We start from the raw sequence: 67,362 nt of genomic DNA, 5'->3' as shown, positions 1-67,362 counted from the left end.
GCAGTTTGAAAATTTGGCGCGAAAAAGAGTGACACGAGATTTACGACTCCTACTTGCGGCTGAATGAAATGCAGGATTATTAGCATATTTTCAAAGTTTACAAATACCAGATAGCGAGATTAATTTCAAAGAAATTAAATTGTCAGAAAAGTTGAAAAAAATATTAATAGATGTCGTGTATGAGCTTAATAATATTGATATGATTGTTGAAGAGACGTTAGATTTTCATGAAGATTATAAAGATATTGATGCTAAAATAATCGAAGATGAAGTTCAATATCATTTTCCTGATCCTGATTTTGCACCAACAAATCAGTGCACAAATGATGATGAAGAAATCACATTTGATTATAACAAAGAGCCATAGAATTTTGGAGGAGCGGAAAAAAGAAAAACTTAAAACTGGGTACTGTACAACATAGATTCAAAAAAGTTTCATGTATAAGTCAACTTATACGTTGGGCGAAAACAATTAATAAAATTGGAACTTACCGAGAAAAAATTGCACAAATTTGGCAATACACGTTTGATAATTTAAAAGCCGTATTGCAGCTGGTACGATAGTGCATGATCGAGATATACGGAAATGGGCATTGCAAGCTCAAAAAATTGTTGGTCATGAAGATATAAGATTTAAGGCTTCTCAAAATTGGTTACTAAAATTTAAAAAAGCTCATAGAATAGTATCTAGAAAAATAAATAAATTTATCACCAAAAAAACATTAGAAAGTAAAGAAGAACTACAAACTAATGCTGATGCTTTTGTAGCTGATGTTAAATCATGTATACCAGAAATCGTCATAGCAAACTTTTATAATTAGATCAGAGTGGTTTCCAATTAGAAATGCACTCGGGAAAAACATTAGCAATTGAAGGAGAAGAGCAGGTGTAATGTCTAGTACAGTCGGCTTCATCGACAACGCACAGTTATACAATTCAGCCAACTATATCAGCAACCGGGAAACTTTTATCACCACTTTTTATAGTATTAAAAGAAAAATGTGGTCAATTCGGTCCCATAGTGGAATCTTCATTATTTAGACCAGAAAATGTGTATGTGGAAGCATCTAAATCTGGAAAATTAACGACAAGTTAGTATATTTTTTGTTTATTATAATGCAATGACATAAAAATATTTTGACATTTTTTTATTTTAGATCATTTTAAAATTTGGTTGAAAGAAGTTTTTTACCCAAATTTTGGACCTCAATCTGTACTTTTACTCGACTCTTGGAGTGGACATTGCGATAAAGCTGTAAGAGAAACGATGCCGACAAACAAAATTGTTAATATAAAAAAAATTCCCACAGGAACGACAGGGAACATCCAACCACTCGATGTTTATGGATTTCGTATCTGGAAAAACTTCGTTCGATGTTTATCAGATAAAGTAATTTTGATGGACTATGTAATGAATCTACATTTAAGAAATAACATCATAAAAATGCAGTCTCTTGTCCATAACCAACTTTCTTCACCAAGATATACAAATATTTTTAAATACGCTTGGTATAAAAGCGGCTACATTGCTGAAAAACCAGCTAAAACAGATAACCCTGTTGATTTTAGTTTTGGAGATTCTTGCAATATACATTGCGAAGTAGAAGCATGTAAAAATGTTGCTATAATACGGTGTAGTTGGTGTAAAAGATCATTATGTTTCAAACACTTTTTCGATGATTATCATTTCTGTAAGGAATTCATTGAATGATACATTTTAATTTACCAATAAATAAAAAAAAGAAAAAGATGAAAATTATTATGAAAAATCAAAATATATGTAGTATTGCGTACGATGGGTCTTAAGTAAATATATTTATGTATCTACATACGAATATAAATATATATGTATAGATCTATAAATGATAATTAGACCTCGTATTATGCTCGTGTTTATTTTTAAGAGATATATCTCGCCATTTTGGTACTATTAAAATAAAACGTATTAAACATATTTTTATTTATCATAAATTATGTTTGAGTTACAGATATATTTTATAAAAAAAAAATGGGATACCCCACGTACGGTGTAGAAATCAATTATTTTAAGAAAAAGCAACTGATAAACTCAATTCTCCCAAAGTTAGGTCTACTAGCTTACATTTGGTCGGGTAAGGGTGGTTTATGGGGGTTTGGTGGGATAGAGGCAAGTTGGTTAGTTGAGGTAGCTCGCTCAGGCGTAGGAGTAAATTATTTCAGGAAATAACAAACGACTTAACTCGTGTTTCCCAGGGTTAGGTAGATTAACCTGCTGATAGTTTGATGGGGGTGGTTACTAGGGAGTGAAACACCCCTTAAATATATTTTTTTTTAAATCCGGAAACACGTCAATTTAATTTTGGTATTTTCTCATTATCAGTGCGGTTTTTAAATCACTCGAGCTGATTTACTATATTACAAATCGTAAAACAGTACAAAAAATAATGTATTTACCCCTATTAAATAGGGGATTGCAACCCTTCGGGATAAATGTTATGTTCTTAAAAGCGCCTTATTATAAGAAATTTTTTAACGTTGAGTTTACTGAAAAATATTCATTTGATGCTGAGAAATATTAAAAAACTGATTTTAGGGGTTGATTTTCAGGGTGGATTTCACCCCTTAAAAGCCCTTATGGGCCGATAAAAAGAAACACGTATCTAATTTTTTTTCAAGTACTACAACATATCCCAAAATCATTTAAATCGGTGAGGTTGGTTTGGGGTGGTTCCCTTGTGAGAGACCATCTTCCAGTACTACTCAAAGAAGTAGATTTGTACATAAGATCAAGAATGTGAATTCAGTTAGATGGAGCTCCTGCACACTACGCTCGAATATTTAGACAATATCTCAATCAATATTATCGTGACAGGTGGATTCGACGCACCGAACGTGAAGATGTTGTTGATCGATGGCCACCAAAATCTCCAGATTTATCATCACCTGATTATTATTTGTAGGGATATTTAAAAGATATTGTTTATGAACACGAACCAACAACAAGAGAAGACATGATGCAAAGAATACGAACCGCTTGTGAAAACATACCAAGGACTGTATTACTCAGAACAGTAGAACAATTTCAGCAGCGAATACAATTATGTATTCAAGAAAATGATTGTATCTTTGAAAATCTACGTTGAATTCTGAAGAAAAGTGAGAGGCAAGGGGCTCACTCTAATCAAGAACCCCAAAGGGAACACAATCCTATTACGTCCACGTCGTTGTTCCTAGGTGATGCTAATGGTAGGATAAAAATTTGACCTTCAAATGTCCTTGAATATCGGCAATAGGGTCCAGGACATTGTCATTTTTATATTGTATATTTTTTTATTTTCGGATCCTTGATAAAAAAAATTTTCTGTTGCAACAAGCACTGTGACTTTCAAATGATCTTACAAAGTGGCTTCAAAGACAGCATGGTATTTTACACAATTACTTCCAAAAGGTATCTTTATAATATTTATTCTACCAAAAAATTTAAAGAACCAGTTATTAGGAGGTTTTTTGAGCATTTGACCTTCAATTGACCTTCTCAAGTCATAAATACAAACTTGAAATATCATTTTGGATGTAATTTTTCCCGCTCTTCACGATTCCAGGGTCAAAAATAGGGGTTCCAATTAAAAAAGGCACTTTGACTTCAGATGACCTTGAAAATCGAATCAACGGTCTAAATTGATGATAGCATTTGGTAGCCCACTCACAATCAGTCCCCTACAACTTTTATAGGTCATTTTTTGATAACATTTGTTCTTCTAGATTATGCGCGTGGTTGGATTCAAAAGAAACACCCTGTATATGTAACAATATGATATAGTTGCGACGCAACGCTAAATGACATAAAAATAGAGAGTTACATAAGAACTTAAAACTAGAATATAATAAAATTGGTAAATAGTTTGCGCAGGAGCGAAACATATATGATGCATTTCGATAGAACTTTAGGATGTGAACTTGAAACTAGGACATAATAATAATTGTTACTAATAAATATAGTTACGCGTAGAAGTATAAACGTAGAGATAGGTTAAAAAATCAGTTACATGTGAATGACATATGAGGCTCAAAAGCTAAAATGATCAAATACAAGAAATTTATAAAACTTATAGTGGTGATACCGTAGGATTACAGCTTAGAAAAAACATAACGGTTTCGTAAGATGTCTTTCTTTGGGAAAAATCATAATTCAAGTAGCGACTTGAGATTTTGAGTTAAGAGTGAATAAGAGTGAGTGAAGACATACGAGGGTGGTCCGATAAGTACTTAGCCTCACCGCCCGATGGCGCCACTCTCGCAAAAGAAATATACTATCACGTAGTACAACCTTCTTGATGGTTACTGTCAAGATTTCAGCCGGATCGGAGTTGTAGTTTATTTTTGAGAGCGTGTGAAAGCAAGTGTGTCCATTGATTTTTGAAAAATGGAAAAAGAGCAGTATCGGTCGGTGATTCGATTCTCGTTTTTGAAAGGGAAATGGCGCACCGAAATCAAAAAGGGTTTGGATGCTGTGTACGGTGACTCTTCTCCTTCGATGGCGACCGTCAAAAATTGGTTTAACGAGTTTCAACGTGGTCGCACGTCGATTTTTGAAGAGCCACGTCCATGTGCTCCGAAAACGGCTACCACGGAGAATAATGTGACAAAAATTCACGATCTCGTATTAGCAGATCGACGATTGAAGGTGCGCGAGATAGCTAAGCTAGTAGGCATCTCAAAAGACCGCGTGGGTCATGTCTTGCATGAAATTTTGGGCATGAGAAAGCTGTCGGCGCGATGGGTGCCGCGTTTGCTCACTCCGGACAACAAGCGCAACTGTGAGACAACTTCAGAGCAATGTCTGACGCTGTTTAAGCGCAATCCGAAGGAGTTTCTGCGTCGTTTTGTGACAGTCGACGAAATATGGATCCACTGGTATACATCAGAGACCAAGGAACAGTCGAAACAGTGGACTTAACCCAGCGAAAGTACTCCGAAGAAGGCGAACACTGTCCCATCGACCGGAAAGGTTATGGCCACTGTTTTCTGGGATTCACAAGGTGTGATCTACATCGACTACCTGGACAGGGGCAAAACGGTCACAGGGCTGTACTATGCCGAATTATTGGGCCGATTCGACGTCGAATTGCAGAAAAAACGGCCCCATTTGGCGAAGAAAAAAGTGCTCTTCCACCATGACAACGTACCGGCTCACACCTCCGCCGTCGCCATGACCAAATTGGTCGAACTAGGCTACGAACTGCTGCCCCATCCACCGTATTCTCCAGATTTAGCCCCGTGCGACTTCTTTTTGTTTCCAAACTTGAAAAAGTTACTCGCCGGGCAGAAATTTGAGTCGAATGAACCTCGAGGAAACGTATTTTTCAGACGGGTTAAAGAAGTTGGAGCATCTGTGGGCCAGGTGTATCGAACTAAAAGGAGACTATGTTGAAAAATAAAACGCCACTTTTCCAAAATTTTCGTTTTTCTTTTGTAGGCTAAGTATTTATCGGACCACCCTCGTATAGTTCTACAGGTTATAGAACTTTGTATAGCTTCTGAAGGTGATCTCTACAATGCATGTTGGAATACGCTTATTTTTTCTGTTGACCATCTTGTAAATCTTCCTACTCTGATAATTCTAAGTGTTTCTACCGGAGAGTAATAAATGCCTCAAATTACACCTTTTTTCTAAATGTAAGCGGTGAAATCGCCAAAGCTAAACGTTTTACTTTTCACACAGTACCCTCGTTCTCAATTTGATAAGTTTATTTTTATTGCTAACTTCATGGAGTCCGCTATTCACCAGATGTATCGTAAAATCGATAACAAAAATGTCCATCTAGTAATTATAACAGTCCAAGCCAGTAAAACAGCCTTGATCACTTGATATTTATTATACTATTATCTTTTCTCATCCGTTCAATAAGCACCTCTTAACATGGTTTGATTCATATCGCTGGACTACCATTAATCTTGGTGAGTTTGTTGAGTACTTGGTTGATGCATTCGATGCTGACACTCAGGCAGACACAGTATATACTGATCTTAGCATGCTCATAATAACTCTTATTTCATGATGTATATGACACTTGTTATCATAGTATTTTGTATACTTACCTTTTGTATATTTATCGCAAATACTCTGTTAAAATACAACAGTTTATCTCGTCCGCATAGACAGCTTTATCTGATGTATTGTAAAATTTTCATTTTGGTTCACTATTTTTTCCTCCGGAACAAACGCCCTATTTCCCTCATCACGCGTTCCGTCGGATTGGACTGGGGGTGATGAACACTACTGAAAATGACCCTAATACCCAACTCTTTCAGTTTATCAATCCACCGACGCGAGGTAAACTAAGTGCCGTTATCACTCAAAATTCTTTTCGGCTTACCGCACTCCGGGATATACACATTAATTATTTTATTGACCGAAATAACCCCAGTAGCTCTTTTCACCGTATAAAGTCGAACCAGTTTCAAAAAGGCATCAAGGACAACAAATACATACTCCACTCCCTCCAGGCTCGAGGGAGGGGTCCATAAAAATCTACAGTGACAAGATCTGAAGGGGCTTCAGATGCCACGAGATTATATGGTCCCTCCATCGCGATCGAGAGATATTTTACCCTTTGATACAAGTCACAAGCCAAAACATACTTCTTAACATCTTTGTGCATAAATCGCCAATAATAAAATCGTTTTGCATACATCAATGTTTTAAATACTCCAGGATGTCCAAGTTTAGTATGAATGTATTCAATAATCTGGTCTTTCAGCGATACCGGAATCATTATTCTGTAATTTTGATTTTTTTTATCATAATTAAATAAAATTTGTTGATACAAGCCAAAATCTTCATTAGTTTTATTATTTTTATTTTTATTTTTATTTAAACTATCTATCATACTTTTACAAATTTTATCTTCCGACTGCAATTTATTTAAATTTTTTACTATTGTTTTTAATGTAGGATTATCATGATTCACAGTCATGATACCCATGGCAGAAATATTTTCATCAATAAGAGGCAAAGAAAATTGATTTAACAATCCAATCATTAACCTATCATTATTATCTTCAGAAAATTTACCATTAGGATTTCTACTTAGAAAATCCGCGACAATATTATCTGTACCTTTGCAATATTTGACATCAAATGTATATTGCTGCAATAAAAGACTCCACCTAATTAACCGAGAGTTGTGATATATTGAAAATATCAAACATTTGTGGTCAGTAACTATAACAAACCTGGTACCAATCAAATAATGTCTAAATTTAGTTACACAATAAATTATAGCAAGCAATTCAATCTCGGTAGTAGTATACCTTGTTTCTTCCGAAGATAAACAACGACTAGCTACAGAAACAATACAATGATTATAATTATTATCAATCTGATATAAAATGCTCCTATTCCAGCGAGACTCCCGTCACACTAAAGTTTAAAAGGCACATTTGGCATTATATGTCTGAGACACACAGAATTAATAAAGTTTTGTTTTATCAGCTTGAAATGTTTTGAATGTTCAGCAGTGCAATACCATACAGAAACTTTGCTAAGCAAATCTCGAAAAGGGGTAATGTCATTGTTGTGATTAATTGCAAATCGACGGTAATAATTGCAAACTCTAAAAAATTGTTGCAAATGATTTTGATTTCTCGGTTGTTCAAAATTCACAATTTCTTTAATACGCAATGGATTAAGTCCAATACCTCAATTTGAAATTTTATATCCAGAAATAATGTTTCATTTACAAAAAATTCTGATTTCTCAATTCTTACAGTAAAATTAGCTTGAATCAACTTAAAAAATATAATTTGTAAAATCTGTATATGTTCGGTAAAAGTTTCAGTGGCTATTATTGTATCATCAATATATGTTATGTATTTCTTTGGAATATCATAATAATTATTAAAAGCCTTTATTAATTCATTATTGATATCCAATGGCGATACTAAAAGCTCTAATAAGCGCGCTACCAGCTGTTTTTATTCTGTATGGTACACGTATCCATTGAAACATCCTTGATTCAAATCGAAACGCTGTAAGGGGACGCGATTCAGTTTCAAGTTCAACTTGCCAAAAGCTATTTGTTATAAAGTGCTAAAGTATTTGTTGAATTTAATATATTGTTAGAATTATAGTTTTGTATATTTGGCGGTGGACACGAAGTATCAGGCAGATTGAAGTTCTGATGACTATTCGATAAATTGTTTTGAAGTGCATTAACTCAACTCGAGCCCAGACAAGCCAAAATCCGGGAGTCACTTGAGGGGAAATCTCTCGGGATTGTGGTACCGCGCGCCCTCTTAGAGGACGGGACACCGCTCCGGAAGCTAGTTGCAGAGGACTAATGGTCCCGGCAATCCGAATTTAATTCGGGTAGATAATAAATTACTCACTATCGACTAGCAATCGGTAGGTGCCACTACTGTGGGTAAAGAGTCGCGGCCGTGGTCATAGCAGACACCCAAAGTTCTTTGCCTCGAGCTCCTGGAGTAAGGCCCGCATCATTGTGCGAGAGAACATAACCCATTGGGCCGAGTAACTCTTGATGATTAGAACGCACTACGGATGCCAAAACCCTCAGGAAAATTATTTCCACAGAAAGGCAGCATCGTTCCTGCTAAAGAATTGTTTGAGCCCTAATAGCTAAAGCAATTTTACAATTGAAAGCGACATTAGTGACTGTCAGCTCTCTTTGAAAGCGAAAACCATGCACCAAATGCCCATCAAATCCAGTGCTTCTAAACGTGAACACAGGCTAAGATGATAGAAAAGGTAAAAACCTGATATAATCACTCAAGCGCTACTTTGGTTGCAATCCGTCAAAACCCCTAACCCTGACCAAGACCAGGTTTGATTAATCTCAAGCCTAGCGTGATAACAAACACGCCGGTACATTCGTTAGTAGTTTTAAGTTATATATTATAATCAAATTAGTTTTAAGCAGTTCATAATAATTTAAGCAGTAGTATTAATAAAAAAAGTTACCAATTAAAATTAAGAAAGAGATCTATAGATTTTAAAAATTTTAAATCAAGAATCAAAAATAAAATAAAATAAAATAAATTAACTAATAATAAGGTAGGAAAAGCTAGGAAAACAGCTAGGTAGATCAATGTAAATAATAGAGCCATGGAAAAACCATGGAGAAACACGATAAAGTAACGAAGCTCAAGTACACTCACACAAACTCACTCACTCACTGCTCACTGCTCGCACTCGAACGCTACTCGCTTAATTTGAACGCACACGTTAACACGCTAAAACTAATAGCTGAACGCCCCACTCCAGAAACGCCACAAGCGATTCCAAGGAGATAAAATATAACTAGACATTGCATTGTACCTCGAAAACGATATAGTCAACCATTCTAGGTATAGAAAGACGAGGAAACGTAAGCAGGAGGCGACCGTTGAGAAATCAGCTTTACTGTAACACTCCGGCGTCAACTCAGTTTCCTTCGCAACCAACCAATTTAGACGAAACCAAAGACGATTGCCCACCAGTTAAGAGGTTTAATTCGAACGCACAACAAAACCCCGAACTGGGCCAGAAACTGAGGATCGTACAATTGAACCTCAAGAAAAGGCAAGTAGCCAACGATGAGCTTGGAGAGATCATGACAGACAGAAATCTTGGCATACAGGTAGCACTAGTGCAAGAACCATACCACTGGAATAACACGATTTCAGGTATGGGCAGTATCGCGGCCATTCACGGAGCCGAAAAAGGCGAAGCGATTCAAGCTGCGATACTCTACAATCCGCACAAGGTCACAGCTACCAAGATTTCTAATCTGTGTGACTCCTACTGTGTCTGTATGTAGGTAGTCGGAGCCTTTGGTGAAATTTATTTCATCAGCGTCTATTGCCAGTTCAGCCACAGCAAGAAGATCTATCTTGACAAACTAGCTGAGACTCTGAAGCAATTGAAAGGTAAAAGAGTCTTAGTTGGAATGGATGCAAACGCTAAGTCAAAGATCTGGTCTAATATACAGGATAAGAATGGAATAGTCATTGAAGATTTCATAGACCGATACGGGCTAATAGTAGCCAACAGGAAGGGCCAACTTTCAACGTGCCGAAGTACGAGGGAAGAGACGGATATCGATGTAACTTTGCATACATCAAATCTATCAAACCTCTTGGCTAGCTGTACGGTGAAAGAATGGACCACCAGTGACCACAGGCCCATAGTGATCGAACTGGATTTTGCCTCACAACCAGCCAGACTCATACGAACTGTAGAAACAATAGAACCAAGGTTCAATATGAGAAAAGCTGATTGGGAGGAATTTGGGAGACTTTGCAAATTCGAGATAGAGAACCTATCTGAGCTCCCTTTAGAAACCTCTGATGACATCGAAACATATGTTTCAAAATTTGAAGAGGTTTTAATAAGGGCAGCAAAGGACTCTATTCCATCAAAAATGAGAAGAACGCGCTCTCAACCTTGGTGGAATCCTGACTTGTGAAGTAAAAAGCGAGCGATACAATGACAACACAAAATCTTCGCTCTGAAAGACAAGGAAGGACCGAATAGGAAGCAAAAGAAAGCCCACCAGAGATCACTTGAAAAATTGAGTCAAATGAATTCTGAATATGCAACGGCTATTAAAAGAGCCAAAAGCAAAAGCTGGCGAGATTTCTGCATTATTGAAAGCAATAAGAATGCTTGGGCGTATCCATCCAAACGAGCATCCAATAAAGTCAAAATCTCAAAAGCGATGTGCACGGTTAACCGTAACGGTTCAGTAACAAAAGACTGGAAAGAAACAAGCATGGCTCTACTAGAAGGCCTAATGCCTGATGACGACTCAAACTGCGAAAATGAAGCACATGCGAAGATTCGCAGAGATATGCGGGAGGTTCTAGTAACCAGCGACGCAACGTCTTTCCTAACAAGGGAAGTTGAAATGGCCCTTAAAGCGAATAAGGCAGGGAAATCACCAGGCAAAGATAAAATAGAGTCAGAAATGCTTGTTGATGCAAAACCATTACACCAGGAACTGACGCGACTTTTCAACGCCTGCTTAAAATGCGGAGTGTTCCCAAGAAGATGGAAAAGTGGAATGCTAATCACGTTGCTCAAAGGAGTTGAGAAATCTGAGAACGAGATTAAATCATATAGATCCGTATGTCGACTCCCCATAGCTAGGAAGACACTCGAAACGCTTGTGATTCAAAGAATATCCAACATTCTAAGCAGCTTGGACTGATCTTCGGAGGATCAATTTGGCTTTAAAGCAAATAGATCCACAGAGGATGCCATTAGAAGACTATATGAAATAGTAGAAGAGGCAGAATCTAATCCGTCGATCAAGTACGTAGCCACTATTCCACTAGACGTCTCAAGCCAAGCCTGCTCTCTCAATTAAAAGAAAGAAATTGCCCGAAGAACATCTACAAGCTCCTCCAGAGTTACTTCAGTGATCGAGAGGTGGGCATATATGCTTACTTAGAAGAAACACTAAAACCAGTAACGAAGGGGTGCCCTCAGGCTTCAGTCTTTGGACCGGTAGGTTAGAATGTCATCTTTGACAAACTACTTCGGGCAATCAAGGATGCAGGATACGAGGTACTAGCCTATGCAGACGATGTGCTTCCCATCATTAAGGCGACGACACGCATTGGTTTTAAAAGACAAGCCCAAGAAATCATTAATATAATGACGGATTGGTGCAAGTCCGACATAATGAATTTGGCAGTACAAAAATCAGCACCAATATGGCTAAAAGGCCAACTAAGCGAGAATAGGAGCCCTATAGTCAAAATTGGGAAAGGCAACATTAGAACGCATAAAACAGTCAAGTACCTAGGAATCACACTTTCGAAGGGCTTCCGATTGGAAGAACACATTCGAAACGTGGTTCAAGACTGCAGCAACACCTACTTCGAGCTAAGTAAAATAGCAAAAGCGAACTGGGGCCTAAAATTCAATTCTATGAAAAAGATATACAATGGCTTCTTACTATCGAAAGTTACATACGCCTCTGCGGGCTGGTGGCAAAGAATAAACATCAAACAGCAATCTGCTTTAGAAAGATTGCAGCGATTAGTTCTTTGCAAGACACTGAAAGCCTACAAATCGGTCTCTCATGAAGCGGCGCACGTGCTTGCAGCCACCCGACCAGCAGCTTTCGAGCTCGACGGGAGAGTTGCGAAGTACTGCGTCAGAAAAGGGAAATCTATAACGTTGCACGGCATCCGAATAGACTCGGAGGAACTTCGATCTGGCAGACTAAAAATCTCGAAAGCCATACAACTCATCAACGATGAAATCGAAAGAGTATGGCAGGAGAGATGGCAGTCAGCCACAAATAGCAGAAGAACGTACTGCTATTTCCCAGTAATCAAGGACAGATTAAAGAAGAGATGGCTACATCCCAATCACTATACAGTACAGTTAATGACGGAACACGGTGCTTTTAAGTCATACCTCCATAAAAGAGGATTATGCGAAGACCAACTGTGTAATTGTGGAGAAATAGAAAGCGAAAGCCATATTCTCTTTAACTGCGAAGAATTAAGGGAACTAAGAAAGCCATTAATAGACGCTGTTAAAGGAAGGGGACATGGTCTTGCCTTGAAACAACCCTAATATGTAGCAGGAAAATCTACAAAGTCTTTGAAGACTTTGCTAGAAAAACCATAGAGCCTAGGGAAGGAGCACCTATAACAAAGAGAAAGCGCAGAAAAGTAGTTACTAACTACAGTAGAAAGACGCTAGAGGACAAAACTCGCACAATGACTAATTTTTGAACTTTGAATAGCTAATAAAGCTTGAATTTTGAAGATAATTTTTGTACATTGAACTTTAGAATAAAATTTTGAAGTTCAATAATTCGAACGCTAGTTAGAATACCCGATTGAGCCTGATTTCGGAACCCGATTAGAATGAAGGGCATGACTGGCACAAATACTGAAAACTGCCTGGGGAATCGTCTTGTCGGCTAGACGAAACCCCGCCCCCAACCCAAAAGTCAAAAATATTAAATCGAAAGAGCAAACCTCAGTATCAGCGAGTCATAAAAGCCATTCCATGGAAAGCGAAATCTGAAATCAGGGCGAAAACCGGGAAACAACTTTTTCGAATGACGGATACTCACCAGCGTGAGCGGGGATGACCAAAACGCAATGGAGAACCAAACGCTCGGTACGTCGAAGCGATGGACCTGTGAGTCGTGGGAGTGATCCCTTAATACAGGTACGCAGGGTGGGATGTTTTGAACGAGAGCCGAGGAGGGGAGGTTTAGCTGGTTGATCGTCTTAGGAATTTCTGTTGTCATCCGAGAATGCACTAAAAAAGTTATCAGATACTAAAAGATATTATTGAAAAATTTTAGGAATATTTGAAAATCTTTCCCACAGACCAAGATAATTCGTGTGGTTTTTGTATTCTATTTTTATATAGTTTACTTTCGATCACTAACATATAATAACATTATAATATTCTATGATAGCGCTCTAGATAATTAGTAAAAAAATAAAAATAGAGATTAAAAAAATGATTTATGCCAGAGTGTAATTGTACATAATAAAAAAATATTGAAGAAAGTTTATTTATTTTTTTATATTATTTTATTTGAAATATTATACAGAGTCCACTATTTACAATGCATAGAGATAATCTACCGATCTATTTCACCAAATACAACATCCAATGTACCAATAATCGCTACAATATCAGCCAACATGTGACCTGGTCCCATCATCTGTAAAGCAGCAAGATGAGCGAATCCAGGTGCTTTGATTTTACATCGATATGGTTTGGAACCACCATCACTAACCAAATAAACACCGAATTCTCCTTTGGGTGCTTCTACGCAAGTATACGTAGAGCCAGGTGGAACTTGAAAACCTTGAGTGAATAACTTAAAATGATGAATTAAAGCTTCCATACTTGTTTTCATTTCTTTTCTACTTGGTGGTGCAACTTTAGCATCATCTGTTCTTATCTCACCACTTGGCATATTATTTAAACATTGCTCGATAATTCTCAATGATTGTCTCATTTCTTCTATACGACATAAATACCTAAAACATAAAATACAAACTTTATTTCATTAAGATTAGGTCAAAATGAAACAGTTGATGAAAATATGTTTTTCAAATATTCGATTATATTATTTATTAGCGTTAAATCATCAAAATTTCGAATCAAAGAGAAAAGGACACCTTTTAACTTTTGAAATTATTATCTTATTTATCAAACATAAGTTTTCGTTTTGTGTGATAACTAAATCACAAGTAAGTGCATGTAACTTTACTGAAAGGAAAAGATTTAAAAAGTATGAATTTTTCGATAAATACTTTCCAAATAAGGATAGAATTCATAATATCCTATGCACTAGATATTTTTTAGCAGATATTTTTTAGTCATTTGGGCACTAGACAATCAACACCTTGCAAATATTCGAAAGTCATTTGTCATTTTCTCAAAAAACTTATTTTTCGATTTTTTCCTTAAAATTATTAGTTATGATTCAATTGTCATAACAAATTTTTGTGTTTTTAAGACAATATACAGGCTCTAATATTCAAAATATGCATTTTTCTATTTGACATGTGATACTATTAGTTTGAAAATAATGCTACTTGATGAAGAAACTTTTATCAATATATTTCCGGTGCTTAGGTTGGGCGATAAATATAATTTCTAACAAATATTATTATTGATCAGATATTGCGATATAAAGAAAAGATCGAACAAAAATGTTGATGCTAAATATCTTCCTAATTAAAACAATCCAGGTAGGGTAACACTTAAAATCCAACATAAGATTTAAGTAGTTATACACATGAAGTTTTATATGAAATGTAGGGCACAAAATTTCTGTCGTGATCACCACTTTTTACAAAAGGAAATAAGTCATTGCATTATTAACTTACATTCTCTAAAACATTTAAATTCAAGAATTATTTGTTTACAGAATTAAATCAAAATATTATTCAGGAAATGTAACGGTTCGTTACACATTTTCTGTTCACGTTAACATTTTATGGAGGGAACGAACGTTACTAACAACTCCTAACCCCTCTCATCAATAGTCCGAGATACTGATGAAACACCTTTTTCCCGCGCAACATGTATTTGTTTACAACAACCTTTTTGCGTTCGTCATAATTCGTTTATTGCTAAAAATAGCAGAACGAACCGAACAGTGAATTTGCACAAAATTTTACTTTAATCTCGGTAATAGTTGTATGAAAACTATTATAATGTTGCAAAAGATCTTTAAAGATGAGTGTATGGGCAAAACATAAATAAAAGAGTGGTATAGACGGTTCAAAAGTGATCGCACATCTGTTAACAGTGATCCTCGTTCTGGTCTGTTTTTTTTTATTATAAGGGCGTTGTGCACTACGAATATGCTCCTACAGGCCAGACAATCGACAAAAAGTACTACGTGATGCAATCAGGAGGAAATAACTGCAACTTTGGGAAACCTGTGAATGGCTTCTTCATTAATCACGATAATGCTTTGGCGTACGTATCAAACTTTGTGCAGCAGTAGTTATTAAAACACAGTGTTGCGCAACACTGCCAATTTCCATACGGTCCCAATATAGCTCTGTGCAACTTTTGGTCGTTTCCTCGATTGAAAATACCGCTTAAGGGACATCAATTCGACGATAAAGAGACTGCTGAAACTAGTGCGACGAATGCACTAAAAGCGATTCCGAAGATTGATTTTCAAGAGGGTTTTAATAAATGGAAACATTGATACGAGCGTCTTATTCAATTAAATGGGGACTTTGAAAAATACTTTGGAAGATCACGAAGATTAAATGAAGCGCCGAGAAATCGAAATAGGTCGGATAATTTTGGGACAGACTTCGTATTCATAGACATTGATATCTTAAGCTACAGTGCTGCGGCTTACTCGTATTCAGAAGATACTTTATAGGTCAATAAGTGATATACATGCGAGGAATCTTCCTAGCTACATAGAATCTAATAAAGTCAGAATCTAGTAGAATGGACACATTAGGCTCTACTGGTCGCTTATTCAGCCAAAAATCATACTATTCATAAACGTGGCATACCACATAAAGGATAAGTTACCAATTAGGTTAATACAAAAGCACAATTGTCAATAGTACGCCTTTGTGAATTTAGTTGCTGACAGTTTATTTATTGAGCACTACCTATCCAAAACTTGGAAACATCTACGCCAAGAGTATACAAGTCTTTGAAGCAATCAAGTACTAGAATAACATTATACAAGCGGTTAAACGTGGCGTCCAGTGTTCCCGAGCACTATGTGAATAAATGACGAGCTTAAAGTTTCACTGAAGAATATTGTTAAAATAGTTAATTGTGCCCAATTCTTATATTGTTCTTTTACAAGCTAGACCACGGCGTCATTTTACATTAATTCACGATATATTATTAACTTTTAAATAATACGTCGCGCGATATTATTTTAATGTTAGGGACTATTATCACTATCAATAGTGAATAAATTTGTTAACCCTACGATAACATTACTGAATGATTGTTTTAGGCTATTATTCGCATAAACTTAGCAGTAGACTTACACTTCCCTGAACGTGTTTTTACCCACCTAATCTAAATATTATGAGATGATCAAAGTTTTATTTGTCGACGAAAAATAGTCGGAGCTCAAAGAAATCTACAAGATTTGAAAACTCGTTCAAAAATCTTTTAAATAAGCCGAGTCTAATGATAAAAGAAAATTAAAAAATTCATATTTTAGATATAAAATATTTTAGACAAAATATTCATTTTACTGTGTTCGCACATAATCGGTTCCCAGAGCTGTAAGATCCAAGAACAAGGATGATCCCGGGCATAGAGTGATGAGGAAAGATTATCATCCAGCGCACGCAGACTTCGAGCCAGCCTGTTACTTACCTGCCAGCAACTGCAGCATCAGTTCTGGTTCCGTTCTACAGTTCAGTTCTGCAGCATCAACTGCAGCCTTCTTCAGGTTAGGTTGTCTTTCTCTCTCTGTTCATTCGTAAGTCTGGGATACGATGGCGAAATACTTACGATCATCCGCGAGCACGGCAATCACAGCGGAATCCATCCTTCGTCGCCTCTATAAGTTGTTGTTGTACCGTGCCTCCGTGCGTTCTTCCGCACGAGCGAAGGCAGGGGCCACAAAGAACGACGCGTAAATCAGTGTCGTCTCTACTTTTGTACGAGTTAATGGAATAATTACACAGGACCACAAAATGCAACCTAAAAAAGACAAAGAAACCACTTCCATAGCTTTATGTTCTTGGATGCGCTGAATCCGAATCTAACCTCCGTTTGACTCCAGCACGTCAGGCTCAAGGTCATTTGAAGGTTCAATTTTTATTTTACGATCAATCTAATTTTTGACTTTAGCTTCGGAAAGAGCGGTCAATTTATAGTCAGATAAGCTAGTATACTTTTTTCAAAATGATACTTGAAGGTCATATGAAAGTCAAATGCTGAGAGTACAGTACAGGCAGAAAAGATGAAACTATCCATACTTTACCATATTTCATATATTTTAACGAACTAATACCGATACTGATCTCCGTTTGACCTCATCAACTCAGGTTCAAGGTCATCTGAAAGTCATTGCCCTTATTTACGCGGAATGATGAATTTCAATCACGTACTAATAAAAATAGGACCATTAATTAGTTAAAGGGCTTCAATATATTTCCAAACGTGACCTATCGTCGTTCGTTTACGTAAGCCCTGATTATACCTTCATCCGCCCTTCAGATACAGTATTCACAAATCCTAAAATCTAATTTCATAACTTTAAAGTCTCAAATTTCTTCACTTTTAACCATCATATGTCGACCAAGAACTGAACTCTCAAGTTTCCATCTCCGTAGGTTTAATTTCAGATTTTTTCAAATCTCAAACATTTTCATCCCTAAAAAACCCATTGTGATAAAACAAGTTCTGAACATTCACTATACTTGAATATATCTAAGACTGATTTTGGTAAGTATTTTATAAATCGCAATATTCTAAACTTAACATTTATCAAATAGTTTTTTTTCTTATTTTCCGATCATTTTTTTCGAGGCGTATTAAGTACTCTGCAGAAATGTCCATTTGTAAAGGAAGAGATACTTTCTGCATTGTTTGCGGAAAATATGTGATTCCCGAACAAAGAAGGAGTTTCACAACTAACGTAGAAGAAAATTATGAAAAATGTTTTAATATACCATTCAACACTCTTGACTACATATGGGCTCCAAAAATCATATGTAACAAATGTCACATGTATCTTTCCAATTTAGCTAAAGATGCAACTTATGAAAAATGGATTCTAAGTCCAATGTTTTGGAGAGAACCTCTTAATCATAGCACATATTGTTATTTTTGTTTGTGTAAAACAGTGGGCTACAACAAAAGAAATAAAAACTCTATACAATATCCTGATGTTCGATCCGTCACTTTCTTTATCTTGGCTAACCAGGATATTGGCTCACTAGCAAATAGTAGGCAATCTGAAGATACCGATGAATTTGAAAACAAGGAATCTTTACAGGATGAACAGCTATCAAAAAGCACTTTCAATCAGCATGAATTAAGTTCTTTGATCCCAGACTTAGGACTTTCGAAAGAAAATGCAGAGTTGTTAGCATTCAGATTAAATTATTCAGAAAAAAATTGCTTGTCCCGTAAAATGAAAGTGACATTTTATTGCACAGGAGATGAACCATTCAGAACATTTTTTTCTAAAGATAACAATTTAGTTTACTGCAATAATGTCCAAGCTTTAGTTGAAGAATTTGGAATAACTTATAATGCCAATGAATGACGACTTTTTCTTGATTCTTCAACAAGAAGTTTGAAGGCAGTTTTGTTACATAATGGTAATGTGTATGCTCCTATTCCAATAGCGCATTCAATTGTTTTAAAAGAAGAATGTACAAATCTTCAATTTGTGTTGTTAAAATTACAATATGATAAGCACAATTGGTTATTGTGTGGAGACCTGAAAATTATATCCATTATATTAGAGCAACAAAGTGGTAATACTAAGTATCCGTGTTTCTTATGCGAATGGGATAGTCGTATCCGCACTCAGCACTACATCAGAAAACAGTGGCCTTCTCGAGTGAATTTAGAACCTGATTTCAAGAACATAGTACGTAAAAGTTTGATATCTAAAAATAAAGTATTACTTCCCCCACTTCACATCAAATTAGGCTTGGTTAAACAATTTGTGAAGGCTATGAAAAAACAAGATAGTGAAGCATTCAAGCTTCTTTTTTTTAAATTTCCCAAGCTTTCTGAAGCCAAAATAAATGAAAGAGTGTTCGACTGTTCAAAAATAAGAACCCTGTTGAAGGATGAAACTTTTGAACAAAAAATGACTGAAAAAGAAAAGACTGCATGGCGAAGTTTCAAAGAAGTAACTGAAAAATTCCTGGGAAATACAAATTACTCAAATTATAAAAATACTGTCGAAACAATGGTAGCTGCGTTCAACGATGTTGGCTGTCTGATGAATTTGAAACTCCACTTCTTGAATTCTCATGTAAAATATTTTCCTGAAATCCTCGGACACTTGAGCGACGAACAAAGTGAGAGGTTACATCAAAATTTAAAAGATGTTGAGAACAGATATCAAGGAGTTTGGAATGAGCATATGTTATCGGACTATTGCTGGGGCTTGAAGAGAGACACTCCTCTGGCACATAAGAGAAAAGCCATCCGTCGAAATTTTGCATTAAAAAAAATACGCCATTCATAAAGCATAAGCTGTATATAAAATATACGAGGTGTGATCAAAAAGTAAGGTGAATTTTTATTTTTCTCAAAAAATATTTATTTATTCATCAATTTTTATTTTATCTCCTTCAAAGTAATCCCCCTCGGATATAATGCACTTGTGCCAACGCTTTTTCCAATCCTCAAAGCATTTCAAAAAATCATTTTTTGTGATCTTGTTTAGTTCATCCTTCGATGCCGTCTTTATCTCCTCAATCGTGGCAAAACGCCGTCCATTCATGGGCCTCTTCAGTTTTGGGAACAAGAAGAAGTCACAGGGGGCCAGATCTGGGGAATACGGTGCCTGTGGCATCGTTACTGTGTTGGTTTTAGCCAAAAATTCGCGCACAAGCAACGATGTGTGAGCAAGGGCGTTATCATGGTGCAAAAGCCAATTTTTATTTTTCCACAAATTCGGACGTTTCTGGCGAATTGCTTCGCGCAAATTGCGCATAACTTGCAAGTAACATTCCTTATTTACTGTTCTACCCTGTGACAAGAACTCATGATGCACCACGCCCCTGCAGTCAAAGAAAACTGTAAGCAAAACCTTTACATTTTATCGAACTTGGCGTGCTTTTTTTGGTCTTGGTGATCCAGAATGCCTCCACTGGGACGATTGAGTCTTAGTCTCGACGTCATAACCGTATACCCATGTTTCGTCACCTGTTATAACCCTGTTGAGTAAATCTGGATCATCGTTGACATCATTCAGTAGCTCTTGGGCGATGCTCATGCGACGTTTCTTTTGGTCGAAATTGAGCAATTTCGGAACAAACTTCGCTGACACACGTCTCATGTCTAAAACACTCGTCAAAATTGATTGGCACGAACGAAATGAGATGCCAATATCATCAGCAATTTCTCTAATGGTAATTCGACGATTTCCCAACACTATTTTCTTCACTTCTTCAACATTCTCATCAGTTGTTGATGTGCTGGGGCGTCCAGAACGAGGTTCGTCGTCGGTGTCTTCTCGGCCTTCTTGGAAGAGTTTATACCACTTGTAAACATTTTTTTGGCTTAAAGTAGACTCACCGTATGCCACTTTCAGCATTTCAACTGTTTTGGAACATTTGATTCCATTTTTCACACAAAATTTAATGCAAACTCTTTGATCCATGTTTTTAGACAGCAGCAAATCGTGCAGCACGCAAAACACTTCTAACCTTGATGCCTCTCACAAACAAACCAAACATACTACAAAGCTGAAATTTGGAACGTATGTTCTAGACGAGTGTACCGACATAACCAAATAAAAAAGTCGAAGATCGAACGGACGTAGCCCGCTAAATTTCAAAATTCACCTTACTTTTTGATCACACCTCGTATGTACATAATGTATATAGAATTACTTTATAATAAATGTTTATTTTTTCGTATCTTTATGCGTATTTTTTAGTATATTCCTAGATATCTTTTGAAGCGAATATTCTCAGATGAATCGGAGTAAATAAACAGACTTTGACCTCTTCCAACTGTATGTCTGTACAGTATCCATCCGTAAATAAGGGCAATGACCTTCAGATGACCTTGAACCTGAGTTGATAAGGTCAAACGGAGATCAGCATCGGTAGTAGTTCGTTAAAATATATGAAATATGTAAATATGGTAAAGCATGGATAGTTTCATCTTTTCTGCCTGTACTGTACTCTCAGCATTTGACTTTCATATGACCTTCAAGTATCATTTTGAAAAAAGTATACTAGCTTATCTGAATATAAGTTGACCGCTCTTTCCGAAGCTAAAGTCAAAAATTAGATTGATCGTAAAATAAAAATTGAACCTACAAATGACCTAGAGCCTGACGTGCTGGAGTCAAACGGAGGTCAGATTCGGATTCAGCGCATCCAAAAACATAAAGCTATGGAAGTGGTTTCTTTGTCTTTTTTAGGTTGCATTTTGTGGTCCTGTGTTATAATCGAAGGCGATTAAGAGTTATTTTTGTGTTCGCCCGTCATTCCCGTCCTCTCGAACTAAAACTCAGCCCACCACTTCATGACGAGGCCCATCGTTACATTTGCAGTGGAGCGAATGCGCCTCCCGCACCTTCCCCTTAAAAATAATTAGTAGCACGGCACTTGGGCACTAGCCTAGAGTATGGCTAGTGGGAATAATCGAATACGATTCTTTCCCTTACGCGTTTATGAAATCACATATTACTATTAGTAATACATTTCAACATCAAATATTATTTTATTTCCTTGTTGGAAAGATCTGTGAATATTTTCTAAATTTAATATTCTAATTATTAGTTTATGTTCCCCGCGAAGCTCTTACTGTACATATGTAAAATAATAAAAATGTAATTTTCTCTATTTTATGTTATTAATTTTTCTCTCTTCCAATCATATTTTAAAATAACACTATTATTTTTACAGATGGTAATCAAATGATTCCAGCATGATTTGAAATGATGATAATTCCTTATTTTCTAAAAATAATTTATTAGCGGTATTTTTTTATTTTTATAGATTATTATCCATATTAATTATTCATAAATTGAATTTAATGATACAATATAAATTTCACACTACTAAATACAAATATTTTTAAGTATACGAAAGTTTTTAATTTTGCACTCTTTCTTAGTACGAGCCAATCATGATGCTGGATGACACATCATTTTTTTAAGGTGTGAAATGGAAACATTTTTTACTTTAATATTTTTTAATTTCAATGTATTTAAAAAAATATATTTTTTAAACAAAAGTTCCTTGAAAATGATTGCAATAGAAATATATGAATTGTTAATGTTCTGTGAATCATATAAAAAAATTATGAAAACTAGCAGTGTAGAACATAGTTGTGAGGGAAAATATAAAAGAAAAATAAGTACTCAAAAAAATAAGTACATCGCAAGAACAAATTTACCAAATAGAAAATGACGGTGCCTGAAATAATATATGCTGTGAATAAATGTTTAGACAATGCAATAAATGAAACTATAGTTTGCAGAAGACTCTAAAACCAAATAATTAATAAAAAAATAATTAATTTAAATCAGTGTAATAGGACTGTCATATGAGTACATAATAATTGAACCTTGATTTCATAATTAACAATAATTAATTTAAAATGGTTTCATTTACAAATTATATGTGAGTTTTGTTTAAATTAATAGTTGTTGAAGTTGCGCATCCCAGCTCTTTAGTAAAATATTAACATATTACATTAATAAACAAATTTATAATATTAATTAATAAAGCAATAATTGTAAGCTTTTGTTAACAAGTTGTAATTTAAGTTTGAATTGAAAACTTATTATTTTGTCAATTTAATCGTAGCAAAAATCAATCATTAAAAGAAATTATTATAAAATAAATATTAATTTCACAATCTCAATAGACAAAGTTAAATAACAACTAATTTTTGTAACCTTTATAATAATTAACTTAAGTTTATATTTTTATACGAGAGATAATTGTAAAAGCTTTGTACGCATTTGGAATTAGAACAATTAAACGAAAAACAATGATATTAATAAAACTCACGCTAATTCAATACATGTCGCGCCATCCATAGTCAAAATTAGAAATTAAGAAACGTCCGCCATGCGAGGCCCTTCCTAAATTTGGAAAAGGAAATTTAATTAGAAAACGAATTTTCCTTTTAAGAGAGAAGTGGGGCTTAACATTAACGTAAGGGGCCCTCCCTCTTAAAAAGCGGATACCCGGTCGACTGGTACACTACCACTTCTACTATACAAGTTCTTAGTTTCTCACTTAAGTTCGAGCGTGTAAAGTTAGTTGTACGAGGGTGGTCCGATAAGTACTTAGCCTACAAAAGAAAAACGAAAATTTTGGGAAAGTGGCGTTTTATTTTTCAACATAGTCACCTTTTAGTTCGATACACTTGGCCCAGCGATGCTCCAACTTCTTTAACCCGTCTGAAAAATACGTTTTCTCGAGGTCTGAAAAGTAGGCTTCCGTGGCAGCGATTACCTCCTCATTCGACTCAAATTTCTGCCCGGCGAGTGACTTTTTCAAGTTTAGAAACAAAAAGAAGTCGCACGGGGCTAAATCTGGAGAATACGGTGGATGGGGCAGCAGTTCATAGCCTATTTCGACCAATTTGGCCACGGCGACGGCGAGGGGTGAGCCGGTACGTTGTCATGGTGGAAGAGCACTTTTTTCTTCGTCAAATGGGGCCGTTATTTCTGCAATTCGACGTCGAATCGGCCCAATAATTCGGCATAGTACAGCCCTGTGACCGTTTTGTCCTTCTCCAGGCAGCCGATGTAGATCACACCTTGTGAATCCCAGAAAACGGTGGCCATCACCTTTCCGCCCGATGGGTCAGTCTTCGCCTTCTTCGGAGCACTTTCGCCGGGTAAAGTCCACTGTTTCGACTGTTCCTTGGTCTCTGGTTTATACCAGTGGATCCATGTTTCGTCGACTGTCACGAAACGACGCAGAAACTCCTTCGGATTGCGCTGAAACATCGTCAGACATTGCTCTGAAGTTGTCTCACGGTTGCGCTTGTTGTCTGGAGTGAGCAAACACGGCACCCATCGCGCCGACAGCTTTCTCATGCCCAAAATTTCATGCAGGACATGACCCACGCGGTCTTTTGAGATGCCTACGATCTTAGCTATCTCGCGCACCTTCAATCGTCGATCTGCCAATACGAGATCGTGAATTTTTGTCACTTTATCCTCCGTGGTAGCCGTTTTCGGAGCACCTGGACGTGGCTCTTCAAAAATCGACGTGCGACCACGTTGAAACTCGTTAAACCAATTTTTGACGGTCGCCATCGAAGGAGAAGAGTCACCGTACACAGCATACAAGCGCTTTTTGATTTCGCTGCGCGATTTCCCTTCCAAAAACAAGAATCGAATCACCGACCGATACTGCTCTTTTTCCATTTTTCAAAAATCAACGGACACACTTGCTTTCACACGCTCTCAAAAATAAACTACAACTCCGATCCGGCTAAAATCTTGACAGTAACCATCGAGAAGGTTGTACTACGTGATAGAATATTTCTTTTGCGAGAGTGGCGCCATCGGGCGGTGAGGCTAAGTACTTATCGGACCACCACAAAATGAGTGCTACCTGAGTTAACGTCCAGCCTCAGGACGACTTGAGAGTCACACAGACGTGACAGAAATTTTTAGAGGTCCCGGAGGGATATAGTTGCAACAGAAATTTCTCGTTTCGGTCAGAGTACTAACCAATTTTCAAGTTCTTTTGTACGTGTTTTAATGATATATAAACGGTTGTAAAGTTTTAGAAAATATAAGAGTTTTAAAAGTAAAGAAAACTTATTAAAAGTTAAAATAAAGAACAAAAAACATATAAATGTATTGAAAAATTATAATTAAAGTAAAAACAATTAATAAGAATATTGAAATTCAAATAATAAATAAAAAATAAAATTAACTTTCAATTTACATGTATAAAAGGTTGATAAATATAGATCAATCTTAAAAATTTTTGTTTGTTGCGAGAAATTTCTCGTATTTCAATTTTTGAAAACTTCGAAGCTTTTAAGGATTAAATTGAAGAAGACATGAGAAAAATAATCAAGTTATTATAAGTTCAATTATTTAAGTAAAATTACAAAGAAATTAAGTTTTCAAGTAAAAATAACTGTCGAAATTTGGAAAAAATGAGAAACAGTTTTGAAAATTAATGAAATAGAAAAATATAAAGAATATCGAGAAATATAAGATTAGGAATTTCATTTTTGGGTTTTATTGAATTATTGTGACACAAGCTATAAAATAAAGGGATAAAGAAAATTATTTTTAAAAAATTAAAAATGTTATAGATCAGTCAAATAACAAAAAAAAAAAACGAAATTATAAAGCCTTTTTGTTTGAAAAGAATTATTTAGATGTTAATATAAAATAATCTAACTGTCGAAAGTTAGAATTTTCACTTATGAATTTTCATTTCCTTCTGGGGTTTGTTAATTGAATAACAAACTTAGTTGTAGTTGTATGATGAAAATTACACGATTAAGTAGTAGCTTAGATCATTTTCGAAGGTAGCATATCAAATTTTTTTCTCTATTAAATTGTTATAGTGGAACCTAAAAAACGTCTCATAAAAGTACAGCATAAATGACTTGCAAAGCGTATACAAGAGGATCTCAAAGGACTTCCCAAAGTTTTGTACGAAAATTCTAGAAAAGCTCAATTCGCCGAAAATAGAAGAAAAAATTTGACTTTAGAAGAAATAAGTAAACAATCTAAACAAGAAAATAAGGGTGTGGATCTCACTATACAGTTGCATGCAAAATTATCCGGCCAATCATAATTTTATAATTAACTGTAGTTGAAATAGTATAAAATGATAACTTTCATATACCATTATACAGTACATTTATTGTCCTACATTACTACATAGTTAGATAATTGAATATGACAATCAATAATTATTTATAACCAAAATGAAAATTTTTGATACTTCATAAATATCCGGCCAAAATTTATAACAGTATTTACTAATCGGGAAATAATGTGTTTCGCTCCGTGTAATGTGTAAACATTGAGTACGCTATTTATTCTGTATTATCCGATCAGTTATCTTTCTCCATAATGCCGAAACGAACGTCATTAGACAAAAGTGAATTGGTTTTGAAACTACACAATGAAGCTAAAACTTCATGTGAAATATCGGCAACTTTGGCTATAGGAAAATCAATAGTTAATGATATACTCAAAAAACTTGAGACTACTGGTAATGTAGAAGCTAAACGTAATCTTGGACGACCTAGAAAAACGACTCAGCGTATTGATAAAGTGATAAAAAGAAAGGCTGTCTCATATGTGATGAAAAATATTGCTATCATTGTACGTGAATTACGTGAAGAAAATGTAGCTGGTATTAGTCAAATTATCGTGTCTCGAAGACTAAACGAAGTAGGACTTTTTGGACGCGTCGGTGTTAAGAAACCATTGGTCAGTAAGAAAAATAAGAAGCCCAGACTAAAATTTGCTACAGAACATCGGAGCTGGACTGTTGAGGACTGGAAAAAAATGCTGTTTTCGGATGAAACTAAAATCTAACTGATTTTAATAAAATCTAACTGACAGCGGTTCTGAAGTTAATATAATGAAAATTGGAGTAGTGCAGGATTATCTTGAACATGTTAATGATAGCAAGCGTCATAAGTTATAGGCCTTGAAAGTTTTCCCACAATTGGTGCTATAACACTTTCAGTATTCAATCGGCCAACAGAATTTTTACTTGTAAATGGAAACTTTCCAATTACTTATGACATAGTGCTTAGTACTGATTATTTTTCAGATAGTAAAGTTGTTATTAATTTCGAAACATGAAAGGTAATTATGCCCGATTGGATTGGTAACTTTGAAAAGTTAGATGATTTTGTTTATACAGAATTTTGCTTTGTGTATAATAATAAAAATACCCCAAAGCCAGAGAAAGTTATTCCGCGAATACAAATACAGAACCCAGTTACAAGTTCAAGAGAATATTTTTTAGTTGATACCGGGTTGGAATGCAACTAATAAAAAAGAGCCTTCTTCCACCCTTGAATAAATACTATAGATGATTTGCTTTAAACTTACTAGGAATTGGCACTAACATGCACTTAACTTTAGGAGTTACCGAAATAAAATTATTTGGCATCGATATTATTTTTCATGTAGTTGATGACAATTTTGAAACGTCACATACAGGAATTTTGGGTGCAATATTTTTTGAAGATTCAGAGGCAGTAATAGTATTTGATTATAATAGCTTTAAAGCAAAGAATCATATGGTACCCTTGATAGTAGAAAATGATAGGGATATGATTGATAAAAAGCCAATGCGGCAAATAAGAGCATTTGAAATTACTCAAGAAGAATTTGATAGAATTGATACTCATAGAATAGGTTAACCTATTCAATTTCGCAGAACAACATATTTACAGTATGTCCTATAAAGAATAACTTCAAGATTTCAACAAGAATTTGACGACGATGTTTTAAATATGAGAGATTTATATATTGAAGACGAAATGCCAAATGTGTTGTTCAAAATAGAACATCATTTAGACTTAACTCATATGAATGATACTGAGAAAGAATACACTATAGCTTTGGTTAATGACATCAGGGATGTATTTTATTTGCTAGGAGATGAGTTACCTGGGAGAGAAGCGGTAATGCATGTAATTCATACAACAGATGAAGTCCCTATAAAGTGTAGACAATATCAATTTCCACACATGTGATGAAAGACAAATTGAATCATCATATAAAAAAATTATTAAAGGCAGGAATTATTCGTGAATCAAACTCTTCGTATGTGAGCCCTGTATGGATTGCGTCAAAAGCAGCCGATCCCAATAGCAGAATGGTTCTTAATATGAGAGAATTATATGAAAAAACGACGGCTGATTCTTATCCAATATCTAATATTACTCAAATTTTTGATCAAGTAGGAGGCGCTAGGTTTTATTCCATGTTTGATCTTGCTATGAGGTATTTATCAAATAAAGATGAGCCCAAAGGATGCAGATAAGACTGCATTCAGTACATCCTTTGGTCATTACGAGTTTGTGGGAATGCTATTTGGATTAAAGAATGCACTACCAACTTTTCACCGATTAATGGATACTATACTGAGAGAACTACAAAGACAAGATTTATTTGTATATCTAGCTAATATAGTAACCTATGTAAATAGTATAGAAAAACATTACAGGGAATTTAGATTATTAGTAGAAAGATTAGGAACAACTGGTTTGAAATTACAAATTAGTAAATGTAAATTTTTTATGCGTAAAGTAACTTACTTAGGACACGTAATAAATGAAAAGAACCTAGAAGTAGACCCTAAAAAGGTAAAGGTAGTCCAAAAATTTCCTCGCCCAAAGAATATAATAAATGTTCAACAATTTTTAGGCTTAGCTAGATATTATCGGCACTTTTTAAAATACTTTGCCAAGAAAAAAATCCCTAACTAAATTGTTACAAAAACATTGGAAAAAAGATTGAAAAACAAAAGCTCAAAAAGCGTTTGAAGAACTCAAAGAAGTGCTATGTAACGCACCTTTGTTCCAATTTCCTGATTTAACAAAGGGATATAATATACGCACCGAAGCCTGAGGGCAGTAGTAGCTGGCATATTTTCTCAAGGACCCATAGGTCCCATTCGCCCTATTGCATATTTCTCACGAGTCTTGCGAGGATCGGAATTAAATTATGAGATATACGGAAAAGAGGCATTAGCAATTATACAAAGTGTTAAACTTTCAAATCTTACGTTTATGATCGACCTATAACAATAATTATTGACCACCAACCATTAGTATGGTTTGGTACAACTAATTTAAATACTCGTGTACATAAGTGGCGATTTTGGTTATCATAATTCAAATACAAACTAATATACACAAAAGGAAAATCTAATACTGCTGCAGATGCACTATCGAGAAATCCAATCGAGACGAGTCTGTAACGGTCTTATCTCTGAGCTCTAATTGTAAGACTATTTTCTTATTTTCACTGTATTACTGCAATCCGCTAAACTCATGAATTTACATCTATCAATTAGTATATTAAACGGCACCACCTCACATATTATATAATTGTATTAGAGCTAGAATCAAATTTTATGACCATATAAGAAGCGTGACGTCACTCTACTTATAGATATAGATATGATCATTTTTATTGTTCAATTAAAATACGTTATTAAGAGTAATTTCAATGAAACCAAGTATTTTTTATATAGATTTTAGGGCATAGATTAAGATTATCAAATTTTTAAGCACTTTTAACTATTGAATAGTAGTTTTCTGAAATTTTTTGCTTAATCATTTGAGGGATTTGGCAGTAAAGATGCTAATTGAATTTCTTTTAGATTTCCGTGGCCATTGTTGTTAAGGTATCTTGAAAAAAAGTTTGCTGTTGCATTTTTGTTTTCCGGAATTTGTTCGTAAATTATACTAATATTTTGTAAAAAGACTCCATCTTATTAATCTCGAATTAGTAAATTTACAAGCGGATAAAAATTTTAGTGCTTCCTGATCAGTTCTTACAATAATTTCCCTAGCACCTTTTAAATATGTTTCTAATATGAATCAACTCCAAGATATATAGAAGTTCCTTTTCGGGGGTGAAATAATCAAGTTCGGAGTCCTTTAACTTACGCGATACAAAAATTATTACTTCTTCCTCTCTTGAATCATTTAATTAAGACAAGGCAGGGGCTACAGTATAGTAGCTGATATCTGTGGTTAATATGTAAGGATTGTTATGGTCGGGATATTTTAAGGTAATAGTATTAATAAATTAATTCTTAGCATTCTTAAAAACCTATTGATGCTCAGGTAGCCATATGTATCCATTACCTTGTTTCAGTAAATCAATAAGAGGTTTGCAAGATTTAGAGTCGAGGAATTTGCCAAAAACTGCTGGTTAGATCGGAACTATACATGTATTTTATGCCAAAATATTGTTGAATTATCTCATCCATGTGTACTGGGGCTTCATAGTTTTTTGCTATCTTTCTATTTAATTTTATAGCGTCTAGATAAAAGTGGACAGTTCCATCTTCTTTGATACTGACCACTATAGGATTTATGTAGTTGCTAGTAGATCTGTTACGTCTTGCGATGTCTTTTAACTTTTATTATAAAGTTCCAAAACTCAAGCTCTTAAAGAAACTCAAATTCTGTACACGTCGGCAAAAAATCATTGCACTGTCATGAACTCTCCTCACAAACAGATATGCGGCAAGCTAATCTCTTACTCTGCAAATTATGATGTAGCAAACAAGTCCTTATTAAAACTGCAAATATCGAAAAATTAACGAAATCCTATAAGAACATCGCAAACGCCGTGGTGGACATTTCGTAATAGTTCAAGCCAAAGACTGCATATCACAAGGGAACATTCCCAAACGTCTGCCTTCAATTTTGTTACCATTGAAACATGTTATACGAGTACTTTATAACAAAATAAGAGACACGTGTTTTTTTATCGGCGGAAAAAGCTGTCTAGGGGGTGAAAAATACCCTCAAAACTCACCCCTAAAAAGAGTTAAACGGCAGTAACTTTGGTTGTAATGAATCTTTTTTGATGCAACAGAGTAGAAAAAATTTCCTACTTCAAAAACAATAAAACCGCATAGGTTTAGACTCGGAAAGTTGCAATCCCTACGTAGGCCAAGCAACAGGGCTTGAAAAGAGTGATTTCGTGACAAAAATACTACCTGGAAACCGAGTGTGCAATCGTGTGCAGATAAGTTGAGACATCATTGGTGTTATGTTTTGGACACGCAACTCCTGTCACCCTATTTGTTATAAACATTTTAAACGAAAAAGAGGCATTTTTTTTAGTTCTTGTTAATAACTCTGCGAATAATGTAGCGATGTTAATGATATAGGTACACAAAATGTAGGTAAAACAATTACGAACAAAACTAGACCTCGAGCGACAAAATCGGATAATTAGGAACCGAGGAAAACCCGGAAAAGTGGCGAAATTTAACATTTATTTAAAAATTCATATCTCCGTCACTTTTTATTTTGTAGGACTGAGTCTTTGCGAAAATGTAGTGTTATTTATGTACTTCATGTGTGCCAAAAGCTGACGCTGTGAAGTAAATAGTTTTCATGTAATCGTAATTTCAGTTTTTCTACGCGATATTTTTCATCATCTCTCCTTGCGACAGTGATTTTTTCATCTTAAATTTGAAAACGGTTTTAAAAAATGCAGATTCCACCCAACAAAACGTATATTCTAGTTTTTCACTTAAATTTTTGCAAGTGTGTGATAAATGCCGGGAAAGTCGACTAAAAACGGCTGAGCGCACGGAAACGTTCGAGTGGTGGAGGGAGCAGCAGCCGAAGAGAGGCACAGATATATAGTAATAGAGGCGCGCTGCGCCCTCTTATAATTTTTCCATCTCAATATCTCTGCAACCATAAATGTTATCTTAACAATTTTTTTTTATTTCGGATCTACTGAACTCCGGGAAATCAAATATTTATTTAGAATTCGTAAATAATAAAAGGCTAAGCATAAATTGTTGAAATTAAAAAAAAATTTAACTTAATTTTATTGGTAAAGAAATAAATGATTGTGAAAATATGCAGAGAGAATGTATAAGAGAGAGGGAGAAATAGTATTCCATTGGAAGAGAGAAAGAGACAGAGAGAGAGAGAGAGAGACAGAGAAAGAGAGAAGGAGAGAGATAGATGAAAAGAAAAGGGAATGGGGGCTGGACCAAAATCCAGCTTCGTAAACATAATGACAACATTTATTTTGAAGAACATCGGAAAGTAATTAATTTATTGATTATTTATAAATTCTAAATAAATAATTGATTTCCCGGAGTTCAGTAGATCCGAAATAAAATAAAAATTGTTCAGATAACATTTATGGTTGCAGAGATATTGAGATGGAAAAATTATAAAAGGGCGCAGCGCGCCTCTATTACTATATATCTGTGCCTCTCTTCGGCTGCTGCTCCCCCCACCACTCGAACGTTTCCGTGCGCTCAGCCGTTTTTAGTCGACTTTCCCGGCATTTATCACACACTTGCAAAAATTTAAGTGAAAAACTAGAATATACGTTTTGTTGGGTGGAATCTGCATTTTTTAAAACCGTTTTCAAATTTAAGATGAAAAAATCACTGTCGCAAGGAGAGATGATGAAAAATATCGCGTAGAAAAACTGAAATTACGATTACATGAAAACTATTTACTTCACAGCGTCAGCTTTTGGCACACATGAAGTACATAAATAACACTACATTTTCGCAAAGACTCAGTCCTACAAAATAAAAAGTGACGGAGATATGAATTTTTAAATAAATGTTAAATTTCGCCACTTTTCCGGGTTTTCCTCGGTTCCTAATTATCCGATTTTGTCGCTCGAGGTCTAGTTTTGTTCGTAATTGTTTTACCTACATTTTGTGTACCTATATCATTAACATCGCTACATTATTCGCAGAGTTATTAACAAGAACTAAAAAAAATGCCTCTTTTTCGTTTAAAATGTTTATAACAAATAGGGTGACAGGAGTTGCGTGTCCAAAACATAACACCAATGATGTCTCAACTTATCTGCACACGATTGCACACTCGGTTTCCAGGTAGTATTTTTGTCATGAAAAAATCTCTGTTGCTTGGCCTAACGATGTACAGGGGAAAAACTATATTTTTGAGTGAATATTTCGTGTATAGAATCACAACATTATCATAAAAATTTGAAAAATAAATTTTCATCTAGAAAATAATAAAATTGACGTGTTTCGGCGTTTTTTTCATTTTTATGAATTTCGAGGGTAAACTACCCCTAAATTCAATTAATACTATATGAATAGTTGCCGATCACCAATTTTGCTGATTTCCCATGTGTTATGATGTTTAAAAGTGGGGTAGATAATAACACTGTTAGTCTGTAGAAAAATAAATGTAAGAGCTGAAGACCACCCTGAAAAACTACCCCTAAAACACTATTACAGCAATATCTTCGGTTTATATCAATATTTTTCGATAACAAAAAATTTGAAAAATTCGTTATAAAAAAGTGAATATAACTAAATAGGTTTTGTCTCTGGAGGTTGCAATGCCTATGATGTATGGGATGTTTCCCATTTTGATTGGAGTTTTCGCTTAAAAAAATTATGAAATCAACATAAAAATTAAAAAATAAATTTTTATCTAGAAAATGATAAAATAATATTGATCAGCTTCGGAGTTTTTTCATTATTCAATATTTCGAGAGTGAACCACTCCTAAACCCTACCATTTCTATATGAATAGTTGCCAATCACCAATTTCGCTGATTTTTTATTTGCTATGACGCTTAAAAATTGATGAAAGAATTATACTGTTGTGCTCGAAAAGGAATTTCGGGTCTGGCAGCCACCCTGAAAAGCCACCTTCAAAACTGTTATAGCAATATCTTCGGTATTTATGACTATTTTTGGACAAAAAAAAATTTTTGTAAATCTATATAAAAGAGAAACGTAATCATACAGGTTTTGTCACTGGGAGTTGCCAGCCCTACGTTGTAGAGGGGTAAAGCTGTATTTAGAGTATATATTTTTACCGTCTGAATTCAAAAACAGAACATAAAGAATTAAAAAAACGATCTATCTTGTGAAAAATAATACGAATAAACATAAAGCGTTCCGATATATCTCCTAAACACCCAGTGACTAACTCCATACGCATTTTCCCTAATCAAATTCCTCATTAACCTACTGATTAGCCCCAGTCGCATACCACCTGATCATCCTCGCTCGCATAACCCCTGATCAACCTAAACTCCTGATTAACCTCACTCGCATACTCGTTGATTAACCCTCATTAACCACATTCGCATACCGTCTGGTTAATCCCACTTGCGTACCCCCTGATTAACCTCATTCCCTCATCAAGCCCACTTTCATATATTCCGATTAATCCCAACCGCATACCTTGTGATCAACCTCACCTCCTGATTAACCTCACTCACATACACGCTGATCAAGCCCGCTCGCTTACCCCTGAAAAACTGCACTCGTCAAGTTAACCCTCACAATCGTAAGCCCCCAGTTCTTCCTCAAGACAGTTTCACCTCCAGAAGGCTTAACCCAATGAATAGTTATCGGACGGGTTTACCTCCAGGTCGATCAACCACTTAACAAATATTTCCGTAGACAGAATAACCCCGCAAAAAAATTTCACCCCTAAACAAATTAATTCAGCACAAGTGTTATACGTTTACATATTTTATTAATACAATATTAATACGTTTGATGTTATCATCATACTCTTCTTGAAATTCAATCAAATTTTTAAAGTTAATGATTGTATATAAGATCCGTCTTCTTGTTCTGTTGATATTGTGAGCAATAATGATACTCTATAAACAAATGCCGCAGGCATAGTAGTGTCTTACACATTGCACATTTCATAATTGCTATATTTTCCCAAATCTTGCAGATATGATCTTCTTCAATTGCAAAGCAATATTCTGCAGGATTACCAAATTTAGGAGGTTTTTCATTCAAATATCCACTCTTGTACCAAGCATATTTGAATACGTTTTGGAATCTAGGTGAAGATAAGTGATTATGTGTAATAGATTGTAATTTTATAATATTAGTTCTTTCATGTAAATTTATATCCGATGCGAATAAAATGATAGCATCAGATATTTTCTGCACAAAGTTTTTCTAAAGCCAAATACACCCAATGGTTGAATTTTGCCTGTGATACCCTTAGGGTTTGTTATCAATCGAAAATTTTTATCTTCAGGTATAACTTCTCGTACAGTGCGTTCACATTTCCCACTCCATGAGTCTAGTAACAAAACAACAGTTTTTCCACAATTAGGAAAAAACCATGTTTGAAGTAATTCACTCGACAGTTTTCCCGATACACTTGCTTACAAATATACATTAGGTGCTTGGAATAGATTTTTTACAACAGTAGGCTCGAATTCGTTCTTTGGTTCTTTTAAAACCATAAAAAAAGGCGAAAGTAACATACCTTCTGCAGATATTGTCGATTGTATCGTATAACTATATGTAGTAGATGATATTGATTGTACAACCGTTTTAATTGTCTTTATTCCTTTCTCATTTAATGTCCTGCGGCTATACATTTCTAAATTAAAACTACTTAGATCAGAATTATATATATTAATTGCTCTTTTTTAAGATAGGCTAAATTTCACTTTATTAACAAAATTTTGACAGTTCAGCTATAGATTAGGCTCATTATCAATAGATACCTTTGTTATTTGTTTCGTTACTTTACCTGATACAATTTTATGTTTTCTTTTAAATAACAATATTCACTTTGGTGACGCTGTAAACCAAGGCACATTCAATTCATGTTTAATTTCTAAAGCCCATCTTTTAAGATCTAAATCATGAACTGTTAACTTCCGGTTTAAAGCATCTTTAATTTTTTCTAGAGAATACTCTGAAATTTTAAGCAACTTATCTCTTTTAGTTCCGCCTGCGGAAATTTACTGTTTTCAAATTCTCAACGGACTTTCTGACGTGACTGATTTATACTTACTTTGAACGGAACTTAAAAACAACTTCTTTTTTTCCACTTTCCTAGTATTCAACAGCTTTTTCCGTGTATCCATCATCGACCATTGTTTTACGAGGGACGGGTCAATAAATCTTTACAAAATCCAAGAGATGGCACTCGTCACGCTTAAATTATGATGTTATTGGCAAGCACAATACTATTAACTAGATATCGTACAAAGTTTCAGCTCTATTCATTAAGTCGTTTTTTTGTGAGCGTTGGTTGAACAAAAAGTTATTGGTTTATTTGAAAAATGGAAAAAACAGAGTTTCGAGCGGTGATAAAACATTTTCATTTGAAAGGCCTTACACCATAAGAAATCACAGTTGAGTTGAACGCCGTTTATGGCAAGTCTGCCCCTGTATTTAAGACTGTTTATAACTGGGTAAATGAATTTAAACGCGGCCGTACAACAAAAGATGAACCTCGTTCAGGACGCCCCGTAGAAGTCAGTACGCCCGAAATGGTCAACAAAATCCACGATATGGTGTTGAGTGATAGAAGATTAAAATTGCGAGAATTAGTTGAGGCCACAGGGGTATCAAAAGGGTGGATGGTTAATTAATTCGAATTTTAAATCGTTAATTTTTGCCATCGAAACTGCACCCGTGTGAACTCGATCATTCTCTTAAAGAAAGAGGAATTTTTTTTGTTTAAGTGAGGACGTTTTTCTCTGATTTTTTCTTTCAGCTGACCTAATAATGACGCATAATATTGTTCAGTCATCGTCTGGCCCTTTTCCCAGTAGTCGATGTAGATGATTCCATACGCATCCCAGAAAACCGTGGCCATAATCTTACCAGCTGACTTTACTGTCTTTGCCTTCTTTGGGGCTGATTCTCCTACAGTAATCCATTGTTTGTACTGTTCTTTAGTTTCAGGAGTGTAGTGGTGTAGAGGTTCATCTTTTGTTGTTGTACGGCCGCGTTTAAATTCATTTCCCCAGTTATAAACAGTCTTAAACACAGGGGCAGACTTGCCATGAACTGCATTCAACTCAACTGTGATTTCTTATGGTGTAAGGCCTTTTAAATGAAAATGTTTTATCACCGCTCGAAACTCTGTTTTTTCCATTTTTCAAATAAACCAATAACTTTTTCTTCAACCAACGCTCACAAAAAAATGACTTAATGAATAGAGCTGAAACTTTGTACGATATCTAGTTAATAGTATTGCTTGCCAAAAACATCATAATTTAAGCGTGACGAGTGCCATTTCTTGGATTTTGTAGACTTAACGACCCCCCCTCGTATCAGCCAATCGTTTTATTTTCTCAATTGATTCTTCGCTGGCCAAATAGTCATCTATGTGGCCAAATCTGGTGAATACGATGGATGGTCTACTAATTCGAACTTTAATTCCTAAATTTTAGCCATTGAAACTAAGCAAGTATGCACTCGTGCATTGTCTCGATGAAATAGAATTTATTTTTGTTCAAATGAGGATATTTTTCCTTTATTTTCTCGCTTAACCGGTCCAACAACAACGCATAATACTCTCCGGTGATTGTATGTCCTTTTTCTAAATAGTCGACGAAGATAATACCACGTGCATCTCAAAAAATAGTGGCCATAACCTTGCCGGCCGATTTCACTAACTTCGCCTTCTTTGGAGCTGGTTGACCTTTCGCAATCCACTATTTTGACTGTTCTTCCGTTTCAGGAGTGTAGTGGTGTACCCACGTTTTGTCTACAGTTATGATTCGACGCAGAAAGTTGTCCGAATTACGTTGGATGCGCGCTAAGAGGGCTTCAGCGGCCAGCAGTCGACTGCATCTGTTGTCGACTGAGAGCAAACGCGGTACCCATTTTGCCGAAATTTTTCTTATGTCCAATTTCTCATGCAAAATCGAAATGACTGTACCTTTTAAAACCCTTGTGGCCTCAACTATTTCAAGCAATTTTATGTTTCCGTCACTCAACGCCATGTCGTAGATTTTATTGATCATTTTCGGAGTGCTCACGTCTACAGGACGGCCTAAACGATGTTCATCTGCAGTCAATGTACGGCCACGCTTAAATTCATTTACACAATTGTAAAAAGTTGCAAACACAGGGGCAGATACACCATGAACTAACTAACTAACTCAGCTTAGAGTGTTCTTTCGGTGTAAGGTCTTTTAAAACAAAAATGTTTTTTCGATTGTTAATAACAAAAGTTGTTCACTTTGATCGTCTATAAAAACGGAACTACTCGATGGATCTGGCTGAAATTCCGGTAGCACTCTATTTAATAGTGACGCTTGCTGGCACAACATAAGTTGGTATACTTTGAACGCCATCTCTTGGATTTTCTAAGGACTTATTGATTCACCCTTGTAATATAAATGCTTTTAAATAACTTTCATACATCATTGACGTTAAGGTCAAAATGTTCAATTATTGGTCCCTAAGCCTTCTAAACTATTCAGAATTTCGAAAAAAATCTGAGAAAATTCCACAGTATTCTACATAGAAAAAGGAATATTTTCTTTCATGAGCACTTTTTTTCTATAATTTTAGCTTAGAGTGTTATGAACATTTGAAAGAAAAATGAAAATTTTCGAGAAAAATGCTCAAACGCGGGTCATACTTCATGTAAATAATTTTTGAATTATTGATTTAGATAGGATTTGGAAAAAGGAAGAAAATTTCGTGCTCAACATTTTCCTGCGATTTTTTCTCTAGAATTAACAAAAGATAAAATATGTACTTAAAATTTCGGAATTTTCATCGATGAATAATCGTTTGAAAAAATTAGAAAAACCATGTAATTGTACACGTAATATATATACAATTTGTAAGCTCTTGGAAAGAGTTTTCAAATGCGCTACCGCTTGTCTTTGTACGTTAGTTTTGAAGGAACATATGAAACTTCAAAATTTGAACAATTTTACTCGGAGGAAGGTAAAAGTACGTGAGTGGCAGTGCACTTTGCCTCCTTTCTGGTCAAAGTAGTTAAAGGAGTGGCCAAGGAAGCGAAGTCTTTGAGATATTTCCGATACAATAAGGCCATGCATAAGAAATGGCGTAATTGTCGCAAATTTCGAGAAGTCAGATCGCCAAAATTGGTCACACTCTTTCTGGATCCGAGCAGCATCCGTCACAATTTACCAACACGCCGAGATACCGAATCGCAGACAGGCAAATCTTAGGTTTTTTCCTATTTATGGTGAAATTAGCTTCGTGGACTCTGTTCAGAATAAACGCAAGTCATTTGATCGACGAATGTATGAGTTGCAATAATCAGGTCGTCCAACTAGGCAAACGCGTAAGGTTCTATTTCTGACGTAATGATTTTATCCGCCAACATCGGTAAAGTAGCTGGGCCGCCCGCCAGGCCATATAGTATACGCACAAATTCGTATAATTCTATACCCGGCAAAGTAAAAGCGGTGATCGGTATTGATTTCTCGGTTAGAGGTATCTGCCAAAATACTCCAGAACAATCTAGTGCACTTATATAGCTAGCGTGCTAGATTTTGCGCAATATAACGTCCATATAGGGAAATGGATATGCAGAAACCTTTGAAACTGCGTTAACTTTACGGTAATCAACGCAAAACTGATAGGTACTATCCGGTTTCAGTATCATGATTACCGGATTTAACCACTCACTTGTGGACTTAGGGATAACTCCCATTTTTAACATTTATGTACTTGCTCGTGCATTTCATCCTCTATTTTCTTCGGTACTGGATAGCATCATTGCTTGATGAATCGTGAGCTGGTGAGGTTTATATCATGACGAATCCACACGGTGCATCCTAGTTACTCGCAGGAAGGATTAAAGAGTAACTCCATCATCACTTTTTCGATTTCCTCTCATTGCTCCTCTATAAGATCCTTAATTCCCATAGAGGCTAAGGACATTGCCCGTTCGGCTTTCTCAGACAAGAGAACTGCTGGCACACCTTTTTCGCAGTCATTAAAAATCAGCTTATTAGTCTTGGAACAGAAATAAGCCGAAAAGGCGTTAGCATGAAGTCGGCACCACAACATAACATCAACAAATATTGTGTTTTTAAAAATATTAATAATATTTGTTCAATAAATACAAAGTCAGAAAAAGCCATAAAAAGGGTTAGTCGTATAAAGGAGAAAAGATAGAGGCCTACCGAACTAACGAACGAGCGGATAGCTGAGCCGTGCTAGGGAACCGACGACCACTCGTAAGACCTCGTTAGTGCATATTACGTGTATAGCTCTTAAAATACAAGTGTGCTCTAGACCGCACAATCGAGTTTACTGCAGTGTAGTATAGCCGATATGTATGGGAAACGTCAACGTCTTCTAGTAGCTGGGGCATACTCACAATCAGAGTTTGCCTGTTCCGGGTTTTCCAGTGGCTTAACAAGTGTCCCATAAGAACTGGCCTTCGATAAGCGTTTATGTTCATTGTTAATACTTAAATATCGACTATTCCCTTGTGAAAAAATTCTGCCCGAAATTCATGCTGGATTTTCAGCAGGATATCTAGTTGGATCAGCCTAGATTTCACCTGGATTTCAGGTGGATTTTTAGTTGGAATTTCTAGGTGGATTACAGGGGGATTTCCAGATGGATTCAAGGTAGATTTTCAGGTGGATTTCTAGGTATATTCCAGGTGGATTTTCAGTCAGAATTTACAGATGGATTCCAGGCGTTTTTCCAGGTTGGATTTCTAGATAGATTCCAGGTGGATTTCCGAGGGATTTGTATCCTGGATTTCTAGGTGGATCCCAGGGGGATTTTTAGTCTGGATTTCTAGGTGGACTCCAAGGAGATTTCCAGCTGGATTTTTACGACGATAGAAATAAGAAACTAGATATGGCTGTTATTGTGATAAAGAGAAAAAGACATTTATTTTATTAGACGTACATTCACAAAGAATGAAAAAGTATAAAATATAAAATATGAAAAGTATATTTTGAAACGATATTAGTAGGAGTTAATGTCGCATTTTTTTCATTTTCTTTAATACTACGTTAATATTTTCTGTAATGTAGCTATTTTTTTTCGACAAAGCTTTGTTTAACAACTGCCTATTATCCATCTTCAAAACCTTCTGACATAAATAAAATAAACATTCTGCAAAAAAATGAACCTTAAATGTAAAAACTTACTATATATTTGAATAATTATCAAATTTAACCCTTAAATTGTACACCTCATTTTGGCCACGTAACTGCTCGGTGGGGTAAATCTACCCCAGCCCGAAAAACATCGAATAAATCAGAGAATTTCGGATATTTTGCTATGATAATTTTTTCTAGTATATTTCAAACCTTTTACTACAAAAAAAAATATTCAAGTTAACAATTTTTAATGTTACACACACTGAAAAAAATTGTTGAAAAAAAAAAAAATAAATAAATTTTATTTATTGTTAAAAATTGTCTGGGGTAAATCTACCCCATATAGCAGTTAAGGGTTAAACGTTATCTTTTGTATTAGTTATTGTTAGCTGTTCCATATGGGTCTACGGAATTCGTCGATTTTTGCCATTCGGCGTGTAAGAAGGCGGTACCAGTTTAATACATCTTCTACTGAGTGCCTCTTCATAGAAACCATTTTCGTTTCTATGCATAGATCTCAAAATTTGTTTGATAAATTTACTAGCGTCTTTATATAATCCTTCCATTCTTCGTATAGAGAATTTAAAAATCATTATTTAACCATATGTATGTTATCTAAAATTATTTATATGTATTTTGAAAATATTTATTTATAAAAGTAAAATAAACGATAGAATCATACAAAATTAAATTTTACTTACTGTTATACCTTCTTTAGATACACTTTCTTTTTTACGAAAATTTGAAAAAAAATTCATTTCATTGGATGCTTCTGAATCAACAAGAGTATTATCAACACCTATTCCAGATTGATCATCTGCTCTGAACCAACGTCTATCTTATTCTTTTCTTTTTTGAAAAGATTACGTGATAGTATTACAATTTCTCGATTAGATAATTTCGTCTTAGGAATAGTACGATCCTCTATTCCAGAGTCGCAAGTCAGATCGTCATCAGAAGCTTTACTAAACCTTCTTTTATTTGATTTTTTTTATTAACGATAGTGACAACTCTTTTTCAGAGTCCATAAAAAGCTTTCCTGAAAGATTTTATTACAAAATGTCAGTATCGGTACCAGGTTGTGACAAAATTTAAAATAATATATTTTTTTATTAACTTTTTACCCCAGAGTTTGATGTATTGTTTGCCTTCACGTCGTCACATTCTATAGCTCAAAGATCCTGAGATTCGTCAAATAATTCAAAAGATTCACCATGGACCGATGACAGGTTTGGCACATCTACGTTGACTACTTTTTCTGGAGTTGATGCAGCGCAGATGGCATTCATGTCGATCTTCAAAAAAATCATATAAATATAATAACTTTTACAAAAAATGCACATGAGAATAATAATTATTCTATAAATAATCAAAAAATAATAACAAAGGTGTCCTCAACTACTATATAAATTTTAAATCAAAGATTGCAGTCGAGAGCTGCAACCGAGTAGGTCAAAGTGGCTACGACTGGTGGTTTAAATATTAAATAATATATTTTATTTATGACTAGTCTAAATATTAATGTATACACACACACGTACACACGCACACACACACACACACACACGTGCTTATATACTTATCATTGTACAATCCAAAATAACCCTTCCCAATAACCCCAGAGTGTTTTCCTAACATTTTCTTTTTTGGATACGCTTGGAGGATTTTTTGAAAAACATTCTAGGGTTATAGGGAAGGTGTTATTTTTGATTTCACAAAGATGAATGTGTGGGTATTAGTGTATGGAAGAAAGAAATTGTTAGGAAAACGCTCTGTTCCTTCAGCTGAATCCGTGAGAGCGGGGGTACCTGGACTAATTTGGGGAGCATGCGCGCCGCTGCGGTCGTTAGTCATTCATATACCAAAATAGTTTTTTATTGTTTATTACGTAAATAATTTATTTATCACCGATTTTACCCTGGGTGCCGTTAGTTCGTCTCATGAAGTAACGATTGGTGCATAAATTATTTGTCTTTTAAATGATTTTTTTTAGATATTAGCGTACACCAAATTTGGGTGCTGGAGCTCAGCACCCAAGACTTATTTTATTTTTTTGAGGGTATTTTCGAGGACGAACTAACAAATAGTAAATAAAAAATTTGTTGCTTTTTCCATGAACTATCTAACGGCATAATTAGTTCATCGATAATCTTAAAAAACTAAAATATGGGTGCTAACTTCTAAAACCTCCCTACGTCTACTAGCTATTTCACGTCTACTACCATGGTGACTACATACAGGAGTCGAAGCGCAATGTATAAGAATTCTCCAGCCTAAGTTCCCCAAAGTGCCTTAGAGGGCTACCGCCATCTAGTGGTGACTCGAGTTATCGATAACGCCGACCAGTTACCATGCGTTAGCGCGCGTCGATAACTCGACGCGCCGGCTGTTACCACTAGATGGCGGTAGCTTTTTAAGGCACCTTGGGGGACTTTGAGCTCCTAAACTCTAACACAGGCAGGGATAGGCTGCTTCTTCTCCTGTATGTAGTCTCCATGTCTACTACCTTTTTTACATCAACAAACAAAGTATGAAGCACTTGAATTTAACTTTGATAGTTTGATCTTAAATATCAAGCCCTTTTTTAATATTCTAATGATATTTTATATAGTCTATTAATAGATAGTGCTCACAAAATTCCAGTAATCAAAGATCAATTATAATAATTGTTATAAAAAATTATCAAAGTCAATACAAGAAAGTCAAGTGAAGAACCAATCACAGAAGAACAGGAAAAATTATGTTACAAATTACAAAAAACTGTGCTGTGTAAGTTGAAATTGATCAGACGGGGAAATGCAGAAAATGGATAGTGTAAGTGATAGTGATAATCGATAGTTTGATACTGAATAATAGTTGTAAATAAATATATTAATCGAAAGGAGCAATGTAGAGAATGAATAGTGTGAGCGATAGTGAAAACACAGTCCTACAAAAATACCTTAATTTTTTGCACAAGCAAACCATATATGTTTTCCCAACGAATTTTTGGCGCTGAAACCAAATCCGGCGTCAGAATTGCTCCAGCACATCAGGATTTTGAGATATCTTAATCTAAAAGTGTGAAAATAGCGATTTTTACCTATATTTGAGGTTTTGTAGCACCACGACATTATCTACCCGTAGAAAACTACAAACGACATATTAAAGAAGCAGTCTAGTCCTTTTAAATGCCGTTGAGTTTTCTCAGTTTGCTTATTTTTTCTTTGAGATATTAAATTTCAAAGTTTTTCATTTCATGAATATTGTACCTTTCAGAACATATAGCTTTGAACGTTTCGACGTCGAACTTCAACCTAAATTATATCATCCCCACGAACCCTTACAGCCCTTATAACCCATTAACGACCAAAATGCTCAATTTTTTGTCGATTTTCAACGCATTTTTTTCGATAGTCATAGGCCTAAGAAATTTTTGCAAGCACGTATTTGGATGGGAAATTTAACGCTCTTTCAGAATCTTTGTTCAAAATTGGGATTGATTGCGTTATAAAAGAGTTATAGCCAATTAAACAATAAAAACCTGAAAAATTTTGCGAAAAATCAAGCTTGCGATTTTTTTTACAATGTTACCGCTAAAAAATCATCAAACAAATATGATCAGAGGTGATCATGACTATCAAAGTATCTCCAGAAATTTTGGTGGAATTTTTGAACCACTTCTTCCAACAAAATGGTGGCAAAATAAAAATAAATCCATAAAAAACATTTCTCATTTTATATCTCGGAAACCATTAAGTTTAGATAAAAAGTTCATTGAACAAAAAGTTCATTGAACAAAAAGTCTTAGAATTAAATAAGAAATATGCCTGAATTTTTTCAGAATTTTTGGAGATGATTTTCAAAAAATGGGTTTTCCGTATTCTCCGAAAATTCAAAAATCGCCTCGGAAAATTCTGAAAGAATTCAGGCGTATTTCTTGTTTAATTCTAAGACTTTTTTGTTCAATGAACTTTTCATCTAAACTTAATGGTTTCCGAGATAAAAAATGAGAAATGTTTTTTATGGATTTATTTTTATTTTGCCACCATTTTGTTGGAAGAAGTGGTTCAAAAATTCCACCATAATTTCTGGAGATACTTTGATAGTCGTGATCACCTTTGATCATATTTGTTTGATGATTTTTTAGCGGTAACATTGTAAAAAAAATCGCAAGCTTGATTTTTCGCAAAATTTTTCAGGTTTTTATTGTTTAATTGGCTATAACTCTTTTATAACGCAATCAATCGCAATTTTGAACAAAGATTCTGAAAGAGCGTTAAATTTCCCATCCAAATACGTGTTTGTAAAAATTTCTTAGGCCTATGACTACCGAAAAAAACGCGTTGAAAATCGACAAACAATTGAGCATTTTGGTCGTTAATGGGATAAACCACCCCACCTGAATCAAAGACAATGTCAATGAGATATTCATTTTTTTACAGAAAAGCAGTTGATTAAACTCGCTCTACCAAGGGTTAGGTGGGTTAGTTCGCTTGGGGGTTGGTAGAGAGGGTTTTTGAGGGTTGTAGGGTTTTCTGAGGATAGAGTACATCAAGGAGACAACAGGTAAGCCTATCTGGTTGAGATTTTACGTTCCTCATAGAAAAGCAATTGATTAAACTCGTTCTAACCAGCGTTAGGTAGGTTAGCCTGCTTGGGGGTTGGTAGGGTGGTTTATGAGGGTTGTAAGGGTATCTGGAGATAGAGTACGTCAAGGAGAAAACAGATAAGCCTATCTGTGGTTGAGATCTTAAGTTCCTCATAGAAAAGCAGTCGATTAAACTCGCTCTACCCAGATTTATCGTAGGTAGGTTAGCCTGTTTGAGGGTTGGCAGGGGTGGTTTTTAACGGTTGTAAGGATTTGTGGGAATGATATAATTTAGATAAAAGGTAGGTTAGTCTGTCTATGGTATATATCTTAATTTTCTTGCAGAACAGTAGTTGATTGAAGTCGTTTGACATAAAATTCGACGTCGAAACTTTCAAAGCTGTACGAGTATGTTCTGAGAGGTACAATATTTATGAAATCGAAAAACTTTAAAATACAATATCTCAAAGAAAAAATAAACTATTTGAGCAAACTCAACGGCATTCGAAAGGACTAGGCTGCTACTTTAAGATGTCGTTTATAGTTTTTTGTGTATAGAGAATGTCGTAGTGCTACATAACCTCAAATATAGGCAAAAATCGCTATTTTCGCACTTTTAGGTTAGGATATCTCAAAATCCTGACGTGTTGGAGAAATTCTGAGGCCGGATTCGATAGTGTAATCGATAGTTTGATACTAAATAATAGTTGTAAATAAATATATTGTTCGAAAGGAGAAATGCAGAAAATGGATAGTGTGAGTGATAGTGGTAGTGATATATAGTTTGATAGAAGATAGTAGTTATAAAAATATGTTTGATAAGGTGTTGTTATTGCCAATTATGAACAAAATATTTTAATACTATAGAATATTAATGGTTTGGAGTATACGAGTATAATTATTTGGATACTGAATTACTTAAATATGATTATTGACTTGAATCTTAATATTTTTGAAAGCATAATTCAAAAAATAATTATTAAGTCATTATTTGAATTATTGTAATAAAATGTATAATTTAATAAAGACTTAATCTGATGATAAATAACTGAAAGTGTGATTATTTATACTACAAGTAACATTTTGGTTTAAATATTATTGAAAATATTACAATAACTATAACAAAGTCTGAAGAAATTGGAATTAATGAATAAGTCTTGCCGAAAAAGTTGTCATAACAAAAATATATTTTTGTGGAAATGTTTAAGACTCTTTCATTTCAAAATTGTAATTGTAAAAAGAAATAATTTTGTTTCTATAGAAAATTTTAGTATTGAAATTTAAAGTTCGCTTTGCAACTGTATTAGTTATTTGAAAAAAAAACTTGATATATTAATAATTGTGCTGAATATAGCTAGCCAGATATATACGAGGTGTGATCAAAAAGTAAGGTGAATTTTTATTTTTCTCAAAAAATATTTATTTATTCATCAATTTTTATTTTATCTCCTTCAAAGTAATCCCCCTCGGATATAATGCACTTGTGCCAACGCTTTTTCCAATCCTCAAAGCATTTCAAAAAATCATTTTTTGTGATCTTGTTTAGTTCATCCTTCGATGCCGTCTTTATCTCCTCAATCGTGGCAAAACGCCGTCCATTCATGGGCCTCTTCAGTTTTGGGAACAAGAAGAAGTCACAGGGGGCCAGATCTGGGGAATACGGTGCCTGTGGCATCGTTACTGTGTTGGTTTTAGCCAAAAATTCGCACACAAGCAACGATGTGTGAGCAGGGGCGTTATCATGGTGCAAAAGCCAATTGTTATTTTTCCACAAATTCGGACGTTTCTGGCGGATTGCTTCGCGCAAATTGCGCATAACTTGCAGGTAATATTCCTTATTTACTGTTCTACCCTGTGGCAAGAACTCATGATGCACCACGCCCCTGCAGTCAAAGAAAACTGTAAGCAAAACCTTTACATTTGATCGAACTTGGCGTGCTTTTTTTGGTCTTGGTGATCCAGAATGCCTCCACTGGGACGATTGAGTCTTAGTCTCGACGTCATAACCGTATACCCATGTTTCGTCACCTGTTATAACCCTGTTGAGTAAATCTGGATCATCGTTGACGTCATTCAGTAGCTCTTGGGCGATGCTCATGCGACGTTTCTTTTGGTCGAAATTGAGCAATTTCGGAACAAACTTCGCTGACAGCTTCGATGACAACTTCGATGACAACTTCGTCTCATGTCTAAAACACTCGTCAAAATTGATTGGCATGAACCAAATGAGATGCCAATATCATCAGCAATTTCTCTAATGGTAATTCGACGATTTCCCAACACTATTTTCTTCACTTCTTCAACATTCTCATCAGTTGTTGATGTGCTGGGGCGTCCAGAATGAGGTTCGTCGTCGGTGTCTTCTCGGCCTTCTTGGAAGAGTTTATACCATTTGTAAACATTTTTTTGGCTTAAAGTAGACTCACTGTATGCCACTTTCAGCATTTCAAGTGTTTTGGAACATTTGATTCCATTTTTCACACAAAATTTAATGCAAACTCTTTGATCCATGTTTTTAGACAGCAGCAAATCGTGCAGCACGCAAAACACTTCTAACCTTGATGCCTCTCACAAACAAACCAAACATACTACAAAGCTGAAATTTGGAACGTATGTTCTAGACGAGTGTTCCGACATAACCAAATAAAAAAGTCGAAGATCGAACGGACGTAGCCCGCTAAATTTCAAAATTCACCTTACTTTTTGATCACACCTCGTATATATATAGACTTCATTATTAAAATTAAAAAAATACAGTTTAATTGAATTATATCAACGTGACATCTTATTACCTGTACTGTTGGATCCAGTTTTTGTTCATTTACTTCATTTTCAATTATTTCTTTGCCATTCTCTTCTTGCAATCTCTGTTTATAGCAATAATTTTTTTATTTGTAAGCGCTCATTTAATATTTTGTAAGTCTCCAAGCATGCATTCAATATATCTATGTTATTCTTTAATTTATTCTGTGCATTTTTCAATATTAAACATTCCTTTTCTAAGTTTATGATTTTTAGTTGTAGTAATTGACATTCTTGCAAGTCATTTTTTGTCTGTGTCTTACTGATCATCAATGAATTATTAGCATTGCCTACATGGCAATTCTCTGTTACTTCTTGACCCATATCTAAAGTATTTGCTGGGCACAAGAACTTTTCAATTTCTTCGTCGAGTATTCTTTTTTGAGCATCATTTTCATGCTTCTATAAAATAAAATTGTAAATAAAAATGAATTATATACTATAGATTATTTCTAGCAATTTGAAAGTAAATAAATGATGAAAAATATTTTAACATACCAAATTAATTAACTTCTTCTCTGCATCTTTACTAACATGTTTAATCATTTTTGTATTTTTTTGATGATTTTTCCATATTTCCATCATTATCTTGAGAATCGTAGTAGCGTGCTAAAATTGAATTATGGAAAACATTGAAGACGCCCCTTTTTTCACTGAATTTATTAAACTCATCAATAGTTTTAATCACTGAAAATGAAAGTTATTTCAATTGCAATTTAAAATTTATAAATATAGTATTAATAAAATATGATATAACATTCATAAATATTGCACACAAAAGTCGAAATAGTTCTTTTTTTTTAAGAAAGAATTTATTTTTTGATTAATCCTGCTAATTTAATTATTTCAAAAAGTAATACTCACTTTCTACAGCTGCAATTTGAATTGCTAATTCAACAGGCATTTCTTTGCTATCGTCTTTCCACAAAACTGTGTAAACCGAATCTTTATCGAAATTGTCAATGGCCTCTTTTGGATTTGAGGCAAATTCAATAATATCCTCAACGGGTATTGTGCTTCTAATATTATTATAACGTCGGGCCGTTTATTATCAACAAAATTTTTTTTTTGAGTACTTTTGTGTGTATGCGCATTTAATACGTGACTTACATTTTAACTCTGTGAGTGAGAAAAAGGAGAGCATTCAGCTGAAGCGGAAAAAGAACACATGTAAACACCCATCCCTTTGTCGCGCACTTTCCGAATTGTACTCCGAAAGATCGTAAAGTTTTTTTTGAGTAGGTTTAAATATAGAGTAAAGGAGCCGGGGAATTCTGCCTACATCCTGTTACACGATTTCACACAAAAGTTTTCCACTTTTAGAAGCTAAAACTTTTGCTATATAGAAAAAATTTAATAATTATTTTTGTACAAATGAATTGAGAAAATAACAGCATGATAGGAAAATTTCGCAGCTTCTTGAAACCTCCTGCACACTTTTTGATTAGAAACGTAGTTACCGCACAATCATCGAAAATATCCCAAAGTTTTGAAATTATAAGTTAGGAAATCGGATAAATAATCGAAAACAGTTACCTGAATGAACTTTAGTAAATCAATTATATAGTGTACAATTAAACAATGCCCCTTTTTCATTCCATATTATTTAAACAACGAATTTAGTTAATTATTTAAGTTACTAATTGTAAACATGTAGGATTAGAGATTTTCGCGTAAAATATGTTAGATATTAAGAAACTTGCGTTATTATTAAGAATTAATTGTAACAATTTACATAACAAATAAATTAATAATTATAAGAAAATCTGTAATGAAAATGGTACTTGGAGAGCCATCTAACGAGATAGGGTCCATACTCTTGAACGCACGCCCCCAATTCTCATCACGCCCCTGAACCAATTAGGGCCCGAAAACTGAAAGAGAAAAAGAGGGAAAATCCCAGTCAGCCAATTAAAATTCACTGGCATTTCCACTCTTCCCAAATTTTGAGGGACTGAAAGAGGGATTTTCCTCCCAACCACCCCCAGGCTTTTAAAGGGCGTGCGCAAGCGAAAACTCTCACTCTCTCGCTCCTCGCAAAGTTCATTAGTTTTTATCTTGTTTCACAAAGTTCGACCAAGTGCCAGGTCTAGATTCAACTCTCCAAGTACCAAACAATCACGAGGAATAAAAGAAAAAGTAAGTTCAAACTAAATTTATTATCATTATTTCTCCTTTTCCACTTTCTATTAGAATAGCTTGACCGGAACTCGAAAAAACAAGTCTTCGAAAAGTATTTCAGCAAGGATTGGGATACTTTTCTATAAGACAGTCGCGCCGTTAAAGAAAAATTAAATTCTTTTTATGTGATAATTCTAGCAAGGTCTGGGATTTTCACATCCAAGTCCCGATTCCATTGGACCCTGGTGTTTGATGGAAGACTTGCAGTCCAATTTTATTATTCTCTCTTTTAACGCGAAACGCGAAATAGAAAAGCTCTGATTCTCCAATTGCTCGTCCCGGTTTAGGCGTACGCACGCAAACCAAATAGAGCACCTGAGATAACGTCCACCTCAGGCGTACCTGAGATAATGACCCGGACGTCACATTATCTTCGATGTATTTAATTTTCGCATACATTCCCGGTTTCATATTGATAGATTAATTAATTTTAATATTTTTAAGAAAACTTTCACTGAATAATATTTACTGAAGACAATACCCGATCAGAACTCAAAACACAAAGAAAGTTACTTTTAGGCATAGTGCATTTCCTTGCATTTGGCAAGTTAATTTATCATAATATCATCTCTTTGTCTAGATGTCATATCATCTGTTTGTCTACATGTCATTATAGTTTCTAGTTTGACCGCTAGAAAGTGCTCCAACAAAACTGATTGCACGTGTTCTGTTAACATCATTTACAGTTTACATTGTTTTTTTTAATGATAATCTCAGACAGAGACTATACTTTATATAGTTTTGATTTTAATGTAACTGGTTAATTTACGACGTGTATGTACTATATATTATGAAAGAAACGTAATAATTTTTCTATTTCAAACGAATGTAAGAGGAATAACGGTTAAATATAAACGTACTCTACTGACTGGAATTATTATTCGAAAACAATCGTTTCAACTGTCAATATTTCATCGAGTTATACTTTACTGTAATTTCTTATATCAGTATGTGCAGATCAGTATAAGTGTTAGAATAGAGACTTTTAATTGCTAAGAGCGTTAATATAAAATCAGGCTATATCAACATATCAAAAAAGAGCAAGTATTATATTCAACATCTTTCATAATTATAATATAATTTAAATATTTACGTTCTTAATAAATGAATTATTTATATTACAGAATATAGACTCTTACAATTCTACTGCGAGATTTATTAGTACTCTCAATTCTACCTCAACAGAAGTTAACGACCTTCTAAATCGTTCAGTTAGGACTGATAGTATTACGAGAAGGCTGAGAAATGATTCTAGTGAATCTGAAGTTACTCTATCAACACTTGAATTTTCAAACGGTAAGAGAAAATAAATATACATTAATTTATTAATTGATAAATAAGCAGTGTTATATTTTTTTATTTTTACTTATCTTCAGTTACAAACGGTGAATCATTCGAAATCATTATCTATTCCATATTATGGTGCAGCTAAGTCTACTATATTAAATAATAGTGTTACTTCTTCAAATCACAATATTCAGCAAAGTACAAGAGGTAAGTAAAAATATTCAGATCAAATAATTAAAATACTTGTGTGTAAAATATTATGTGAGGTAGATAAACAAATAAAAAGTTAAACATTATAATTTATATGTGTATAATTTTTAGTTATTAGTAGTCAATGGGAAACAGATTCAGATGTCTATAATCAATCTATCAGGAGTGAACTACAGGATATAGTAAGTTTATAGATCATTTTTTGTTCTAAATTGAAAATTCAATTGATAAACGTGTACTTGTGTGTACATTATGAATTTGTAAGATATTGAAAAAATCCAGCTAAAAATCCAGCCTGGATTTACATTTGGATTTCCATTTTGAATTTTCACCTGGATTCTAGCTGGATTTTTAACATGGAATTCCAGGTGGATTATTTTGATAAATCCATATGGATTTCTTACGTTCTTTTTTACTGTAATTCATAAAAACCTACTCTTTTGTAAAATTATTATATATTACTGTTGCATCAAAAATATTAATACAAAAAAGAAAAGAAAAATTTATTGATCAAAAAATCTGAAAAACTTCAAGCGTATTCCTAGAATGATAGAGACTTTTTTATTTCATACAACATTTTCATCAACCTCACAGTTTTTGAGAAAAAAAAATAATTTGAACGTACTCACAGTTACATTATTCGTATGTCTTTTTATTAATAGTTGATAAATTGTATTTTTCAAAGTGATATACAGTCAAAAGAAAAAGCAAATCGTAAAAATATAGAAAAAATTAAAACAATCTAGCTAAAATCTTCGTAAATTTCGTACGTTTTTAAGACTAAAAATATAGATAAAACCGTCTCTTATGTTAAATAATTATTTTCAATACTTCTTGCTTTCCTACTTATTATTTTTTTATTAACATTTTTACAATTGGTAGAACAATTAGGTATTGAAGATAATCTTACATAAAAGACCAGTTTTACAAAAATTTTTAGTACAAAAGCGTATGAAATCTATCTGGATTTGTCGAAAAAGATGCACATGGAAATACACCTGGAATTCATCTCGAACCCATATATGGAACAAACAAGATGTCCACCTGGATTCCACATAGCAATCCATAAAAATCTACATGAATTGCACCTGAATCTAGCGGGATATACATGTGGAAATTCAGTCTCGATTTCCATATGCGATTTAAGCTGTACCTGTGTGATATGATTTTTTTAGCGCGTAACTTTGAAATAAAAAACAGATTTTTTCGTAAGCACAGATCCAATTTCTAATCTAACTTCTTCAAAGATCCTGTCATTAAGTTGTCTTAATCGTAGTAACTTATTTCTGAAATATTTATTGAGAATTTTCAGTACTGCTGGAGTTATATAGATTCATTCGCTAAATAAATATAGAAATTTCTTATAGCTACACGTCAACATTTTTATTGATGTTATATGGTGTTTATTTGGAGATTAATAATAAAAAATAATGCGAGTGTATTCTTTACTCACAGATGATATGGAATATGCTTAAAATTCTTCAAGTAGTGTGCCTTCAATTAACAAATTAAATTTCACATTAAGATGCAATAACGATTTCATGGAATTTTCAATCTTTGAATTGATAAATGATGTTAATTAATTCATTTTTCGCAGGGCCATCCATCATCACAATATAATGAAGATTTTTTAATGAAAATAGTGACGAAGAAAACTTCCGTGATTTATTAATTGACGAAAATGAAGTAATCGAAAACACATTCGAGAAATTTGATGAAATTATAAACAGCGCTGAATACAACGAACTTCCAAATGTACAGATAAATGTCAGTACAATCGAAATGATTTTGGCTGTATTAAAATATTGCACAAAATATCACATTTCAACAGTAGCAATCATACATATGTACAAACTGCTCAATATGTTTTTTAATGAAACATGTTTCCAGAAAATCGCTATTAATTTGATAAACTATTTCATCCAGAAGAAGATCAGAATTATCTCTATATGTCCGGTTTGTAAATCTTACATCGGAATCTTGGCTAAAAGACAAAAAATCATACTTTGCGAAGCATATGATAATAAGGTAATCTTAAAAGATTCTTCTTATAGCGACTATTTTACCATGTTCAATATAGTAGGCAAAATACAAAGATTGATCGAAACAAATGATAATTTCTATTGTGATATTGTTTCTCGGAAAAATAAATAACCTGATGTTGTTTTCGAAGACATTTACGATGGTCACAAATATAAAAAATTTGTTGAATCATTACTGGTTGATCAGAAAGAGTCTTACGTAACAGTGACGTTCAATAGTAATGGAAATCCAACTTTCAAAAGTTCCAAATATTCTATTTGGCCTATATAAATGGTTATGAATGAAATTTCACTAAATATTCGCTTGAAAAAAAAAATACTTGTGCGTTACGGTTTGGTCGTGATAAACCAAACATGACGAATTTCATGCGTCCTTTTGTAGAATATATGAATGAACTATTAAAAACAGGAATAAGATGTCAGATGCAAAATGAAGAAAGAAATTTGCATGTGTATGCACTCTGCTGTTGTGTAGATTTTGTGGTACGCGCGCCTATGCAAGGCACCGTTCAGTTTAATGGATATTACGATTGTAATTGGTGCTTACATCCAGGTGTACGAGTTCGTCATGATACTGGTCATTCTGTGAAATATCCTACTCCAGATGAACATATTGGAAGATGAACAACAGATGGTACTTTTTAGTTAATGCAAAGAGCTGTAAAATCGAAAGATCCCATTTTTGGTATTAAAAGTATAACTCTATTGTTGCTTTTGAATAAATTTGATATAATAGATGGATTCGTGCCTTCCCCAATGCATTGCGTTGATCTCGGTATAGACAAATAATTTTGCAACTATTGGTTCACTTCATCCAATGAGTCATATTCAATTCCGAAGAGCAAACTCAAAATCATTGATTAATACATAAAAAAAGTAAAAGTACCGACACAATTGAAACGATTGTCACGGTCGTTAAATGATAGAGCATATTGGAAGGCAAAAGAGTGGTCCAATTGGATACTATATTACAGCCATCTATATATTACAAAAATTTTAAGAGTTCGTGATCCATTGGTCTTTGTTAATAGAAGCATATCGTACTTTATTGAAAACTAAAATAACTTAAACCGAATTGCGAAGAGCAGATTTTCTTTTGAAAAAGTTTGTTTGTTATATAGAACGTCTATATATATACAGATGATGCTATAACGTACAATGTTCACAAATTATTTCACTTAACACAGAGCGTTGCTGATTGGGATTCATTATATGCTCATAGCGGTTATGTATTCGAATCAGGCAATGGAAAAATGAAAGAAATTATCTATGCTGCCAAAGGTATTTTGAGCCAAGTATGTCGTTACTTGTCGTTAGAAGTAAGTATAATAAAATTACAAAAATATGTTGAAATGGCCGTCGATAGAATATATTAGATAATTAGAACATACAAGGGTGGTCCGATAAGTACTTAGCCTCACCGCCCGATGGCGCCACTCTCGCAAAAGAAATATTCTATCACGTAGTACAACCTTCTTGATGGTTACTGTCAAGATTTCAGCCGGATCGGAGTTGTAGATTATTTTTGAGAGCGTGTGAAAGCAAGTGTGTCCGTTGATTTTTGAAAAATGGAAAAAGAGCAGTATCGGTCGGTGATTCGATTATTGTTTTTGGAAGGAAAATCGCGCAGTGAAATCAAAAAGCGCTTGGATGCTGTGTACGGTGACTCTTCTCCTTCGATGGCGACCGTCAAAAATTGGTTTAACGAGTTTCAACGTGGTCGCACGTCGATTTTTGAAGAGCCACGTCCAGGTGCTCCGAAAACGGCTACCACGGAGGATAACGTGACAAAAATTCACGATCTCGTATTGGCAGATCGAGGATTGAAGATGCGCGAGATAGCTAAGATCATAGGCATCTCAGAAGACCGCGTGGGTCATGTCCTGCATGAAATTTTGGGCATGAGAAAGCTGTCGACGCGATGGGTGCCGCGTTTGCTCACTCCGGACAACAAGCGCAACATTGAGACAACTTCAGAGCAATGTCTGACGCTGTTGAAGCGCAATCCGAAGGAGTTTCTGCATCGTTTCGTGACAGTCGACGAAACATGGATCCACTGGTATACACCAGAGACCAAGGAACAGTCGAAACAGTGGACATTACCCGACGAAAGTGCTACGAAGAAGACGAAGACTACCCCATCGGCCGGAAAGGTGATGACCACCGTTTTCTGGGATTCACAAGGCGTGATCTAGATCGACTACCTGGAGAAGGGTAAAACGGTCACAGGGCCGTACTATGCCGAATTATTGGGCCGATTCGACGTCGAATTGCAGAAAAAACGGCTCCATTTGGCGAAGAAAAAAGTGCTCTTCACCATGACAACGCACCGGCTCACACCTTCGCCGTCGCCATGGCCAAATTAGTCGAATTAGGCTACGAACTGCTGCCCAATCTACCGTACTCTCCAGATTTAGCCCTGTGCGATTTCTTTTTGTTTCCAAACTTGAAAAAGTCACTCGCCGGGCAGAAATTTGAGTCGAATGAGGAGGTAATCGCTGCCACGGAAGCCTACTTTTCAGACCTCGAGGAAACGTATTTTTCAGACGGATTAAAGAAATTGGAGCATCGCTGGGCTTAGTGTATCGAACTAAAAGGAGACTATGTTGAAAAATAAAAGGCCACTTTCCCAAAATTTTCGTTTTTCTTTTGTAGGCTAAGTACTTATCAGACTACCCTCGTAATTTCATTGAGAAAACTGTCGAGTTTTCTTACAAATATTTTGGAAGAACTGTTCCTAAAAATATATTTCAAAGTATCAACTTTGTACAAAAAAAGTTAGAGCATACAAAAAAATAGTTAGAGATGAATGTGCGTATAAGTCATGTGAAAAAATATATCGATCAGATAATTCATTTATGATGTTAAAAAATGACGATTATATACAAATTCAACAATTTCTTGTCAACATGGACGATGGAAAAGAGTATACTAGATACAAAAAGATTGTGGTAATCGATGATATTTAGTAAGTGATGTTTTTAGTAAGTAATGTACAATTACATTGTATTAAACAAATTATGGAAATCAACTCTATTATTGATATAGCAGAAACGAAAAATATCGACAAAATTTATGTTTATTTGAATATTGATCATTATAATTATATTTCATATGTACCTAATATGTATTAGAGATAACAATACTGAATTCATTGAGTATCGTAATTTTGAATTTTATAATAAATTTAGTGGTCCGACAATGGTCTGGTATATATTTCTCTATACTTCAAATAATCCAGCTAGGAATCGACCTAATATCTAAAAATCCACCCTGGAAATCCGCCTAGAATTCACCTAGAAATCCAGCCTGAAAATACATCTGAAATCCATCTAGAAATCCAAACTAAAAATCCACCTGGATTCAACATAGGAATCCACGTAGAAATCCACCCGGAATTCCATCTAGAATCTACCTAGAAATCCAGTCTGGAAAGACGCTTGGAATCCACCTAGAAATTCAGACTGAAAATCTACCTGGAATCTACCTAGAAATCCATGTAGAAATCCACCTGGAAATTCACCTAGATTCAACCTAGAAATTCACCTTAAAATCTACCTGGAATCCACCCAAAATTCCACCTGGAATCCAGGTGGAATCCAGGTTGATCCAACTGGAAATCCAACTAGATATCCTGCTGGAAAATCAAGGCTGAATTTCCTGCAGGATTTTTTCAATAGGTTTTACCCACATAGTAATAGTAAAAATAGTATAGTTATACCCATATAGTTCTGAAACTAAAAGATGACTCATAATATTAAAAACGTATTTTAATTCTTCTGACTTTTATCTAATTTTTTTGAGTTTTTTAAACAACTAGCACTTACTAAAAAAAGTGCTAGTAGAAGAAATTCCTTTCATATCTTTTTTTAGGTTAACGATGCCATTCTTTCATGAAGAACTTGTGTTATAAATTGATTTTTTATTGATGATAATTTAAAAAACTAAACCATAAATCAATTAATCAATAGAAAAATTAATTTTGCTTCAAGAGTTATAAAAATGACACTATTCCAAGTTTGTTATTCAACTATTGCAAGGAAGGACAAACTTAAACATGAATCGAAAATTAAATTTTTTTAACAAATATATTTAAAGTATAACTCTTTAACATGCATCCTGTTGAAATTTCTGATCACAATTTGAAACGATGCTATTATTGCAACTATTTTTGCCAATGTTCTACCTATTAGTTATAGCACATAAATAACCTTCAATCTAGTTTTTCTTAAAAAAATGTTTATGACTTTTTAATTTTATATTTTCATACATAAAACATTATTTCAACAAATTTGTAATATATTAAAATATAATAATAACATTTTTTAAATAATTACAAAAATTCCACCATTTTATGTGAAAATACTCAAAAGTTTGATATTATGTATATTGACAAGATATTGATATTGAAATAACAAATCAATTCGTTTTTATCTTCCAGAAAACAACAAAATTAACAGAAAAATTAATTTAAGGTTCCCATAGTGTGACATTCAAGACAATTATTATAATAGATCTATACCTATTTATGATTATAAATAGATAAATAACATTTAATCAATCTTCAAATAATTTATAAAATTAGACTACTATAATCTATATATAATTTTATAAAACAATTTTACCTGTCATAACAATCTCCATGACTACCAATAGGAACATCAAAGTCTACAAGATCATAAGCATCATATGGTTCAGATTTTCTTATATCCCATTTTATACCTGAACCTCTCACCATGACTCCACTAAACCCAAAATTTAAAGCATCTTCTGCATTAATAATACCAATATCCTTTGTTCGCTGAATCCAGATTCTATTTTCTGATAAAACATCTTCAATTTCATCAATTCTTTCCGAATACTTTGCACTCCACTCATAAATATCATCCATAAGACCTAGAGGAAGATCAAGAGCCACTCCACCTGGTCTTACATATGCTGAATGCATTCGTGCACCACTAACTCTTTCATAAAATTCCATAAGTTTTTCTCGTTCTTCAAATAACCAGAAAAATGGTGTAAGAGCTCCAACATCTAAAGCATGAGTTCCAATCCCCATAATATGATTTAGTATACGCGTTAATTCAGCATACAAAGCTGTTGACAATTACTTAAATAAATATCCAAAACTATTCTGTTTTATTATAATGTAATAATCATGTACCTACTGCGTATATACTTAGCACGTATTGGAACTTCAATATTTAGAAGTTTTTCAATAGCTAAAGAAAAGCATTGCTCATTACACATCATTGATACATAATCCAGTCGATCAAAATATGGCAAAGCTTGTGTATAAGTTTTATACTCCACAAGTTTTTCTGTTCCTCGATGAAGTAATCCAATATGAGGATCAGCATTTAATACAATTTCCCCATCTAATTCTAAAACAAGTCTTAATACACCATGAGCAGCAGGATGTTGAGGGCCAAAATTAACTTTCATATTTTTGATAATTTTTGGTGGTGGTAACTGATCTTTGAAATATGGTGGAAACTTCCATTTTGGAGTAGTTTCATCTGGGATCCATGTAGGTCCTCTAAATTCGTCAATATACTCCTTATCCGGATACCAATGGGAAGCTTTTCTGGTGCTTCAGACAGAAATATTAAAATAAACATTTTGAAAATAATAATCAGGAGATATACGTAATGGCAAAAGAATACGACTGTAATCTAATAAATATTTCAGGTTCAGTTACTGAAGGGATTATATAAGGGAATATATACAAAAAAATTTCAATTTCAATTACCATAAAATAATATGGGGTTTCGTAGATTGATATAGAACAGGTTTACACAACTTAAATTTAGACGTTTTACATAAAATATTTTTCAATATTCCAGTTGTCATTTTGTAAGAAAATGATATAAAATTATTCTTTACGTATGTGTCTGTATATGTGTATCAGTGCTGACCATTATCCATGCCAAGTCGGACGTTGTAATTGCCGACTTTTGCCGTCGTTGTCGCCCGAGTGGTGTCAGCTGTGTTAACACCAACTTCGTGCGGGACGCCATATAGAATTACTATTTTTCAAATTTAAAATTTTTTTAATAACGATATTTAACACCTTCTGCAAACAAGTCTAAATTTTCATCTTTAAGTAACTTAGACAATTAATTTCCAATAATACTGAAATTAACAGAACCAATAGAACTTCTTATAATGTTTGACGCAAATTTAGTCCGGTCACTGTCAAACCAAGTGTTTATTAGCTAGAGATCTTTAAAGTTTAAATTTCGATGATTAACCTTCTAATTAAAGATCAATTTGGATAAAATAAGGTATAAAAATATGCATAAAATTATAACATTTATCAACAACAAAATTATTAGAATTTTTTATAAGATTTTTGCTGATAAATAGTCGATAAGCGAGAAATGCTTAGTTACAAAATGTAATCGTCGTTTGAAAAACAACTATTACATTCAATCACACAGCATTCGATAATAAATGAAAAAAATCTTTAATTTAAGGTTTAAAACTTGCTACGGTTATCAAGTACCTAGATAATGTTAAATTTTTTTACCATTACTTATGTTCTAATGTATTTTGGCAAAAAAATTGTTTTTTGTTTGTAATTTTTTAATTTTTATTATTAGAAGTTGATTTTTTTATCTCGTAAATCATTGAAATAATTTTAAGAAGTTTATAAAACCCATGCTTGGTGCTGTCCATTTTTTTCCTTATTAAATTGCGTTACTCCTTGTCATTTTTGTAATTTTAAAGATATATGATGTTGGTCTTTTAAGTCGTTTTGTGGCTTTCCATAGTGAGTAGTCTGTTGTTCTGTTGGACTCAGTGTTCTAAGATAATTTTGTGTTTAGGTACTTTTTCTTCTTGTAACATTTTCTTTAGGACTTTGATTGCTTTGTCGAGTTTTGATTTATCTTTACTTGATCTGGTTAATTGGTATCTTTTTCTTAGTGATCTTTTTTCTTTGATTTTTTTGGCTATTTTAGAGGAGTTGATTTGTTGCGTATAATTTCTGGTTGTTATTGTAGAGCAGTCATTAATGGTGTTAGATAAAAGTACGTTGAGTGAATTTATGCAGCTTTCTATATTGATAGTTGTTTTAAGTGGGACATTACACGTAATGCGTTCATCTATGGAAAAAGCATATCTTTTCCAGTCCACTTTTATGTGTTTGTTTACATTGTTGTGTACTTGACAGTGAAGAGTAATTATTACCGGCGAATGGTCCGATGTAAGGTCTAGACATGATGCCGCTTCGAAATAATTTTTGCTTATCCCTTTTATTATTGCAAAGCCAATCAAGTCCGGGAGCTTTTTCAAGTCTGTAGGCCAGTATGTTGATTCTCCGGTGGATATCGGGGTGAATTTATTTTTTTGTAGTATTTCATAGAGTACTCTGCCTCTGGGTGTTGGAGTTTCTGATCTAGATCCCCACCACGGGTGCTTCGAATTATAATCCCCTCCTGCTACAAAACGGTTTCCTAGTGTTTTTAAGAATTTTGTCCATTTTTCCTTTGTGATTATTTTGTCTGGAGGACAGTAAACAGCTGATATTGTAATCGGTCCTTCTTTATCCTTGATGATTATACTAGTTGCTTGAATGTAGATTTCACTAGTATGTTTGTGAACGTGGTGATTTATATTTGTTTTGATTACAATCGTACTACCTCTGTGTGCTTTATCAAGTAGATGATTTGTTTTGTGTACTGAGTAGTTTGGTATGTGGAGAAAATGTTTGCTGGTAAAATGTGTCTCTGAAACTAACATAATATCAATATTTCCGTGAATTAAAATTGCTCTTAATTCAAGGTATCTTCGCGTAAGGCCATTTGCATTCCAAACAGCAATTTTTAGATTTGACATGATTATACTAATTTATTAATAAGTGTGGTTACTAATTTTAACAATATATTCATTGTTTGCGTCATTTTTTCCATCAATTGTTGGAGTTTATTATTTGACTTTTCATCGTTGCTGCAACTGTTTTGTTCTGTGTGTATTGCTGTTTGTTTTGGTGTTTCTGTTTCATTCTGTTCGTTATGTTTAGCTATTACCTGTGCGTATGTTGTGTGCGGTCTAACTCTATTGTCATTTGGATTTGAATTTGCGTTTATGATTATATGTGTTGTAACGGTCCTATTTATGAGCTATTTATTAAATCACTGAATTACTGCAACTAGTCTAACGTATCTATCTGTTTATTCAAATCAATACATCAAGCGGTGCTACCACACTGTTTACGCGATTGTATACAAATAAGAGTCGAATCAAAATAAACAGCGTGACGTCACAAAATAATATATATAGATATAATGATATTACATATTAAGAAAAATATGTTAATTAGAGATAATTTTAATATAACAAAGTATTGATTATATATATTATATATATTTTATATATATATTTTATATATATTTTAGCACGTAGATTCATAATATAATAACAAAAATTACATTCAACTATGAAATAATAATGAATATCAATATGCAAAGTTGATTTATTTATTACGTTAACAATATGAAATATTAGAAAAATGTAAATAATTCATATGCAAAATGAATAAGTATAAAATATGAGTAAGAATTGGTTTCATTAATAACATCTGAATAATAACTGTTATTAGTAAATAAACAATTAATAATTTATTTAAACAATAAGCTGTATATAAAACGAAAGTATTAATTTTATACTTGAAAATGATAGCTTTATAATTTAAGAATTTTAGATAAATAATCTAATAATTATATTATAAGATTAGGAAAAACCGTTACTAATATGAAAAATTAGTTATAGTTCAAATGTTATTAACTAATTTAAATATTCATTTTTGGAAAATACCTCTAAATTAAATCAACTATAAAGTTATATAAAAATTTATTAATTTTCTATTATAAATATTATAATATCACGTTAATTAACTTTATTAGTTAATAACTTTTGACGACACTATTTGCGATAATTGTATATTGTATAAAATCAACAAATAACAAATTCTGTAAAGTTTACATGTGTTAAAAGCTTAATATTAAGGATTATTTACTTGTAAATTAAGAAAACTCATTTCTGTAAATTCGCGAATATCTCTCGAATATTCGATGACATTTCTCCTGCAAAAATAAGCGGGAAACTCTGTATATAAATAGGCCCACCTTTGCACAGGCTAGCATTCACTTCTAGCCTTGCAAGGTAAGTGCATGAGTCTGAATAAACTTGGTTAATGCCTAAGTTCTTTCTCTCATTGTGATTAACTAAGCAAGACTATTCCTTCTTTATAATTCGAGCTCGACTTATAGAACATTTCGCGCTATAAGAAACTTGGGCCGAATTATATCCTATCCAATAAAGACTTTAGCTCTGCTTATGGGACAATTCGCACCATAAGAAACTAGGGCATCGTCTGACTTTCCCTGAAATATTGTACGTATTTATATATATTTGATTTGTTTAGTATTATTAGAGTACATTTGATTTATCTATTTATTTTATTGACAAGTAGAGTAAAATTATTAGAAACAAATTCTTACTCATTAGCTATATACGAGAGTTCGAATTATTATTTGTAAGTGATACGAACATCACAGTGTTTGTATACTATTTTGAAATGTTTTTTCACGCAACTTGGGAAATAATTTTTGCTGTAATTGCTTACGTACCGGCCAATCTTTATATTTTACTGTATGATTTCCTTTGCAGTTTGCACATATTACATCTTTGATTTTTTGTTTGATTGAACACTCCTTGGTTTGATGATATTCAGCACATTTAACACACACTGCACTTTTAAAACAGTAATTTTTCGTATGTCCGTACTCTTGGCAATTTTGACAATGAGGAATTTCTCCCTTTATGTCTGGTGGTTTGAATTTGATTACTGTGTGAAGAAGTTTGGTTACTTTATAAATGTCCTGACTTTTATAATCATGTTCAATTTCAACTATAAAAAGCGGTAGTGGTGCTTTTGTGATGCGATGCCTTATGTTATGAATACTTAGTACTTTGTGTCCGTGATTTTCTATGGCAGCTTTTAATTCTTCAGTATCAACTGACGGATGCATGGTTCTTAGTATTGTTATATGTCGGACCGTCGAACGTCAAGAAAAGAAGATCAGAAGGTTGCCAAGCAGTTGTTGTTGTTGTCGTAAAGTTAGTTAGTTGTCGGGTAGCCTTAAATCGTGTCGCTAGGGTTATGTAGTAAATACAATAAGTTACATCCTTTTTTTATAATTATTTCGTGTTATTTCTTATACGGGAGTTGGTGATCGTTACATTTTGGGGGCTCGTCCGGGATATTTGGTTTGAAATGGACTTTGAAATGGATCACGTACACCAACACGTGTACCGTTTCAAACGAAGACGAGAGCACGCGCTGCTGCTGAAATCGAGGCCGAAACTGCTGCCGCTATTGTTGATGTTGAAACTTCGGCTACTTTTGTTGTTGATGTTTCGAAAAAAGGATCGGAAAAAAAAATAGATGAGATTTGGACGTTCTTCGGCTATGATGCGTTACGCTGGCGGACCGGAGCTGACAGTATTGCTTTAGTAGCCGCATTTTTTTTAGGCGTGGACGAAAACCAGCTAAGTCAATTTTTATATTTTAGATAGATTGTTAGGGTTACTTGTTAGATTATTTGTGATTTTTGTAATTTAATGAGAAAGATCAGGTTAAGTTTGTAAAGCGTAGTCGATGGTAGTCAAATTTTCCTAGGTTAAGTTATCGCGAGTCACGTATCTTAACTAGATAGGATTTTGGCGAGGCTAGTGACTGGAAATAACACCTCCAAACTTGTTCTCTCACTATTTTTCGATTTTACAGATCTGAAAGTCGTTTGGTGTTCGAGGTCGTTGGGAGCACTCTGTACATGTTGATGCGCTTGTCTATTAGTTGATGTGAGGCTTTTTCCAAGAAGTAGACAATTAGGCTTTGCTCGATTGATTGGAGATAGAAGATTCCATTTTATCGATTGGCTGACAATTGAATGTGACGATTTTGCTGCTCTGCTCACGGTTGTTTTGAGTCGTGGTTTTTCCGTGAGCCACAGGACGAATGTCGGAGCAGGGATAGAGATGCGGATCCACGACGTGTCAATTCCCCACTCTTATCCAAACAGATGATGCGACGACGATGTTGACGGCATGTAAAAAGATGTCAATAATGATGATGATGATGATGATGATGATGATGATGATGATGATAATGACGATGATAACGATGATTATGAAATTATTCTACTATCAAAGACGGCCCCTTCGATGAGGTGATCGAGTCAAGGATCAGGCCGCTTGTAAGTCAGAAGATTTCGAGATGATTTCAAGAGCAGAGATGAACGCCTATTCAAGAGACGGGCCCTTTTGGCCATGAGCGAAGGATCAGCCCGCTTGCAGAGGATTTTATCTTTACTTGGATTTGGAAGAAGAGGTTAATTTTTCAAGAGACGGGTCCTTTGGCATGGTGAATCGAGGATCAACCCGCTTGAAGAAGACAACCTTTCCTTCAGTTTTGAGATTGTCGGGACGATAATCTGAAAGAAGAGGAGATAATGTTATATGTCGGACCGTCGAACGTCAAGAAAAGAAGATCAGAAGGTTGCCAAGCAGTTGTTGTTGTTGTCGTAAAGTTAGTTAGTTGTCGGGTAGTCTTAAATCGTGTCGCTAGGGTTATGTAGTAAATAAAGTTACATCCTTTTTTTATAATTATTTCGTGTTATTTCTTATACGGGAGTTGGTGATCGTTACAGCATTACTTTGAAACCTTTTTCTTCTTTACGCTGGTAGATATAGAATCGTGTCTTTTTTTCTTTCAGTACATTTATTATCGGGAGATACTTTTCCGATATTGTTGGTTGAATTTTAATTTTATCCTGCCCTATTATTTTTAGTGTATTATTATTTTTGGCTATTGTGTTCAATAATTTTTCTAACGGTTGGACATCTTCTACGTTGTAAACAAAGATCGGAGGGGATTTGTTTATCGTTTTGTTTAATTCGTTACTTCCTGATTTTTCATCTTCACTATGATTATTTTCTTTATCATCTTGTAGTTATTCGGATCCAGATCTTATTTTACTTAGCCAGTATTTTGCTTGTTTGTTAATTTGAATAATTTGAGTTTCATTGCCTGGGTTGCTTCGACTGCTTGGACTTCTTTTGTTAGAAGCGATTTTCCATTCTCCAGGTTTGTCTTTATTGTTGGATAACGAATCATCACTTACTATTGTGGCCATTTCGGCCGTTTTGTTTTGTGGTTCTGTTTATACGTATTTCACCTTTAACTGTCACTTCACTTGATATGCTATTGCTATAACTATAGCTTTTCCGGTAGAGCGTAGTTTTAACACGTCTGCTCACTTCAAGGTCCAAACGCTAAGTAATCAAACAAAAAAATAATTTATTTCATACCGACATCTTGGGTTACTAAAATTGAAGAACAAATGACATCAGAAGAAACAATAAAAAATACAGAATGTTCTTGGTCAAAAAGTTTAAGTACCATAGAACTTGTCAGGCGAGCTATGAAAAGAGAAAACTGTGATCCAGAATAGGAGCTGAAGTTAATTGAGATTTTACCAACTGCCAGTAAATATTTTACTAATTAATTTTTATGCATACGTTCATTCTAGCTACACTTTCATCCAAATCATTTATTTTTTTACACATAGAATTCCTCCTCAAATGTTTATCAATACGAGCGTCTTGGAATTTGCATTTATATATGCACAATTGTCTGCGTGAAATTTCAATTCAAGCAAATGATTACCGACAGTAAATAATACATTTTAACGGCAAAATTGAAACTTCAAATAATTTACACACCTCTAAGCATTAAAATGTGTACAGCATGTATGCAATACAAAATTGAGCTAACAATCAAATTTTACCGTACCCCGTTCTTTCAAATCTATTTCAGATTTTCGGTATCAGTTTCTCTAAATTTAATTTAATTTTAATATTACAGCAAACTTGATCTTAAGTAGTATTTTCGATTTCTTAGAAATTTTAACGACAATATAAGTTTCACTACCCTAAGCATCGTGTGAACTTTTGAAAGTTTTCTACAACGGAGAGCTTAACCCTTTTCCTCCCAAATAACACAAATTTTTTCTTAACATTCATCCTCATATCTTTTAATGAAAAAATCGTATGAAAAATTTATCAAGCATCATATCTTGTAGATTTTGACCTCCTCTTTCGAATGCCGTTGACAAAATTTACCTAAATTGTAAGCCGGAAACGTTATAGGCCGGTGTTCCGGAAAATTCACAAATTTTTCGCGTTTTTTTTTCTAAAAAAAGTATATTTTGAAGTGGAAAAAGTTTGCACACACCATTGGAAATACTGTTATCGGTGTTATAGATGTCTTTTCTTTCAAATGCCGTTGGATTTTTTCCGAAATTCAAAATGGCGAACACAAAATGGCGTTCGCAAGGAAAATTTTTTTTTTAAACTTGACGAATTTTTTCCTCAAAAACTATCAAGTTTAGTGAAAAATTTCTAAGAACAAAAATGTCTTAAAATTAGTCAAGAAATACTC

General features: G+C 34.2%; 1 protein-coding gene and 1 long non-coding RNA gene across 2 annotated transcripts; both read right to left on the bottom strand.

Annotated features, from left to right (window-relative positions):
• Positions 1-13,558: 13,558 nt before the first annotated feature.
• Positions 13,559-59,806, bottom strand: LOC131675568 (NADH-ubiquinone oxidoreductase 49 kDa subunit). The gene is made up of 4 exons (XM_058954587.1): positions 59,605-59,806; positions 59,021-59,445; positions 58,478-58,949; positions 13,559-14,010 (listed from the first exon to the last, which is right to left on the bottom strand). Exons 1-4 carry the CDS (start codon positions 59,703-59,705, stop codon positions 13,605-13,607), a joined length of 1,404 nt encoding a protein of 467 aa, XP_058810570.1. The 5' UTR covers positions 59,706-59,806; the 3' UTR covers positions 13,559-13,604.
• LOC131675569 (uncharacterized) lies at positions 41,122-48,370 on the bottom strand. The gene is made up of 4 exons (XR_009303075.1): positions 48,123-48,370; positions 41,885-42,055; positions 41,462-41,799; positions 41,122-41,375 (listed from the first exon to the last, which is right to left on the bottom strand). It is a non-coding gene; the product is annotated as an uncharacterized LOC131675569 (long non-coding RNA).
• Positions 59,807-67,362: the final 7,556 nt, after the last annotated feature.

This window comes from Phymastichus coffea, unplaced genomic scaffold (assembly GCF_024137745.1).
Source record: "Phymastichus coffea isolate CEN01 unplaced genomic scaffold, Cenicafe_Pcof_1.1 PCOF00026, whole genome shotgun sequence".
Lineage (NCBI taxonomy): Eukaryota > Metazoa > Arthropoda > Insecta > Hymenoptera > Eulophidae > Phymastichus > Phymastichus coffea.
The sequence above is the reverse complement of the archived record's forward strand: the minus strand, read 5'-3'. Positions and strand labels throughout refer to the sequence as shown.

What these genes read in the sequence shown, in the direction of transcription:
- LOC131675568 (XM_058954587.1), bottom strand. Translation starts at nt 59,705, where the DNA reads ATGACAACTGGAATATTGAAAAATATTTTATGTAAAACGTCTAAATTT. An exon ending in AAACCCCATATTATTTTATG is followed by an intron (nt 59,446 to 59,604) that starts GTAATTGAAATT and finishes TTCTGTCTGAAG; the next exon opens with CACCAGAAAAGCTTCCCATT. An exon ending in CATGGAGATTGTTATGACAG is followed by an intron (nt 14,011 to 58,477) that starts GTAAAATTGTTT and finishes TTTATGTTTTAG; the next exon opens with GTATTTATGTCGTATAGAAG.